The 68,058-nt window shown below is 37.0% G+C and overlaps 1 long non-coding RNA gene across 1 annotated transcript; it reads right to left on the bottom strand.

Annotated features, from left to right (window-relative positions):
- Nucleotides 1-9,144: 9,144 nt before the first annotated feature.
- Nucleotides 9,145-44,107, bottom strand: LOC103882268. The gene is made up of 3 exons (XR_001899417.3): nucleotides 43,453-44,107; nucleotides 11,769-11,816; nucleotides 9,145-10,553 (listed from the first exon to the last, which is right to left on the bottom strand). It is a non-coding gene; the product is annotated as an uncharacterized LOC103882268 (long non-coding RNA).
- Between the last annotated feature and the right edge of the window lie 23,951 nt (nucleotides 44,108-68,058).

The raw sequence follows: 68,058 nt of genomic DNA, 5'->3' as shown, positions 1-68,058 counted from the left end.
GGTCAGGAGATCGAGACCATCCTGGCTAACACGATGAAATCCCGTCTCTACTAAAAATACAATAAAATGAGCTGGGCATGGTGGCGGGCACCTGTAGTCCCAGCTACTCAGGAGGCTGAGGCAGGAGAATGGTGTGAATCCAGGAGGTGGAGCTTGCAGTGAGCCCAGATGGCACCACTGCTCTCCAGCCTGGGTGACAGAGCAAGGCTCTGTCTCAAAAAAAAAAAAAAAAAAAAAAATAAACCCCCAAATTAGCAGATGGAAGGAAATAATAAAGATTAGAACAGGGGGTACAAGCAAGATAGCCAAATAGGAACAGCTCCAGCCTCCAGCTCCCAGCGCGAGTGACATAGAAGATGGATGATTTCTGCATTTTCAACTGAGGTGCAGACTGACACCTCCCACCTCACACGGTGCGATACACCCCTGAGACGAAGCTTCCAGAGCAAGAATCAGACAGCAGCACTTGCTGTTCAGCAATATTCTATCTTCTGCAGACTCTGCTGCTGATACCCAGGCAAACAGGGTCTGCAGTGGACCTCAAGCAATCTCCAACAGACCTACAGCTGAGGGTCCTGACTGTTAGAAGGAAAACTAACAAACAGAAAGGACACCCACACCAAAACCCCATCAGTACATCACCATCATCAAAGACCAAAGGCAGATAAAACCACAAAGATGGGGAAAAAGCAGGGCAGAAAAGCTGGAAATACAAAAAATCAGAGCGCATCTCCCCCTCCAAAGGAACGCAGCTCATCGCCAGCAATGAATCAAAGCTGGATGGAGAATGACTTTGATGAGTTGAGAGGAGAAGGCTTCAGTCAATAAAATTTATCAGAGCTAAAGGAGGAACTACGTACCCAGCGCAAAGAAACTAGAAATCTTGAAAAAAAAAAAAAGGAAGAATGGATAACTAGAATAATCAATACAGAGAACACCATAAATGAACTGACAGAAATAAACACCATGACAAAAGAGATACATGACAAATGCACAAGCCTCAGTAACCGACTCAATCAACTGGAAGAAAGAGTATCAATGATGGAAGATCAAAAGAATGAAATGAAGTGAGAAGTCTAGAGAAAAAAAAGGAAAAAGAAATGAACAAAGTCTCCAAGAAATATGGGATTATGTGAAAAGAACAAATCTATGTCTGATTGGTGTGCCTGAAAGTGAGGGGGAAAATGGAACCAAGTTGGAAAACACTCTGCAGCATATCATCCAGGAGAACTTCCCCAACCTACTAAGGCAGGCCAACATTCAAATTCAGGAAATACAAAGAATGCCACAAAGATACTCCTTGAGAAGAGCAACTCCAAGACACATAATTGTCAGATTCACCAAAGTGGAAATGAAGGAAAAAATGTTAAGGGCAGCCAGAGAGAGAGCTTGGGTTACCCAAAAAGGGAAGCCCGTCAGACTAACAGCAGATCTCTCGGCAGAAACTCTACAAGCCAGAAGAGAGTTGGGGCCAATATTCAACATTCTTAAAGAAAAGAATTTTCAACCCAGAATTTCATATCCAGCCAAACTAAGTTTCATCAGTGAAGTAGAAATAAAATCCTTTACAGACAAGCAAATGCTTAGAGACTTGTCACCACCAGGCCTGCCCTACAGAAGATCCTGAAGGAAGCATTAACATGGAAAGGAACAACCGGTACCAGCCATTGCAAAAACAGGCCAAAATGTAAAGACCATCGAGGCTAGGAAGAACCTGTATCAACTAACAAGCAAAATAACCAGCTAATATCACAATGAGAGGATCAAGTTCACAGATAACAATATTAACCTTAAATGTAAATGGACTAAATGCTCCAATTAAAAGACACAAACTGGCAAATGGATAAAGAGTCAAGATCCATCAGTCTGCTGTATTCAGGAGACCCATCTCACATGCAGAGACATACATAGGCTCAAAATAAAGGGATGGAGGAAGATCTACCAAGCAAATGGAGAACACAAAAAAGCAGGGGTTGCAATCCTAGTCTCTGATAAAACAGACTTTAAACCATCAAAGATCAAAAGAGACAAAGAAGGCCATTACATAATGGTAAAGGGATCAATTCAACAGGAAGAGCTAACTATCCTAAATATATATGCACCCAACACAGGAGTACCCAGATTCATAAAGCAAGTCCTTAGAGACTTACCAAGAGACTTAGACTCCCATACAATAATAATGGGAGACTTCAACACCCCACTGTCAACATTAGACAGATCAACGAGAAAGAAAGTTAACAAGGATATCCAGAAATTGAACTCAACTCTGCACCAAACGGACCTAAGAGACATCTACAGAACTCTCCACCCCAAATCAACAGAATATACATTCTTCTCTGCACCACATCGCACTTATTCCAAAATTGACCACATAGTTGGAACTAAGGCACTTCTCAGCAAATGTAAAAGAACAGAAATTATAACAAACTGTCTCTCAGACCACAGTGCAATCAAACTAGAACTCAGGACTAAGAAAATCAATCAAAACTGCTCAACTACATGGAAACTGAACAACGTGCTCCTGAATGACTACTGGGTACATAACGAAATGAAGGCAGAAATAAAGATGTTCTTTGCCAATGAGAACAAAGATACAACATACCAGAATCTCTGGGACACATTTAAAGCAGTGTGTAGAGGGAAATTTATAGCACTAAATGCCCACAAGGGAAAGCAGGAAAGATCTAAAATTGACACCCTAACATCACAATTACAAGAACTAGAGAAGCAAGGGCAAACACATTCAAAAGCTAGCAGAAGGCAAGAAATAACTAAGATCAGAGCAGAACTGATGGAGATAGAGACACAAAAAACCCTCCAAAAAAATCAATGAATCCAGGAGCTGGTTTTTTGAAGATATCAACAAAATTGATAGACTGCTAGCCAAACAAATAAAGAAGAAAAGAGAGAAGAATTAAATAGATGCAATAAAAAATGATAAAGGGGATATCACCACCGACCCCACAAAAATACAAACTACCATCAGAGAATATTATAAACACCTCTACGTAAATAAACTAGAAAACCTAGAAGAAATGGATAATTTCCTGAACACTTATACTCTCCCAAGACTAAACCAGGAAGAAGTTGAATCCCTGAATAGACCAATAGCAGGCTCTGAAATTGAGGCAATAATTAATAGCCTACCAACCAAAAAATGTCCAGGACCAGACAGATTCACAGCCGAATTCTACCAGAGGTACAAGGAGGAGCTGGTACCATTCCTTCTGAAACTATTCCAATCAACAGAAAATGAGGGAATCTTCCCTAACTCATTTTATGAGGCCAACATTATCCTGATACCAAAGCCTGACAGAGACACAACAAAAAAAGAGAATTTTAGACCAATATCCCTGATGAACATCGATGCAAAAATCCTCAGTAAAAAACTGGCAAAACGAATCCAGCAGCACATCAAAAATCTTATCCATCACAATCAAGTGGGCTTCATCCCTGGGATGCAAGGCTAGTTCAACATATGCAAATCAATAAACGTAATCCAGCATATAAACAGAACCAAAGACAAAAACCACATGATTATCTCAATAGATGCAGAAAAGGCCTTTGACAAAATTCAATAGCCCTTCATGCTAAAAACGCTCAATAAATTCAGTATTGATGGAACATATCTCAAAATAACAAGAGCTATTTATGACAAACCCACAGCCAATATCATACTGAATGGGCAAAAACTGGAAGCATTCCCTTTGAAAACTGGCACAAGTCAGGGATGTCCTCTCTCAGCACTCCTATTCAACATAGTGTTGGAAGTTCTGGCTAGGGTAATCAGGCAAGAGAAAGAAATAAAGTGTATTCACTTAGGAAAAGAAGAAGTCAAATTGTCCCTGTTTGCAGATGACATGATTGTATATTTAGAAAACCACATCGTCTCAGCCCAAAATCTCCTTAAGCTGACAAGAAACTTCAGCAAAGTCTCAGGATACAAAATTAATGTGCCAAAATCACAAGCATTCTTATACACCAGTAACAGAGAGCCAAATCATGAGTGAACTTCCATTCACAATTGCTTCAAAGAGAATAAAATACCTAGGAATCCAACTTACAAGGGATGTAAAGGACCTCTTCAAGGAGAACTACAAACCACTGCTCAGTGAAATAAAAGAGGACACAAACAAATGGAAGAACATTCCATGCTCATGGATAGGAAGAATCAATATTGTGAAAATGGCCATACTGCCCAAGGTAATCTATAGATTCAATGCCATCCCCATCAAGCTACCAATGACTTTCATCACAGAATTGGAAAAAACTGCTTTAAAGTTCATATGGAACCCAAAAAGACTCCGCATTGCCAAGACAATCCTAAGTCAAAAGAACAAAGCTGGAGGCATCACGCTACCTGACTTCAAACTATACTACAAGGCTACAGTAACCAAAATAGCATGGTACTGGTACCAAAACAGAGATATAGCCAATGGAACAGAACAGAGCCTTCAGAAATAATACCACACATCTACAGTCATCTGATCTTTGACCAAATCTGAGAAAAACAAGAAATGGGGAAAGGATTCCCTATTTAATAAATGGTGCTGGGAAAATTGGCTAGCCATAAGTAGAAAACTGACACTGGATCCTTTCCTTACTCCTTATATGAAAATTAATTCAGGATGGATTAGAGACTTAAATGTTAGCCCTAATACCATAAAAACCCTAGAAGAAAACCTAGGTAATACCATTCAGGACATAGGCATGGGTGAGGACTTCATGTCTAAAACACCAAAAGCAATGGCAACAAAAACCATAATTGACAAATGGGATCTAATTAAACTAAAGAGCTTCTGCAAAGCAAAAGAAACTACCATCAGAGTGAACAGGCAACCTACAGAATGGGAGAAAATTTTTGCAATCTACTCATCTGACAAAGGGCTAATATCCAGAACCTACAAAGAACTCAAACAAATTTACAAGAAAAAAACAAACAACCCTATCAAAAAGTGGGCAAAGGATATGAATAGACATTTCTCAAAAGAAGACATGCATACAGCCAACAGACACATGAAAAAATGCTCATCATCACTGGCCATCAGAGAAATGCAAATCAAAACCACAATGAGATACCATCTCACACCAGTTAGAATGGCGATCATTAAAAAATCAGGAAACAACAGGTGCTGGAGAGGATGTGGATAAATAGGAACACTTTTACACTGTTGGTGGGATTGTAAACTGGTTCAACCATTATGGAAAACAGTATGGCGGTTCCTCAAGGATCTAGAACTAGAAATACCATTTGACCCAGCCATCCCCTTACTGGGTATATACCCAAAGGATTATAAATCATGCTGGTATAAAGACACATGCACATGTATGTATATTGCAGCACTATTCACAATAGCAAAGACTTGAAATCAACCCAAATATCCATCAGTGACAGACTGGGTTAAGAAAATGTGGTACATATACACCATGGAATACTATGCAGCCATAAAAAAGGATGAGTTCGTGTCCTTTGTAGGGACATGGATGCAGCTGGAAACCATCATTCTCAGCAAACTATTGGAAGAACAGAAAACCAAACACCGCATGTTCGCGCTCATAGGTGGGAATTGAACAATGAGATCACTTGGACTCTGGAAGGGGAATATCACACACCGGGGCCTATTGTGGGGAGGGGGGATAGGGGAGGGATGGCATTGGGAGTTATACCTGATGTAAATGATGAGTTGATGGGTGCTGATGAGTTGATGGGTACAGCACACCAACATGGCGCAAGTATAAATATGTAACAAACCTGCACGTTGTGCACATGTACCCTGGAACTTAAAGTGTATATGTGTGTGTGTGTGTGTGTGTGTGTGTGTATATATATATATATATATGTAAAAAGATTAGAACAGAAGTAAATCAAATAGAAAACAAAAAGTCATGGAAAGAATCAACAAAATCAAGTTGATTCTTTGGGAAATCAACAAATTTGACAAACCCTTAGCTAGTGTAAGAAAAATAGAAAGAAGACAAAAATAAAACAGAAAATTAAAGTGAGGAAGTTGTAACAGACACTGCAAAAATAAAAGGGATCATAAGGGATTATAATGGACAACTATATACCAACACATTGAACAATGTAGAGCAAATTGATAAACTTCTAGGAAAATAAAACTGCCAAGATTGAGCCAGCCAGATGCGGTGGCTCAAGCTGTAATCCCAGCACTTTGGGAGGCCATGGCCGGTGGATTATTTGAGGTCAAGAGTTCAAGATCAGCCTGGCCAATGTGATGAGACCTGTCTCTACTAAAAATACAAAAAATTAGCCAGGTGTGGTGGTGTGTGCGTGTAATCCCAGGTACCTGGGCAGCTGAGGCAGGAGAATCTCTTGAACCCAGGAGGTGGAGATTGCAGTGAGCCAAGACTGTGCTACTGCACTCCAGCCTGGGTAATGGAGTGAGATACAGTCACAATCAATCAATCAATCAATCAATCAAGTCACCAAAAATACGTAGCAAAAGATTGAATAAGTAATAAAATATCTCCCAGCAAAGAAAAGCCCAGGACCAGATGGCTTCACAGCTGAGTTCTACCAAACATTCAAAGAATATCAATATTTCTTAAACTCTTCCAAATAGAGCCAGAGGGAATACTTACAAACACATGAAGCCAGCATAACCTTAATACATAAGCCATACAAAGACACCACAAGAAAACAAAACTACAAAACTATTTCTGATAAAAATTGGTATAAAAACCTTCAATAAAACATTAGCAAACCAAGTGTAAGAATACATCAAAAAGATTATATATCATGATTATTTATTCTTTTGGATATTGCATCAAAACCTCAGACTACAAAAGTAAAAATAAATACATAGGACCACACCAAACTAAAAAACCTCCTGCACCACAAAGGAAAAAATCAACAAAATGAAAAGGCAACCTACAGACTGGGAAAAAATATTTGCAAATCACATATATGAGAGAGAGTTAATATCCAATATTTATAAAGAACTCTTGTAACTCAATAACAGCAAAATAAATAACCTGATTTTTTAAAAATGGGCAAAATATCTGAGCAGACATTCCTTCAAAGACAACGTATAAATGGCCAACAGGTGTATAAAGAGGTGCTCAACATCACTAATTAGAGAAATGCAAATTAAAATCCTTATGTCATCTCACACCTATTAGGACGACTATCATCAAAAAGGCAAGAAATAACAAATATTGGAGAGGATATGGAGAAAAAGGGAACCCTAGCACACTGTTGATGGGAATGTAGACCAGTATAGCTATTATGGAAAACAGTATGGAGGTTTCTAAAAATATTAACATTGGAACCACAATCCCAGTCCTTTAGGGGGCTGAGGTGGGAGGATCACTTGAGGTCAGGAGTTTGACACCTGACCAATGTGGTGAAACCCCACCTCTACTAAAAATACAAAACTTAGCTGGGTGTGGTGGCACATGCCTATAATCCCAGCTACTTGGGAGGCTGAGGCAGGAGAATCACTTGAACCTGGGAAGTGGAGGTTGCAGTGAGCCAAGATCACACCACTGCACTCCAGCCTGGGTGACAGTACAGGCTTTCAGTGCTTTGAGACTCATTCTAAAAAAAATTAAACAAAACAAACAAACAAAAAAAAACCCATCATATGACACAGCAATCTATCTTTGAATATATACCCAAAGGAGATGAAATCATCACTTCAAAAAGATATTTGTACTCCTATGTTCACTACAGCATTATTTACAATAGCAAAGATTGGAAAGAGTCTGTTGATAAAGGAAATGTGAGATATATATTTTATGTATGCCTATGTATGCTTATATATGCATATGTATATAGTTCATAAAGAATTATTAATCAGCCATATAAAGGAAAATGATCCTGACATTTGCCACAATATGAATGGACCTGGAGGACATTATGCTAAGTAAAATGACCCAGACACAGAAACAAAAATATTGCATGATTTCACTTACATGTAGAATCTTTGGGGGAAAAAAGGTGAAATAGAATGAAATAGTGGTTACTAGTGGTGGGTTACTAGGGGTGAATACAAATAGCAGATGTGTAGAATGAACAAGTGATCTAATGTACAACCTGAGGATTATTGCTAATCAAATTATATTACTGGTTTTTGTTAAATAAGTAGATTTTAACGGCTCTTGTCACCAAAGTAACAATGTGAGTTAATATATTAGCTTGCTTCACTATAGCAACCATTTTACTATCTAGAGTCATGTGTTACATAATAATATTTTGGTCAACGATGGACCCCTATATACACCGGTGGTTCCACAAGATTTTAGTGAAGCAGCCTTGTACAGATGTGCAATTTTAAATTTTTATAACATATTCTTACTGTACTTTTTCTATGTTTAGATATGTTCAGATACACAAGTACAACTGTGGTACAGTTGCCTGCAGTATTCAGTACAATAGCATCCAGTACAGAATGCTAAAATGCTGTAATTCTGTATTCTTTCAAAATGCTGTATTCTTTGTCGCCTATGAGCAATAAAACATTCCACATAGCCTAGGTGAACAGTATGATATACAAGCTATGTTTGTGTAAGTACACCCTATAATGTTCATATAATGAAGAAATTGCCTAACGACACATTTTTTCCATTAAGTGACACATGACTGTATACGTATCCCATAATATGGTGTAAACCTCACATATACAAAATAAAAGGTACCAAATTTTTGTGCTTTTTTTTTTGTTGTTTAAAAAACAAAAAAAATAGATCGCTAGCCCACAGAAACTGAGATGACTAGTATGCATTTGTTGTTCTAAGCCACTAAATTTTAGGGGGTAATTTGTTACACAGCAATAGATGACTAAAACCGTACAACTCAGAGAGCATTATAAAGAAAAAAACAAAAAACAATTTATATTGTAGTTCTGTACTATTACTGATATTTAAAAAATACATTTAGGAAGAGAAAATAAGAAACATTGAGAAATTTCTAATTTAGTAGCTTTAAGATACCACATCTACAACTCAACTTCTCCAAAATACCTTTTAAAACTGTATTTCTTGGAAAGAGACCCAGGATTCCAAATTTTCAAAAGTTTTTTATTGGTTAACATAAATACTCCTTTGACTTTAATTCTAAAATGTTGTATGCTGTGAAATAAAGAAAAACGAAGAAGAAACAATGATTTTTCAACGTCTTCTAAATATAACTAGAATTTTTTTTATTAAGTTAGAAAGAAAGACAGGAGGGGAGGTATGTGCAAAAACCCCAGGAATATCTTGAATGGGAATGGCTTTAAATTATGGTGAAAATGTTAACTGCATTAAAAAATAATCAAAATAATCAAAAAGGCAGCCTTACTAATTCAAGTAACTAAAAACTTGTATTTTTTTCTTCCCCTCTGCATTGTTTAGTGATGACTTTTCAATTGTTCATGGAATATCTGGGCTGATTTTATGAGCAAATAATGTAAATAGGACTTAGGGTTACAATTCTCTTTATTTTAGTTTACAATTTAATAATCAGATCTTGACAGTAACTAGACTTGATTGTACTTACAAGGTAATTATCCCTTCATATTGAAAATACTGAAAAGTTTACCTTTTATTCATAGATTCTGTCAAAAATACGGCTTACTTTTAACTGTAACTCTCTTGTTCCTCGATGGTAATGAATTTCACTATGTCTCTATAAAATTCATGTTACTGGATTTGCTGGCAAAATAAGATAATCAGCAAGGGTGTGTCTAACAATTGTATTTTAAACTAGTGCCATTAAATCACAAACACATTTTAGGATAAAATATTCCAAATGTTTTTCAGAAGCCTTCTGGGAAAGGCTTAGTACTTTATGTAATTCAATATTGGGCTTTTTGAGAAGCATAGAAAGAATAAATTGAGAGCCTAGACAGTATATGCAAGGTAAGGATGAATGTTCCCCTGGTCTGGTTGTACATACTATCATGTGGCGCCAAAACACCAAAGCATATGTTGAAGTTTGATTGGAAAATGGAAATGACATTTATACTTTCCGACACAATTTAATACTTACATAAATGTGATTACTATTTTCTCTTTTAAGCAAAACTTTTTCTCTGGGCATAACTTACTTAATCTACATCATTCCAAAGTTGCAACCTGTGCAATTTAGAAATTATGACTGGAATGGGAAACTTCCTGTGTTCATCAAGGTACCGAATTCTAACTATATACTCATACAACAGAGAAGGTCAGTTGCAAAGTAAAAATAGCACAAATGCAATTATGTGAAAACTAAATGGAGATCTTTGGAACAAAACCTACTATGGCTGTGATTATGATCTACCACGAATGTCAATGAATACTCATGGCTTATTCAATAAAAACATGTCGAGCTTAATGGTAGAATTTGGGCTAAGACACAAATTCTACATTATCCATGACAACATTAAAGTGAAAAAAATTAAGAACGACAAATAACTCATAAATTTAATTTTCACTTTTTTCATCAGACCTTTCATAGAACTCATAACAAGCATCCCAAATGACTAATTTGATATTTACCTTTTTTTATGTCTCCTTTCTACCCATTACTGGAAATACACCCATGGAGTGAAATGGTCAAAAGGAATCTAGCCAGAGGGAAGAAGGAGAACATGAGTCAAAGATTGTGGATTTCTCACAAATTGGATACTAAACCACCAAATAACATAGTTTTCCTGAAACTGGTGAACTATTTAGACACAATCTTATATGTGAGTGTATTCCCATTTCCCAATATGTACATCTGCACCAGGCTGAGTAGGATCAATCATATTTCATTTTCTACTTCTGATATTAAAGTGGGTGTTGAGATTTGGTGGATGTTTACCATATTTGCTTATATCTGTAATGGTACTGGTCAAAGTCAACCTATGATTAAGGTTCAGTCTGATACACATGTTCTATACAGTGCCATTAGAGGAAAAAACTTAGGAAATACTTTGAATATATGGCCCTTCTAGAAGCCACTTTTGTGCCTGAATGGGAGGATACATTCCTTTTTGGCTTGTATGTACGCATGGTTTCAGCAAAGTAGGTATCATCTGAAGCCTACACAGCTTTTGTCAGAAGCTCTGAAGTGGTATTTGTTATACAATGTATAGCAAATGCAGTAATGGGACATGTTAGATAAAGTCATGAAAGTAGACAAATTGAAAATTTACACATCATCATTTTTACTGGGAAATGACTAAAAGCAGATACCATTTCAGATGCTGAATAAGGATGTCATGCCAGTCAATGAGGTAGAACTTTTCACCATAATGGACCTCATTGTTAACAACTTTGCCTTTGTGTATTTTCAGAACATCTACTTAGACTTGAGCACACTGATTATTTCAATTCCATCTACATTTCACCCAATACAGGATAATATTAGTTCAGGAACTGGCTCCTAAAATAGGTATTTTGGCTCATATTGCATTTGTATTTAATAGGATTTTATTTGAAGAGATCTGTAACGCAAATGTTTACTTTTAAAATTCTTAATATGCAAAGGAAGTCATAGGATGCATTTACATTTAAAATAATAGCAAGTGAGTACATTTTACTTTTGTACATGTTTTCCTGCACATCTGCAGATAATTAAACATTTGTTCAAATGAGAGAAAGCATACAATTCCTTTGGCTATGTATTTCATCTGAATTATTAATCTTGTCAAGAGCATTTGGCAACAAAAAACATTATACCCTGAACAATTCCTTTATTTTATTTGACTAAAAAGTCTTGCCAGTGGTTGCAGATCTTTTGTTAAAAGGTAATGCTGACAGGGAATTGAAGGAAAGCATACATTTAGAATACTTACTTTAGTGATGTCAGTTTGGCATTGGCAGGGAACTTTGTACGTTGTTTTCTGCAATGGAAAACACGTGGCATTACACAGTAAATCTTTCCAGGATCTAGGGAACTGATTTTGCTTGCTCCACCCAATTCTCAGTAAATGGCAATTGTGCTCAGAGAGCAGTTTGCTGAGTTTGAGGTCAGGGAATGTGACTTCAGTATCTGTGGCACTCTAAAAACTCTCTGTGAACAAGAGAATTGTGTTCATAATGGATTACTGTATTTTTAATAAATAATTCTTAAGAGCCATAAAGCAGCAGTGTGGCTCCAGGATCTCACCAAAAGATATTCTACTCCTGTCTGTCGCACTCAGGTGATTCAGCTCACACAGTGGTTTCAGGTGCCCCATTTGCTCCAACTCTGTAGCTTCTGATGGGATTAAAATGCACTTTATAATTTGTCTGAGCTCTGAAAACTGAAGAATAAAATATGGGCGCTGCAGGCAAAGAAATGTACATCTAAGGACTTGATGGGTTTGCCTGCTGCCATGTTTCATGTAAGAGCAAATTACAATCAGTGTATAATTTAATGATGTGCAACTTGGTGTTCTTAGATTTTGGTTGAAGTTATACTATTTTGATTTCCATGAAAGAAATTGTAGTGTAAACAAGATGCAAAGAAACTGTAGCATAAACAAAATAGAATTACACTATTGTCATGAGAATAATCATTTAAAAATAGTAGCATGATTATTTAATATCAATGTTGACATTAATTACTAATGAATTTTATTTATCCATTGTAGCCAACTCAACTTCTTAGGAATAGCACCTTGGTAATTCAAATTATTCTACTGGAAAGAAATATGGCTGCGGTCAAATAAAAAATGTAACCTTATTTTCTATTTTAAGCTTTAATTTGCCACCAGTTTCATAAATCCACTAGATTAGCCACCCATTAGGAAAAGAGAATGAATCGTGTGTGTGTGTATGTCCCAAGCACTAAACAATATCTGATACCTGATAGTTATTAATATTTGAGGAACTAACCAGTGTATTTTGCTATTATTTTTTTGAATTCTGAAGAAGGATTTTGAATTCCAAATTTCACATGGGGATATATTAATTTTACTTTGGGGCAGCAAGCCCTTCGCAGAAATAAGCTCAGATACATCTGCTTACTTAATTACTTAAATATATGACTCAATAATAGAATGGGGAATAGTAATGGCCAGACATGGCACATACCAATGTGTTCAGCTTTTTAAATTCATTTTCTTAGACAATTCTCGAAATTTTCACAATATCTACAAGCAGGTATTATCATCCCAATTTACAAATGAAGAACTCAAGCCTCAAAAAAGCAATTAAGTGGCTCCTAAGTTTAGTGGTTACAAAGAAATATTTCTCACTGATATTACTTGTCCATCACATTTGCACGTATGTTCCATGTCATCTTTTCTCTGGTACTCAACCCTAATGAGCAGCCACTTATGGGGTTGTTGTCAAACTCAATGGAATAAGTAAGAGATCATAGCAGATCTTGAGTGACCTCTTACAGGTTCTATTGTCATTTCTGTTCATATATTTCTGGTCACAAATGACATGGCCATGCCTGACTTCCATCGGGTAAAATCTCCCTTCAAGGAAAGGTGCTAGAAGTCACATGATATTATGTATCTATAATGTCAAGGAACCATGGATATATAATCCTCCCATGAAGAGGAACAACTCAAAAAGAATAGATATTTTGAACAAAAATACAATCTACCACAGTGGTAACAAAACCTGCTTGATTACAAACCTGTGTATAATAAAAAAACAAAAAGATCTGTCCAAAAATTCAAGGGCTGCTTACACCATTGGAAATGATCTATAAGGCAGTTTGAGGACTTTTTTTTTCTATTTTTTCTTTTTAGGTTTGCCTCAAGCTTCCCTGTCTTCTGCACTTTTGTTAGGCAGACTAGGATTTGAATTCTAGCCCATTCATTCAAGAGCTAGAACAAGTTATTAGCTTTTACTGTCCTTGTCAAATAGCCTCTCTGAACCTTTTTTATATGTAAAATAGGGATCATCATAACATTTAACTTTCAGGATTAGAAAAAGGATAATATATTGAAAATAATGCACTTAGAATAAAGCTTGGTATGCAGAAGGCATTTAAAAAATGGTACCCGAGATTATTATCATTCAAGGATCTATTCAAGTTAATCATCAGTAAATGGATTCCTTCTAAGTATTAGAGTGTTTCTCAAACTTGAAACCTAAGAATGTCAGGACAGGATATCTGCAGACTCCTTAGTTTGAGAAATGCTGAGTTGACAGTTTGGCCAAAATGTGTTAAATGTTGATACAGAATTTTAGAGATTTTGCACAAACCAACAAACACAAAATGATAGTCAACAAATCTGTTTCAAATGATTAACTGAGTCTTCATAGGAACATTGAGTGTTTACGTAGGTAACCAATATGAAAAGTACAGTTCACAAACATGTTTCCTTGACCTTTTCAGATATTGTTTATACAATATCAACATTGTTTTTGGAAAAATTAGTGAAATAGCTCTTTTGTTCTTGCCAGTAAAGTTACACAATAAATTGATAACAACTCAGTATTTATTTCTCAGCATGTTTCTATTTCTTCTCTAAATCAAGGAGTCTTAGATTGGATGCATCACTTTTTACAGATCTAAAAACTGTTAAGATAGTGGGAAATTACTTAATAGATCTTCCTCCCCACACCCATATATCCAGCCACATGATTAAAATGTATTATTCTTGGCCTTATTTAACTGCTCATATTACACTTATGACTCTCCATAGCCATGTTTCTATGGAACCAAGCGTTCATTAAACTGTTTTTCTTATCTGCAAAGTGTGAAACAACAAGTTTTATCTTTTTTTTATTATGTTAGTAAGAACTGATGATTTGCCAGAAGGTTTTTCATAGTATCAACGACAAATTCAGGAAAAATCTTAACATTTTGTAAGTAAATCCTTTTCACAGTAAAAATCTTAATGTTCTGGAAGTTTAGAGAAAGTCATGGATTCAAGTGTAAGGGAAGATGGGTAAGGAAAAGAGCCTATGGAGTGACGCTTTTATTTCAATCACTCTTGGCCTAGTATTTTGGCATGGTATTTGTGGAATATTAGCTCCACTAAATAACAGATAAACAAAAATTCTCTTCATAGATTTTGCCACAGCTGCTTCCTGTTTTTAACTACGCTTTAGCAAGGAAAAATTCAGAACCTAGGGTACTTACTTTGATCTGTTTTTATGATGGCTCAACCCTCCATTTTAATAGCATTCTAAAATTACTATATATTAAAATTTTTTCTATTATTTTAAAACATTTTGAGACTTGAAATAAGACTTCCAGCTTCCAGTTTTGGCAGGCTTTGTTATTTGGACCAACCTCTTACTAAAAAGAACTAAACAGCTCATGTAAATTATTTTAAAATCTTCCTTAAAATCTATGAAGAGCTAACAATATAGCAAGAAAATACTGAACAAAAACTAGAGTGATAAGAAAACCAGAAAGGTGCTTTCATCTTGAGAGCTTCTGTGGCCTTAGCAAATCTGAACTTCCATTTTGAAAGGCTCTTTAGTGAGAAGGACAGAAATTAAAGGCCCTTCTCTACTTGAAGCAGAAGGCTAATTGCAACCTCTCTCCAAAATAAATTGGGACTCCATCATCACTCTTGGAGTAAATCAGAAATAAAACAGCCTTCGTCTTTCCTGTGTAAGATCATATAAAAAATAATGAAGTTTAATTCTTGAACCTGAACAAAAGGGTCCCCAGGCTGGCAGTGCAGAAGTAAAGGCAAACCGTCTCTGGTAGAAAATACTTTTATCTTAGGCCCTAAAATGCTTTACAAATAAATCTTCAAGTACAATGACCAGTATACTGTCAAAGATAATCAGGCCCACTAGGAAATAAGACACCAAGAGTGAGAACAGACTGAATGAGCAGAAGAAGATTCACAAAGTCTTCAGTTAAAATATAAGTCACAGACAATAAATTAACTGCAAGTATTATGTTTAAAGTAATATAATGCAAACTTAGAGATATTTGCAGGAACAGGAAACAATACAAACATGAATTTGAAAATAATACAAGTAGAACTTCTAGAAATAAAATATACTTATATGCAATAAAAATTAAGATCAATAGAGAGCTTTATCAGATTAGAGACAAAGAATGAGTAAACTAAGATATAATCCCGTCATGAAAATCAATTGTTCTCTTAAATATTGACTGGAAGTCTATTTCCTATTATTTTAAATGAAAGTTATAATAGTTACATATCAAACTCACATTTCCAATTAAATTGTATACAGACTGTAGTCTACTCTTGTGGCAACCACCAAGTTTTGGCCAAATGTGGCCAACTGTTCATGTTCAAATAAGATAAATGCTGAGCTATAACCAATCCGGCTGTTTCTATACTAATAAGGTTTAGCTGTGACCTTTTCTCCAGTTCTCAATGAATTCCTCATCTCCATCTGAGATCACCTCAGCCTGGACTTCATTGCCCATATCACCATCAGCATTTTGGCCAAAGACATTTCAAACAGGTCTCTAGGAAGTTCCAAACTTTCCCACATTTCCTGTCTTCTTCTGAGCCCTCCAAACTGTGCCAACCTCTGCCTATTACCCAGTTCCAAGGATGCTTCCACATTTTTGGGTATCCTTATAGCAGCACCCCACTCTCTGTGGTATCAATTTACTGTATTAGTTCATTCTCATGCTGCTATGAAGACCTGTGTGAGACTGGGTAATTTATAAAGAAAAGAGGTTTAATTGACTCACAGTTCTGCATGGCTGGGGAGGCCTCAGGAAACTTACAATCATGGTGGAAAGGGAAGCAAACATGTCCTTTTCACATGGCAGCAAGGGAGAGAATGAGAGCCAAGTGAAGGGGGAAGCCCTTTATAAAACCATCAGATCTCGTGAGAACTTGCCATCACGAGAATAGAAAGGGTGAAACCACTCCCATGATTTAGTTACCTCCCATCAAGTCCCTCCTATCACAAGTGGAGATTATGGGAACAATTCAGTATGAGATTTGCTCAGTTAGGTGAGGAAAAAAAAATTATTGACTAATAGAATAGAACTGAATAGAACTGGTTTCAAAATTATCAGGTAAAAAGGGGATCCTTAGTTCCCTGAGAACTAAGTTCTTTCTGATTTATATATGCATAGATGTTAGGCTCTGGAAGCTGCAAAGTCTTATGGGAATGGTGAAATCTTTATAAAGATAAGTTACAGAGGACATTCCAAATGAACAACACTGCACTGAATTGCTTTTGAAAATGAGGCCTCCCAAATTACTCTCATCTAGAGATGCCTATTAATATGCAGAAGTTTCTATAAATTTTCCATATTTAAAGACTTTATAAAAGGCAAATAAAATACTTAAGTGACTAATTGATAAAAAAATTAAATCTGCTAATATTTTGGCTTACTTAGTATTCCATCCCAAAGGTGCAAAGTAAGCTATCCTAGATAAGGTGTTTATCTAAAACATAGGCCTGCAGGCAAACTAGACTGGCTTGCTTCTTCTTTTTTTTTTTTTTTTGGGATGGAGTCTTGCTCTGTCATGAGGCTGAAGTACAGTGGTGTAATCTTGACTCACTGCAACCTCTGCCAACCGGGTTCAAATGATTCTCCTGCGTCAGCCTCCCAAGTAGCTAGGACTACAGTCACAAGCCACCATGCCCAGCTAATTTTTTTGTATTTTTAGTAGAGACGGGGTTTCACCATGTTGGCCAGGATGGTCTCGATCTCCTGACCTCATGATCCACCCACCTTGGCCTCCCAAAGTGCTGGGATTACAGGCATGAGCCACCACATCTGGCCTAGGCTGGTTCTTTTTCAGATCTATCCATGCTGAATCCAGGCATATGATGCTTTTTTGGTCCTATTCCTTTATGGACTCCACCAATTACCCTGGGATCTGTAATTTTAGCTAAAAAGCAGTAGGTAAGTTAAAAGGAACACCCTATTCAACTCAAATACACCTTTCTGGAATTTAATTGGCTATTTTGAAACTCTTTTGTCAAAGAGTTTATTTATTACATTTATTAAAGGAAATCATTTTTAAAGATGTCTGCCTATGTACAATTAAAAACTCTTACCATTCTTTTAAATTTACATAAAAGGTCATACTTTGGTTTAAGGTGCTTTTCTGGCCACCTTCTCTTAAGTGAATTTTATTTGAGTAGATTTTTTTCCCTTGGTTTCAGCAAATGTAGGCCTAAATTCCTTCGGTTTGAACAATATGTAGGCCTAAAATCTTAGCTCTGTGCTTACCAGATATAAAATATTTTTTGTTCCACCTAAGAGTTGTCCCTTTGAAATGTAAATTTATTGCCTAGTTAACAATTGCTTATGGCAACAAAACCAGTAACTGGAAGATTGATAGACCAAATGGGCAAAAAGAAAACTATTTCAAAACTGATCAATGAACATTCTTCATGAGAGCTATAAGATGTGCTTCTATATATTTGTATGTCTATATGCATATGTGATATTTGGTAAATAAAGCTATTATAGTTTTTAAACAGTTGGTAAAATAGAACTGGTTTCAAAATTATCAGTTAAATACAATTAGATACTTGCTTGATTTGACTCTGAGCTTACAGCTTTGGTTTAGAGTCTCTAGATTCAGGGGTCTGGATAGGTGGCCATGATGAAGTCCGGTGACATGTTCTTAGTGCCTAGACCAGCAGCTACAAGCCAGAATCAAGTCCGATATGGCCCTTTATTCCTCTACTTTCCCTGTTTTGTCTGCTGGTTATTTTGAGAGGGGTTGGATCCTCCAGATATGGTCTTCACAGTTCTGTCTTCTGTCCTGATGGACTCAGAATGGCCCTGACCTTCATATTCCTCCTGGGAGCCATGTGGCTACTTCGGATCTAGAATTGCTGGGGGAAGACATTAGGGAAGCTACCTGTGTCATAGTTTCAAAATTCTTTTCAGTAATTTAAAATCTTAGAGTCATGTTATATTAAATTAAGTAGATAATCTTAAAATATCTGAGTAATCTGTAAGATACTGAAATATTGTATTAGTCCAATCACATCCTGCTATAAAGGACTGCCTGAGACTGGACGACTTATGAAGAAAGGAGATTTAATTGACTCAGAGTTCTGCATGACTGGGGAGGCCTCAGAAAACTTACAATCATGGCAGAAAGGGAAGTAAACACATCTTTCTTCACATGATGGCAGGAAGGCGACATGCAGAGCAAAAGGGGGAAAGCCTTTCATAAAACCATCAGATCTCAATAGAACTCGCTATCATGAGAACAGCATGAGGGTAACCACCCGCATGATTCAATTACCTCCTATAAGTCCCTATGCCCATATAAGGATTATGGGAACTACAATTCAAGATGAGATTTAGGTGGGGACACAGTTAAACCAAACTAAATATTAATTATTAAACATGAGTTTAAGTCTATATACCTGGACATTATTTTTATATGGTATAAAAAAGCTGTCAATAAATAATTGACAATAAATAACTTGAAGATCTGTCAATAAATTTAGATCTAGATCTGTCAAATAATTTGAAGAACTATTTTTCTAAAAGAGTGTAAAATGGTTTTTATCTACAAATACTAATATAAAACAGTTCAAAATTACTTTCTAGGGTTTTCACTAGAAATTTGGGCTACTGAGAGTTAAAAACTACTAGATATCAGAGGAGCAATTCTGTATACAGAGTGCATAAACAAAGGCAAAATATGTATTTGATGAGGAAGTTATAAAGGCATAAAAATGTGCATTAAAATTTTGTCTGGTTTAAAGTTACTTAAAAGTTTCAAATTGAAGGGGTAAAAAATAGATACAACAAGATAAAAATAGAAAGTTATGGAAAACATGAAAGGCTTATGGAAAGTTTTTGTGAGGTTTTATTTAAATTAGTTTATTATTGATAATACACTAATATAAAAGTAAAATTTGGTTCTCTCTTTTGAACAAAAATTTTGTGTAGCATTAATAAGACATAATAAAGTATTTTTCACCTTTTGAGTACACTGAAAAAAGGAAAAAAAGTGTGGAAGAGGAAAGAGACAGATTCTGTCTCATGCTGTCTAAGGTCTTTTGATTGTTTGGAAAAGAGTCTCCTTTATCAAAGAGTAAAGGTTTCTGTTTTAAAAAATCTTTTAATTACTACTTTGGTTAAATGACTATTGTTTTACAGTGATCTGTGATCCTATGTTGGTCAAATATTTTAAATGTTTGACATATTTGAAAAGCTTTCCAAAATCAAATTGCAGCTTTGAAATTAAGTCTTTTCTGACCTCTAACTTTGGGACGCTTCAGAGGGCCCGCAGAGCATCCAAAAGAGAGATAAACAGGATTATTTGACATGTTAAGTTACATGGGAAGCACTGTCAAATAAGAAATAATGTTTAACCTTCTTCAGGTTATATTTTAATGAATGTTATTATACTTGTTTCAAAGTTGTATGGGATTTCTAAAATTCTAATATGTCTGAGTATATGCTATCAATTATAATTATGGTTATGTTACTGTAGACCATAGAAATAAGCAAATTTCCTTGTCAACTCTGTCTTTACTAAAGTCATTTCCACAGTAATTGCTTAACTCTGATACAGTATCTGAAAACTTCACAGCACATACATAATGTTAGAATAAGGTATCTTTAAGAAGGTTCCTGAATGGATGAAAAGGACCCTTGAAAAACACTCTTGAACACAGGTATCTGATAACTTTAGAATCACATCATTTGCACTGGGTAAGAATTCCTAGAGCTTTAATGAAAAGACTGACAGGTTTATTAAACTGCTAACCCAAGCACAACAAAATTTAATTGAATTCCAAGAAAATACTTTGCCAGATTTTCATGCTAAATCAGTCAATATTAAATTGTTTAGATATAAAATTTGAATGAACTCCACGCTCTCAGTCAAATTACCTGTGATAACCTATCAGTTATCAGTGCTATGCACCTAAATTGGAAAAACAACTGGTGTTCAAAAGGACAGAAGTCCAATGTTAAGCATGGACTTTTGGAGAACCAGGACAACCATGTTGTCCTTCCTGAGTCCTTAAAGCTTTTATTAAAAGTTCTGCATTCTGTGACTCATCATGGAGAAGATAAAATGATCCAAATTATATACATGTAATACACACACACACACACATATGTATATACACACACACGTGTGTGTGTGTGTGTGTGTATGTGGTGACTTCTAAATTGCTATAACCTATGACCAGTATTTGGTTTGTCAAGCCCAAATTCCTGGGAAGACAACCAAAACTTCAGGTACATTCCGCTACCTGATGGGCCATTTAAATATTTATAGAGGGATTTCTTTCAATTGTCATTGTCAGTGTATGTTTCATGTTTATATAAAAGCTTTCCCTGGCAAGAGGGCTGATGTTACACATTATGCTCATTATGCCACAGTGCATATTCATTTTCACCAGATAAAGAAAGTTTTCATGGTTCACTGACTGAGGACGATCAACACCTTCAAAATGTAGAACCAAAAGATTGGATCTTCTGATAACATCAGAAGTAGACTGTCCTTGCCATCCACACTAAGCAGACAGAACTTCAGGACCCTGAAACTTATGTTCATAATCTCACAACTCAGAAGGTTCCTCCAACTAAGAACCACTCTTAGAACTGTACACCCATTGGAAACCTTAAGGTAAAGGTAACCAGGGAAGGAAGTTTCTCCCTGGAAGATGATGACATCCTTGATGTGGACAGCTTTATCCCAAGATCACAGATCAAGATTACTATCATGAGACTTATCTTTCAATTCCCCACCTCCCCAGCCCCACTTATGTCTCTCTGAACAATAGAGGTGAAAAGGGAGTCTATTGTGTGCACTTGTGGGGTACACTTTAACCTGTGAAGGATTTTGCAGCCAGTCTTATATGTGGATAACCTTATGCCTTGACAGATGGAAGATGAAGGACCAATGTATGTGAGAAATTTTAATGGTACAGACGTTGCCTCACAATCAATCAGAAGCAGAACATTGGTCCACTCCTCTTAACCTACATCACGGGTTGAAGAGAACATTGCCTGAAAGTCTTCATTCTTCTAGAAGGGCGTCATTTGTTTTTTTTCTATGGTTGGAAGTAAATGACGCAATGATTAGAAATTTATCCTTCATGATAGGTTCGATAGCAGATTATATTGTAAAGACTATGGCTACACAACAGTTTAAATTCTATTGTGAAAGTTATGCCAAATAGAATCAGTGCATATTACTTACTCACTAAACAGGAGTGTCTCTGCAGCTGCTGGCCCTTCTTGTTGACCACAGAGAAATACATGATATCAGGTATTAGAGAGATTTAGTTGCAGGGGATTAATGAAGAGACTGCTTAAAGTGAGTAGACTGTTTAGCTCATTCTTTGATCTATTTGATTTTAGATGGTTTGGTTTTTGGGAACCCTGGCTAGGGAGCATACTCCAAACTCTTGGTATTATCCTCCTGATAGTCATAACAGTAGTCTCCCTGGTGCACTGCATTCTCTCAAAAGTTTTAAATGTTTGCATGCAGTCATCTGTAGAATGTCAAATGGTCTCTCTTCAACTGAAATGAAAAGAGCTGAAAGAAATGTGTGACCATGAGGGCAGTGTGACCTGTGAATGATATGCTGAGACTGGAAACCCAATATGATGGTAACTGAGAGTGGCATTAAGGCCCTATGTTTTGGTTACACTCTCACGTAAGTAAGAATATGACCAAAAGGGAGGAATTTTTAAACAAAGTTAAGGGAGGCCATTGTTCTGGAGTGAGCTTTTGTACTAGGTACCAAAAAACCAGACCAAACCAAAATGGAGTCACTTGTGCTAAATGTAACAATCAAACTAAGACTTTAAGGAAATACATAGATATTAGAACAGGCTGGGTTTTGCCTTTTTGTCCTGTAAACAGGACATTCCAGCATAAGGAGGTACCCTGTACTCTGACCCTTACAAAAAAATAACCTGAAGTCCTTGTTCTTACCTTACAAACCCCAGTATTCTGTTATTTCCTAGTTGGTTTCAAGACAAATAAATACATTACAATGGTTTTGGTGCTTCAATGACTAATCACTCTCTCAAAATTGAGAGAATGACCAAAAGGGGGAATTGTTAAATCAAGCTTACCTAAAGCTGCCTACTTATATATTTTAAATTCAGCCCAAATGTTTCTCTGTACATTGTGAACTATAACCTAAGTGGAGTTTATACTGATTGTAGTCAACTTTTGTGCCAATCACCGATTTTTGGCCAATCAAAGATGGCCAACTGTTCCAACTGTGTTCAAATAAGAAAAATGCCAAGCTATAACTAATCTGGCTATTTCTGTACCTCACTTCCAGTTTTTTGTACCTCACTTTCCTTTTTCTGTGCACAAATCTTCTTCCACCACGTGGCTGCACTGGAGTCTCAGCCTACTCTGGCTCAGGAGGCTGCTCGATTCATGAATCGTTCTTTGCTCAGTTAAACTCTTCTAAATTTAATTTGGCTAAAGTGTTTCTTTTAACAGTAACAACAATTAGGTTAGGAAGAAAATGTTTAAATACCATTTTCTAATCATTAAGCAATGAGTACAATTGTCACCAAACAGTTGCTTTAATGCAGTACACATCCCCTTTGTTGACAGGGAAGATGTTTTTCAAAATATGGATATAACTCTGATTTCTCACCAATTGTATTTGGGATGTCACATAGGACTTTATCTGCATGTTGTTTTATTTAAAATGTTGTATTGAGTTTTGGAACATAATATAAGTATTTCCTATGTAAGGATCAGCCAAAAGTTTTGTACTGAGAGATCTGTATGTTCTATAAAAGTTGGGTATTGATAACTAAGGGGCACTCTATTGGGAAAATGTCAAACAAGGAGACGTTCCAAAGAGTATGCTAGTATTTTGAGGATCTAAATTTGATAGATTTAGTGTTCAACGGGGGGACATTTCCATTCTTACTTGGTTCTTTCCTTCCTCTCACCAAAATGGTGACTTGATTTATATGTGCACAGTGCTAGCTATCTTTGACAGCCTCTGTGTATTGGGACTTTACACTTAAAACTAGCAGAATACTTAAAAATGCAAAGGAAAAGAAATGTTTCTGATGAGATGGGAGATCGCAGGATATGTATGATTGCTTGTGTTTGTATTAGTTAGCTATTGCTACAATAATATTGCAAAACAACCAACCACAAAAATTTCAGTGACATGAAGCAATTAGCATTTGTTTCTTGTTCATGTGTCTGTGGAGACTTATGGCAACTTAATAATTTTTGTGCCAGCCTCCAGTCTTCCATACATTCAGCCACCCAGAGGCACATTTTTCTGTGAAGCTAATGAAGCTTAAGTTTTAGGGCCCTCACTTGCATGGGTCATGTAGTTTTGTAAAAATTTCAAAAGTTAGATTTTTAACTGCAATTTAAGACCACTGTCTCTTTCCAATCCTCTTTTCTAATCATTTTTGTATTAGGCCACATTAGAATAGCCCGTTTGATACCTCGCTAAAGGGAGGTTAAGGTGGGGGATACATTTTATTTAGTGTTAGTGGGATATATTAATATGACTGGGATTCACTTTCAACTTACCCTATATTTAAGTAATGCCGGCCATCTCATTGTAAGAATGTGGTTACTTTGGTGCTAGACTTTGACAAATGGATGGGCTGCATGCAGAATGATGACTAACAGACACCATCTTTTTTCTTTAAGGTATATAGTGTGAAAGGCATGCTAAAAAGGCAAAATAAAGCAATGAATTCTTACTTCTGAAGGGGAAACAAAATGACCAGTTTTGATTGCTACTGTACTATGAATGATAAAGAGCTACTGTCCCAGGTGATAGTAAAGCCTTAGACATACTGGGCCTGTAGGCTACTATGTGCATTCTTTCAGTAAACTTCTCCCAGTGAGAACATACTGACTTTTCAAGCTGAAAGAAAGACTAATACATTGATTTTGTTGCAGTGCATATTAAAGATTTTATTTTGCTTCATATTAAAGTAATACCTGAAAGTTTTGAGAATTCTAAAAGTCCTAAAGAGTATAAAGTGATAATTAAGTCCTCTAATCCAACCTTTGGGTCACCAGATTCCCTTCCTACCTTTTTTTCCTGTATCCTCTCAGTGATAGTCAATCGGTGTACTTCCACTTGAAAAAAGTGGTAGCTTACAAAACGCACTCTGGTGTACCTTTTTCAGATATTCAGGATTTTATTTTACTGATATATATTTTTTGTTGCCAGCTAATCCTGTCCCAATTTGTTTTGTCTTCATAATGGTGACTTTATTAAATGTTTTATAAAATACTGCAGAGGTCATAACTGTTAACTTGCCAAAGTGTATTTAAGTGGTCCAGTTTATTAGCATATCTTGGTTAGGAAAGGATGGTAAAAGTAGTCCTATTGCAGTTTAAGAGAATGAAAGAGAACTTGCTTCTCAGACAAAACTGATAAAGTTTTTATTCCTCTTATGAAAAATGTCATTGGTAGAAGTGTTTTGATTAAAAACCATACTGTTTATACATTCATTATATTCCAAAGAACCCCATGAGACTAACAGTAGACCTCTCAGTTGAAACCCTACTAGCCAGAAAAGAATGGGGCCTATATTCAACATCTTTAAAGAAAATAATCTTCAACCAATAATTTCATATCCAGCCAAACTAAGCTTCCTAGGCAAAGGAGAAATAAGATCTTTTTCAGATAAGAAAATGTTGAATGAGTTTGTTACCACCAGACGTGCCTTACAAGAGATCTTGAAAGGAGCACTAAATATAGAAAGGAAAGCCTAATACTAGCTAATACAAAAACACACTTAAACACAAGACCAGTGTCCCTATAAAGCAACCACACTAACAAGCCAACATAATAGCCAGTTGATACACAATGACAGAATCAAATCTACACATATCAATACTAACCTTGAATGTATAGAAAAATGGGCTAAATACCCCTACTTAAAAGGCACAGAGTAGCAATCTAGATTTAAAAAGCAAGATCCAATAGTATGCTATCTTTAAGTGACCCATCTCACACATAATGACACCCACAGGCTCAAAATAAAGGGATGAAGGAAAATTTACCAAGCAAATGGAAAACAAAAAAGCAGGGGTTACAATCCTAATTTCAGACAAAACAGACTTCAAACCAACAAAGATCAAAAAAGACAAAGAAGGGCATTATATAATGGTAAAAGTTTCAATTCAAGAAAACCTAACTATCCTGTTTTATACCCAAAACAGGAACACCCAGATTCATAAAGAAAGTTCTTAGAGACCTACAGAGAGACATAGACTCCCATACAGTAATAGTGGGATACTTCGATACTCCACTGACAGTATTAGATCACCGAGTCAGAAAATTAAGATATTCAGGACCTGAACTCAACATTGGGCCAAATGGATTTGATATACATTTACAGAACTGTCCACCCAAAAACAAACTATCATGCTTCTCATTGCTTCATTGTGCATACTGGAAAACTGACCACATAATTGGACATAAAACAATCATCAGCAAATGCAATAGAATCAAAATCACACCAAACACACTCTCAGACTACAGTGCAATAAAGATAGAAGTCAAAACTAAAAAAATCACTCAAAACCACGCAATTACACGGACATTAAAAAACATGCTCCTTAATGACTTTGGGGGTAAATAATGAAATTCAAAAGCAGAAATCAAGACATTATTTGAAGCTAATAAGAACAAAGATACAACATACCAAAATCTCTGGGATACAGCTAAGGCAGTGTTAAGAGGGAAATTCATAACACTAAATGCCTATACTAAGAAGTTAGAAAGATCTCAAATTAACAATCTAATATCACAACTGAAAGAATTGGAGAAGAACAAATCAACCCCAAAGCTAGCAGAAAACAAGAAATAACTATAATCAGAACTGAGCTGAAGGAAATTGAGATACAAAAACCATTCAAATGATCAACAAATCCAAGAGTTGGCTTTTTTGAAAAAAAAAAAAAGGCCATTAGCTACACTATTAAGAAAAAAGAAAATCCAAATAAACACAATTAGAAATGATGAAGGAAATGTTACCACTGACCCCACAGAAATAAAAATAACTATCAGAAACTTCTATGAACACCTTTATGAACACAAATTAGAAAACCTAAAAGAGATGGCTACATTTCTAGACACATACAACCTCCCAAGACCGAACCAGGAAGAGAATCCCTGAACAGACTAATAAGGAGCTCAAAAAATGAATCACTAATAAATAGCTTGCCAACCAAAAAAATTTCCAGGACCTGAAGTCTTCACATCCTAATTCTGCCAGATGTACAAAGAACTGGTGTCATTCCTACAGAAACTGCTCCAAAACAATTAAGGAGGAGAACCTCTTCCTCGACTCATTCTATGAGGCCAGCATCATCCTGATACCAAAACCCTGCAGAGACACAACTGAAAAAGAAAACTTCAGATCAATATCCTTGATGAACATCAATGCAAAAATCCTCCAGAAAATGCTTGCAAACATCTAGCAGCTCATCAAACAGCTAATCCATTACAATCAAGTAGGCTTCATCCCCGGGATGCAAGGTTGGTTCAACATATGCAAATCAATAAATGTGATTCATCACATAAACAGAACTAAAAGTAAAAGCACACGATTATCTCAATAGACATGGAGAAGGCTTTTGATAAAATTCAACACACTTCATGTTAAAAAACTCTGAAACTAGGTATTGAGGGAAAATACTTCAAGATAATAAGAGCCATCTATGACAAACCCATAGCCAACATTATACTGAATGGGCAAAAGCTGGAAGCATTCCCCTTGAAAACTGGCCCTTTTACCACTGCTGTTCAACATAGTTTTGGAAGTTCTGGCCAGGGCAGTCAGGCAAGAGAAAGAAAGGACATACAAATAGGAGGAAAGGAAGTCAAACTATCTTGTTTGCAGATGACATGATTCTTTATCTAGAAAACCTCATAGTCTTAGCCCAAAATCTCCTTCAGCTGATAAACAACTTCAGCAAATCGACGTACAAAAATCACTAGTATTCCTATACACCAACAACAGCCAAATTGAGAGCCAAATCAGAAAGGCAATCCCATTCACAATAGTCACAAAAAGAATAACATACCTAGGAATACAGCTAACCAGGGAGTTGAAAGATTTCTGTAATTTCTGAGAATTACAAAACACTGCTCAAATAATTTAGAGATGACACAAACAAATGGAAAAACATCTCATGCTCATGGATAGGAAGAATCAATATCATTAAAATGGCCATACTGCCCAAAGCAATTCATAGATTCAATGCTATTCCTATCCAACTACCAATGACATTCTTCACAGAACTAGAAAAAACTATTTTAAAATTCATATGGAACAAAAAAAGAGCCCACATATCCAAGGCAATCCTAAGCAAAATGAACAAAGCTGGAGACATAATGTTACTCAACTTCAAACTGTACTGCAGGGCTACAGTAAACAAAACAGCATAGTACTGGTACAAAAACAGGCAAATAGACCAGTGAAACAGAATAGAAAACCCAGAAATAAAGCCCCACACCTATGACCATTTGATCTTTGACAAAGCTGACAAAAACAACCAATGGGGAAAAGAGTACCTAATCAATAAATGATGCTGGGATAACTGGCCAACCATATGCAGAAGATTGAAGCTGGACTCCTTCCTTATACTATACACAAAACTCAGTGCAAGTTTTAAAATGTAAAACCCCAAACTATAAATACTTTGGAAGACAACCTAGGCAATACCATCCTAGACACAGGAACTGGCAAAGATTTCATGCCAAAGACACCAAAAGCAATTGCAACAAATGCCAAAATTTATGAGTGTGATCTAATTAACTGTTAGAGCCTCTGAACTACAATGGAAACTATCAGCAGATTAAATAGACAACCTACAGTAGGTGAGAAAATTTTTGCAAATTATGCATCTGACAAAGGCCTAATATCCAGCATCTATAAGGAACTTGAATTTACAAGAGAAAAACAAATCCCCATTAAAACGTGGGCAAAGGACATGAACATTTTTCAAAAGAAGACATACATGTGGCCAAGAAGCATATTTTAAAAAGCTCAACATCACTGATTATTACAGAAATGCAAATCAAAACCAATCAGAATGACTATTACAAAAAGTAAAATAATAACAGGTGCTTGTGAGGTTGCAGAGAAAAGGGAACACTTATAACTGTGGGTGAGAGTGTAAATTAACTTGGTCATTGTGGAAAGAAGTATAGTGATTCCTCAAAGAGCTAAAAGCAGAACTACCATTTTACCCAGCAATCTATTACTGGTCATATACCCAGAGGGATATATGTTATTCTACCATAAAGGCACATGGACCAGAATGTTCACTGTAGCACTATTCACAATGACAAAGACATGGAGTCAATCTAAATGTCCATCAATGACAGATTGGATAAAGAAAATGTGGTACATACACACCTTGGAATACTATGCAGCCACAAAAAAGAACAAGATCATGTCTTTTGCAGGAACATGAATGAAGTTGGAGGCTATCATCCTAAGCAAACTAACACAGGAACAGAAAACCAAATAACACATGTTCTTACTTATAAGTGGGAGTTAAATGATGAGAACTGTGAACCCAAATAAGGAAACAACAGACCCTGTGGTCTACTTGAGTGTGGAAGGTGGGAGGAGGGAGAGGAACAGAAAAGATAACTATTGGGCACGGGGCTTAATACCTGAGTGATGATTTGTACAACAAACCCCTGTGACATGATTTTACCTGTGTAACAACCCTTCACATGTACCCTTGAACCTAAAAAGTTAAAAATACATAAATAGATATTCCAAAGGTTGATTTGAGACATGTAATAATGGAAAGCTACTTTATCAGATTCAACTGAGTGGATTTTGATTTTTTCCTTCTTTCATTCTTCCTTCTCTTCTATCATTCCTTCTTTCCTTTTTAGTATAAAATAAAATGTCTTTTCCAGCTATAATATTGTCAATATGAAATAGGTAATCCTTGTAACAATTTTAAAAATGCATTACACTTTCTTTAAAAAAGAAGAAGAAAAAAAAAAGAGTCTTGCTCTGTCACCCCGGCTGGAGTGAAATGGCACAATTACAGCTTTCTGTAGCCTTGAGCTCCAAGGCTCAAGTGATCCTTCCACCTCAGCCTTCTGAGTCACTAGGATTACAGGCACCAGCCACCCTGCCTGGCTCATTATAATCATCTTTAACACAAAGTCATTTAGCTTTTATTGCAAACACCTTCTTCTGACAAATTCGAGTAGTTTAGGGAAGTACAATTAAGGCCAGATTACAGAACGAGGCTATTATATACATAACATGTAAAGTTTAGTTCCAATTGGTTGCTATTTTATACATAACATGCTAAAGTTTAGTTCCAATTAGTTGCTCCTCTGAATTCAGATAGCTACAAGAAACACTATTTAAGATTTTTGTTTGTTTAAGATATAGTAGCATCCAAGTTTCCTAACTGTATTGATTTCTATTGCTGTGTAAGAAATTGCCACCAAGTTAGCTGGTTAAAAGAACACGAATTTATTATCTCACATTTCCTATGGGTCAGTAGTCTGTAGTCTATTAAGGTCTCAAAAGTGCTGAAATAATGGTGCCAGCCAGCTGCATTCTTACCTGAGGGTTTGAATAAGGAAAGAACTGCTTCCAAGATTCTTCACATTGTTGGTAGAATTCAGTTCCTTGTGACTGTAGAACAGAAATCTGTTTTCTTGTCCACTATTGACTGGGGACTACCCTAAGCATCCTTGCCACATGCCCCACTCCATACATACCCTTACCCTTTGAATCCCTTCCTTCAACAAGAGCCCAATCTTTTTTAAGGAGTTTACCAAATTGGGTCAGACGCACCAGGGATAATCTCCCTTCCAATTAACTCAGAGTACACTGATTTGAGACTTCATTACATCTGCAAAAATCCCTTCACTTTTTTTCCATATGAAGTAACCTAATTACAGGAGTGAAGTTCATCATAGTCAATCTCACCCACACTCAAGGGGAGGGGATTATACAGAACATGTATATCAGGGAGAGGGAATCTCAAAGGTCATCTCCGAATTCTTCCTGCCACACCAATTTTAACTCCTTGTTGCTCCAAGGCCCCTCATCACTGAGCACCTTAGTGTCAAGGAGTGACCTATTTATCTAGCACATAACCATGATACTTCTAACATTTGGCAGAAATGAAAGGGAAAAGTTTGAGCTACATGTTGAAGAGATTGGGAAACAGAGTGAAGGTTTGGAAGAGGAAATGTCTTCAGTCTTGTTCTTTTTCTTGTCAGAGCTCCATGGTTTATTGGATTGTCCAAGCCTGGAAGCCTTTGACCTTCCCTCCAGAAGGCAGACCTTTCTTCTTGTCATTTTCTTGATTCTGTTTTTTCTTTTTAGTTGTATAACTTTGTCCATAAATTGGTAATCTTTATGAAATTAACACTGAAATATATTCATCTCAAACTAATGTTTTAAAAGACTTGGTATAATGAAAAAATGTTTAATGTTGTATCATTTTATCTTTTAATAACTTTTTAAACTGTAAAGTCTTCTCTTTGAGTTCAGAGTATCTGCTCCAAAGACTTTTCGTATCACGAAGTTTCTATTGTCAACTTAAATTTAGCCTCTCCAGCAATTTTCTGATTCATGGTTTCTCTGAACTTTTTTCTGCATAAGTTATTTAGGTTCTTCTAGTTCCTCTAATATGAAAAAAAAATTAAATTTCTTTCCTTGATGTTTTTCTCATTCATCTCACTTTTTTCTTTTTCTGATGCATTTGCTTTCAGATTTACTCCAGTCTTTTCCCTTTCTTTCATACTCATCATCCCAGTTATCCTTAATGTTTTTGGCCTCGTCTTCATCATAACCTAGTGCCTGCTGGAAGACTTGCCTTCCACACTCTGTATCAGGTGCTTGGGCAGAATGTGTGCGCACTGCAGGGGCCAAAATTGCCTGCCCTGTTGTCACCATCTTGAGCCTGGTATGAACATATGTGAAGGAGAAGTTCACGTAGCTCCAGCGTACGTGGGTGAAAACTGAGCAGTGTTCAGTTGCTGAATTTGTTTTTTGTTGCCCTAACCTAAACGCTGTACAGATTTGGTCTTTCCGACTTTTGGTAGGATTTGTAGAAAAAAAATTTTTTCCCTATTCCATTGGCTACAAAAACCACGACTGACTTTAGAAGTCACTTTTTTCGTTTAGAATATTATGCCTGTTAAAATTATTTTGCCTGTAAATGACAGAAAACTCAGCCCAGCCTGGATCTGGAAAATAGGAAGATTTTTGGTTCACCTAACCTAACAGGCCCATATGACACCAACAGGAGCTGGATTCACTCCTTTGTTGTTGTTGGTTTTTTTTTTTTTTTTTTTTTTTGGCTATTTATGCTTCATGCTGGTTCCATTCTCAGGCAATTCCCTCATCAAAACATGTCTGTGGGGTCATCTATTCCCAGTGAACAATAAAACGTCAGAATTCTTCTGGGCCCAATACATTTCTGAAGAGTAGATAATGGATTTTTTATATAGCAGTGATAAGGCAGATATTCAAATGTCTCCATAAATACTTTTTGACTTACATAACTTTTATGTTACCTTACATGTTACATGCCTAATAAAAATGCTAGTTGACTGAAAAAGGAACAAATGGATAAAGTTAATTGCCCAGAAGATAATTTCTAGTGTTAAAAAAAAGAAAAGAAAAGGAATAAGGAGGAGAAAAAAGCATTGTTTTAAAATACAAATCTGGACCAGGTGCAGTGGCTCATGCCTATAATCCCAGCCCTTTGGAAGGCTGAAGTGAAAGGATTATTTGAGCCCAGGAGTTTGAGACCAGCTTGGGCAACATGGTGAGACCCTGTCTCTACAATTTTTTTTTAAAATTAGCTGGGCATGGTGGTGCATGCCTGTAGTCCCAGCTACCTGGCAGACTGAGGTGGCAGGATCACTTGAGATGGGGAGGTCAAGGCTGAAATGAGATGCCTTCATGCCACTATACTCCACCCTGGGTGACAGAGCAAGATCCTGTCTTGAAGAAAAAAACGGAAATCTGGGTTCAGATTTTATCTTCATCAATAGGTGCATGACCTGAGCAAAATATTTTATGTTTTTAGCCTCATTTCTTTACACCAGGAATACTCATAGTGCTTTTTTTACCTAGTATCATGATGATTAAATGCAATGATGCAGTAGGTTAAGCTCTTTAGATAGGACCTGGCATAAGAAAGCTCTCAATAAATAGCAGCTATTATTATTAGCAGTGAACTTGAAACATAATAATAGACTCAGAAATGTTGGTTTCCTCCACTTTTATCTGTTTATTCATTCTTTTTGTTGTCATTGATAGTTTTATTGTATTACATCATTTCATTCAGGGACTGATCCAGATTTTGAAGGGCCTAAAGTTCATTAATTTATAAGGCATTTTAAAGAGAAAGCATACAATACTATAAATAAAAATTAGATATAGGGGGACTTGCTGGCACTATGGCCGAATAGGAACAGCTCCGGTCTGTAGCTCCCAGCAAGACTGACGCAGAAGGCAGGTGATTTCTGCATTTCCAACTGAGTTACCTGGTTCATCTCATTGGGACTGGTTGGACAGTGGGTGCAGCCCATGGAGGGTGAACCAAAGCAACGTGGGGCATCACATCACCTAGGACACGCAAAGGTCGGGGGATTTCCCTCCCCTAGCCAAGGGAAGCTGTGAGAAACTGTACCGGGAGGAATGGTACCCAGATACTGTGCTTTTCCAATAGTCTTTGCAACTGGCAGACTAGGAGATTCCCTCTGGTGCCTATACTACCAGGGCCATGGGTTTAAGCACAAAACTAAGTGGTCAATTGGGCAGACACTGAGCTAGCTGCAGGAGTTTTTTTTTTTTTTTTTTTTTTTTTTTTTTTTCCCCATACCCCAGTAGCACCTGGAATGCCAGTGAGACAGAACCACTCACTGCCCTGGAAAGGGGGCTGAAGCCAGGGAGCCAAGTGGTCTGGCTTGGCGGGCCCTACCCCCATGGAGCCTAGCAAGCTGAGATCCATTGGCTTGAAATTCTTGTACCAGCATAGCAGTCTGAGGTCAACCTGGATGCTTCAGCTTGGTGCAGGGAGGGGTGTCCACCATTGCTGAGGCTTGAGTAGGCGGTTTTACCCTCACAGTGTAAAGAAAGCTGCCGGGAAGTTTGAACCGGGCAGAGCCCACCGCAGTTCAGCAAGGCCACTGTGGCCAGACTGCCTTTCTAGATTCTTCCTCTCTGGGCAGTGCATCTCTGGCGGGGGTGGGGTGGGGGGGGGGAAGGCAGCACCCCCATTCAGGGACTTATAGACAAAACCCCCACCTCCCTGGGACAGGGTACATGGGGGAAGGTATGGCTGTGGGCGCAGCTTCAGCAGACATAAACTCCATGCCTGAAGGCTCTGAAGAGAGCAGTGGATCTCCCAGCACAGCGTTTGAGCTCTGATAAGGGACAGACTGCCTCCTCAAGTGGGTTGCTGACCCCCGTGTACCCTGACTGGGAGACATCTCCCAGTAGGGGCTCACAGACACATCATACAGGAGAGCTCTGGCTAACATCTGGCAGGTGCCCCTTTGGGATGAAGCTTCCAGAGGAAGGAACAGGCAGCAATCTTTGCTGTTCTGCAGTCTCTGCTGGTGATACCCAGGCAAACAGGGTCTGGAGTGGACATCCAGCAAAATCCAGCAGACCTACAGCAGAGGGGCCTGTTAGAAGGAAAACTAACAAACAGAAAGGAATAGTGTCAACATCAATAAAAAGGACATCCACTCAGAGACTACATCCAAAGGTCACCAACATCAAAGGCCAAAGGTAGATAATTCCACGAAGATGAGGAGAAACCAGTGCAAAAAGGCTGAAAATTCCAAAAACTAGAACACCTCTTCTCCTTCAAAGGATAACTTTTTGCCAGCAAGGGAACAAAATTGGATGGAGAATGAGTTTAATGAATTGACAGAAGTAGACTTCAGAAGGTGGGTAATAGAAAATACCTCCAAGCTAAAGGAGCATATCCTAACCCAATGCAAGGAAGATAAGAACCTTGAAAAAAGGTTAGACAAATTTCTAACTAGAATAATCAGTTTAGAGAAGAACATAAATAACCTTATGGAACTGAAAAATACAGCATAAGAACTCCATGAAGCATACACAAGTATCAATAGCAGAATCAATCAAGCAGAAGAAAGGATATCAGAGATTGAAGATCAACGCAATGAAATAAAGCAAGAGTCAAGATTAGAGAAAAAAATGAAAAGAAACAAACAAAGCCTCCAAACAAAATATGGGACTGTGAAAAGACCAAATCTATGTTTGATAGGATGCATCACCTAAAAGAGATGGGGAGAATGGAACCAAGCTGGAAAACACTCTTCAGGATATTATCCAGGAGAACTTCCCAAACCTAGCAAGGCAGGCCAACATTCAAATTCAAGAAATACAGAGAATACCACAAAGACACTCCTTGAAAAGAGCAACCCCTAGACACATAATGATCGATTCACCAAGGTTGAAATGAAGGAAAAAATGTTAAGGGCATCCAGAGAGAAAGATCGGGTTACCCACAAAGGGAAGCCGATCAGACTAACAGTGGATCTCCTGGCAGAAACCCTATAAGCCAGAAGAGAGTTGGGGGGGCAATATTCAACATTCTTAAAAGAATTTTCAACCCAGAATTTCATAGCCAGCCAAACTAAGCTTCATAAATGAAGGAGAAATAAAGTCCTTTACAGACAAGCAAATGCTGAGAGATTTTGTCACCACCATGCCTGCCTTACAAGAGCTCGTAAGGGAAGCACTAAACATGTAAAGAACAACCGGTACCAGCCACTTCAAAAACATACCAAATTGTAAAGACCATCGATGCTAGCAAGAAACTGCATCAACTAATGGGCAAAATAACCAGCTAGCATCATAATGACAGGATCGAATTCACATATAACAATATTAGTCTTAAATATAAATGGGCTAAATGCCCCAATTAAAACACAGACTGGAAAATTGGATAAAGAGTCAAGACCCATCAGTATGCTGTATTCAGGAGACCCATCTCATGTGCAAAGACACACATAGGCTCAAAATGAAGGGATGGAGGAATATTTACCAAGCAAATGGAAAGAAAAAAAAAAAAAAAAAGCAGGCATTGCAATCCTAGTATCTGATAAAACAGACTTTAAAACAATAAAAATCAAAAGAGACAAAGAAGGGCATTGCATAATGAAATGACAGCAGAAATAAATAAGTTCTTTGAAACCAATGGGAACAAAGACACAACATACCAGAAAGTCTGGGTTACATTTAAAGCAGTGTGTAGAGGGAAATTTATAGCACTAAATGCCCATAAAAGAAAGCAGGAAAGATACAAAATTGACACCTTAACATCACAATTAAAAGAACTCAACAAGAGCAAACACATTCAAAAAGTAGCAGAAGACAAGAAATAACTATGATCAGAGCAGAACTGAAGGAGATAGAGACACAAAAACCCATCAAAGTATCAATGAATCTAGGAGCTAGTTTTCTGAAAAGATCAACAAAATAGATAGACTGCTAGCAAGACTAATGAAGAAAGAGAGAAGAATCAAATAAATGCAATAAAAATGATAAAGGGGATATCACCACTGATCCCACAGAAATACAAACTACCATCAGAGAATACCATAAACCCCTCTATGCAAAGAAACTAGAAAATCTAGAAGAAAAGAACAAATTCCTGGACACATACACCCTCCCAAGACTAAACCAGGAAGAAGTCAAATCCCAGAGTAGACCAATAAAAAGTTGTGAAATTGAGGGAATAATTAATAGACTACAAACCCCCCAAAAAAGTCCAAGACCAGACAGATTCACAGCTGAATTCTACCAGAGTTACAAAGAGGAACTGGTACCATTCCTTCTGAAATTGCTCCTAACGATAGAAAATGAGGGAATCCTAACTCATTTTATGAGGCCAGCATCATCGTGATACCAAAACCTGGCAGACATACAACAAAAAAATTTCAGGCCAGTATCCCTGATGAAGATCAATGCAAAGATCCTCAATAAAATACTGGCAAACCGAATCCAGCAGCACATCAAAAAGCTTATTTACTACGATCAAGTCAGCTTCACCTCTGGGATGCAAGGCTAGTTCAACATACACAAATTAATAAACATAATCCATCACATAAGCAGAACCAATGACAAAAAACACATAATTATCTCAATAGATGCAGAAAAGGCCTTCAACAATATTCAACAGCCCTTCATGCTAAAAACTCTCAATAAACTAGGCATTGATGGGACGTATATCAAAATAATGAGCTGTTTATGACAAACCGAGAGCCAAAATCATACTGAATGGGCAAAAACTGGAAGCATTCCCTTTGAAAACTGGCACAAGACAGGGATGCCCTCTCTCACACTCCTATTCAACATAGTATTGGAAGTTCTGGCCAGGGCAATTGGCAAGAGGAAGAAATAAAGGATATTCAATTAGGAAAAGAGGAAGTCAAATTGTTTCTGTTTGCAGATGACATGATTGCATATTTAGAAAACTGCATCATCTTAGCCCCAAATCTCCTTAAGCTGATAAGCAAAGTCTGAGGATACAAAAATCGATGTGCAAAAATCATAAGCATTCCTATACATCAATAATAAACAGAAAGCCAAATCATGAGTGAACTGCCATTCAAAACTGCTACTAAGAGAATAAAATACCTAGGAATACAACTTACAAGGGATGTGAAGGACCTCTTCAAGGACAGCTGCAAACCACTCCTCAAGGAAATAAGGGAGGACACAAACAAATGGAAAAGCATTCCATGCTCATGGATAGGAAGAATCAAAATCATGAAAACGGCCATATTGCCCAAAGTAATTTATAGATTCAATGATATCCCCATCAAGCTACCATTGTCTTTCTTCACAGAATTGGAAAAAACTACTTTAAATTTCATATGGAACCAAAAAAGAGCCCATATAGCCAAGACAATCTAAGCTAAAAGAAAGCTGGAGGCATCATTGTACCTGACTTCAAACTATACTACAAGACTACAGTAACCAAAACAGTATGGTACTGGTACCAAAACAAATATAGACGAAAGGAACTGAACAGAGGCCTCGGAAATAATGCCACACATCTACAACCATCTGATCTTTGACTAACCTCACAAAAACAAGCAATGGGGAAAGATTAACTACTTAATAAATGGTGATGGGAAAACTGGCTAGCCATATGCAAAAAGCTGAAACTGTACCCCTTCCTTACACCTTATACAAAAATTAACTCCAGATGGATTAAAGACTTAAACATAAGACCAAAAACCATAAAAGCCCTAGTAGGAAACCTAGACAATAGCATTCAGGACATAGGTATGGACAAAGACTTCATGACTAAAACACCAAAAGCAACGGCAACAAAAGTCAAAATTGACAAATGGGATCTAATTAAACTAATGAGCTACTTCACAGCAAAAGAAGCTATCATCAGAGTGAACAGGCAACCGACAGAATGGGAGAAAATTTTTGCAATCTCTCCATCTGACAAAGGGCTAATATCCAAAATCTACAAAGAACTTAAATTTACAAGAAAAAAAAAAACCGCTTCAAAAAGTGAGTGAATAATATGAACAGACACTTCTCAAAAGAAAACATTTATGCAGTCAACAAATATGTGAAAAAAAAGCTCATCATCACTGGTCATTAGAGAAATGCAAGTCAAAACCACAATGAGATATCATCTCATGCCAGTTAGGATGGCAATCATTAAAAAGTCAGGAAACAACAGATGCTGGAGAAGAAGTGGAGAAATAGGAACACTTTTACACTGTTGGTGGGAGTGTAAATTAGTTCAACATTGTGGAAGACAGTGTGGCGATTCCTCAAGGATCTAGAACTAGATTTGACCCAGCAATTCCACTACTGGGTATATACCCAAAGGATTATAAATCATTCTACTATAAAGACACATGCATATGTATGTTTATTACAGCACTGTTCACAATAGCAAAGACTTGGAACCAACCCAAATGCCCATCAATGATAGACTGGATAAAGAAAATTGGCACATATACACCATGGAATGCTATGCAATCATAAAAATAGATGAGTTCATGTCCTTTTCAGGGACATGGATGAAGCTGGAAACCATCATTCTCAGCAAACTAAGGACAGAACACCAAACACCACATGTTCTCACTCATAAATGGGAGTTGAACAATGAGAAAACATGGACATGGGTGGGGACGGGGGCATCACACACGGGGGCCTGTTGTGGGGTGGGGAGCTGGGGGAGGGTAGCATTAAGAGAAATACCTAATGTAAACACAAGCCACAATGGCATGTGTTTACCTATGTAATAAACATGCAGGTTCTGCCCATGTACCCAGAACTTAAAGCGTATATACATAAGGTTTGGGCAGGGTTATAGGAATCTAGAGGAAACTACAGAATCATGTTCACTGGATGCATGAAAAATGTAGTGCCATCCAACTGTTCTGTCACAGTAGTTACAAGTATGCAAGAACGTTAGAGTCAGACTGATGAGGGATCCAATACAGCTTTCCCAGTTTCTATGGGTGTGATCTTTGGCAATTAAAAAAAAAAAAGCTATCTGCATTTCAGTTTTCTCATCTGTAAAATTAAAGATGATACTATCTCTAAAGGTTTTTCAGAGAACTAAATGAGGAAATGTAACTCCAATGGTAACAACATCTGACACAGTGCAAAAACAATAACTATTAAATCCAGTTATCATCCCTTATTTTGTTCCTAGTAGAGATATTATAATGTGGGCCACAGAAACTTATTGAAGATAACATTTGGCTGTAATAACCTCCTCCACCCCCACCAAAAAAAAAAAAAAAGAAAAAAGAAAATCACGTACTTTGCAGCAATGTGGCTGCAGCGGGAGGTCATTATCCTATGTGAATTAATGCAGAAACAGAAAACCAAATAATATACTTCTCACTTATAAGTGGGAACTAAACATTGGATACTCATGGACATGAAGATGGCAAAAATAGACACTGGGACTACGAGAAGGGGGAAGGCTGAAAATCTAACTATTGGGTACTATTCTCACTACCTGGGTGAAGGGATCAATCGCACCCTAAACTATCACTATATATACTCATGTAACAAACCTGCACATGTATGCTCTGAATCGAACATAAAAGTTAAAATTTTATTTAAGATTAGGTATAAAAGTTCATATTTAGAATTAGAATTTACAATAAATTACACATATATAAAATATGGTAAGTATTACAAATAGTGCAAATCAGGACATCTTTTAATTCTAATTATTTGCTTACATGCTTCTAAATTACCTTTTTTGGGCTGCATTTTCTTTGGTTGCTTTATTCTGTCACAAGTCTTATATTTTCAATAAAGATAATAGAAAAATAATCAAGTCTCTCCTCTAGAATGATAGAGCAGAATTCATTTTTGAAATTGGTTTTGCAGTTTCTGTCAACTTCATAGTTTCTTATTTGTAATCTTGTACGTGGAGCTGCAGCTGCAGCTTCTTGCTGAGATGGCACTGCTTTCAGGGGCAGACTTTCAAATGTTTACAGTCCCTTGATCTCAGTCTTCATATTCTTTGATAGCTGCAGTTTCTAGGTTGGCTAAGTCCTAGCTGCCGCTGTGTCCTGTCCTACTCTGTCTACTAGTCCTGGAGGGATTGAGGGGATGGGAGGTGGTGGTGAAATGCCATGAAGTCTAACACTGACTTCTGAGCAGGAAGCAGGGAAAAATCTCATTTGTGGCTTTCTCTTTGGAGTCAAAGTCTGGATGCTCCAAGAGGTCCCCTGGGACAAGGTTGTCACTTGGGCTGGGTGGATGTGAAGGTAGGACTGGCAGCCTCTCCACTCCACCTACAGATCTAAGACCACCACGAGGGCAGAGAGGGTGACCTTCAGTCTGAGGTCGATGAATCTTTCCCATGTAGAGTTTATTTAGCAAATAAAAACGTAGGTTGCATCTGTTATTTGGGACCTACTTAAGTGAAAATGTTATTCATTGTTTATCTGAAATTAAAACTTAATTGAGCATCCTGTATTTTATTTGGCAACTTTATCACTGTGGCCCTACATGACAGCTTTGAAAAGCGTCCATGCAAGGAAGGGGTCCTGAAGCTTAAGTTTCATTAGCGTTGTAAATCTGTCCTGATTCTAATGTAAAGCTTAACCTCAGTTACTGTTAACCAAGGTTAACAACAAAATGTTCACCAAAAAGTGCTGAATCTAAAGTACCAGATTTGACTAGAGGTTAAAAATATTTTGTTTTCTCTTTACTTTCCCCTTTAAAGCTCATTTTGTTCAATTTGGTCCATTAATTTAATATGTTGATATTTTTAAGTCTTAATTCTGTAGTATATCGCATTAACTATGTGAACTACTTCTAGCATCATTTGATTCTTAAATTTGATATGCAGGTGATAAGCCAGTCCTTTTAATACCAGAAAGACACAGGCAAATTACCTTGGCTGATGGGTATTGAAAGAACGATTATTCTAGGTCCTGTTGCTTTTAAAACAGCCGGCCCAATAAGAGTGAAATCCCCAAACTACAGAATTTAAGTTTGTTCTTTATTCTAGCATTTATTCTTTCCAATAACAATATTTGCTTGGTATGATTTGCGAGGATTTAATATGGGGGGACCCTGAGGGAAAAATTTTTGGGTAAGCCATTTCAAAGGCAGTTTTTCTGCCTCTCTAAAGTTGAGTCCATTAGTATTTGCTTGGTCATGCATTGTTACTTTGGCCAATCAGCAGGAGTGTAGGATTTACTCAATACGTATAGCACTGAGTCATAGCAACATAGGTAGTAAAGAATCAGCTTGGGTTACTGTCTCTCAAAGATAGAAGATGCTCAAAGATTTGTGACTTTCCCCTGAAGTCTGAAGAGAATAACAAGCTGTTGATTTTTGTCAAAATTATAGAGAAATATTGATGAGGTTGAGGCCAAGAAGAGAGAACTATAGCTTGTCACTAGGCAAGTCTGCACCCTTTAGATGGAGACATCATTCAATCATGCAAAGAGAATTGTTCTACCATCTAGTTCATTTTTCCCCATCATGTACATGATGCTATGATGAAACACTTGACTACTAGCTGAAATGGGGTTTATACTATGCCTTCTTCATACACCAGTTTAGCCACACTGTCAAAAATCAAGCAGTGAAGTTAATCTGTAATGGCCTGTTACTGACAAAGCCATTCTAACTTTAGTCATCACTGTTTCCTCTTCTAAGTGTTCATGGACTCTTAAAAACTAATCTCTTGTAGGATTTTTGTCAAGCTCTCTGATCTGTAATTCAATAAATCTACCTTCTTTCCCTTCTAAAAATTGGAGTAACATTTTCCATCCTTCAGTCTCCTGGAATCTCTCCTGTTTTCCATGGTTTCCCAATAATTACCCACAGTGGTTCAGTAATTATAGACATACATTCTTTCTGTTCCCCAAGATGTAGTTTAGCTAGGCCAAAAGATTTGAAGTCGTCACAGCAGCTAGGATCCCTCTCATGAGCCCTCCTGCTCCCTCAGTTTCAGAGTCCTCTGACTATTATTCACTCCTCACTTTTCCTGGGTCCACGACTTGGCAGCGATTGAAATTGTGGGATTCTTAATAGTTGCCAAAGTTCACATTTAGTTATGGATCTCCAGAAGGACCTACTAATTGTCAGACGCCGAGTCAAAGTCTCATTCTGAGACTTGACTGATAAACATATTTTATATTCTTAGAGGTTTCTTACAATTGCGATGGGTCGCTCCTGGGACCACCATAACACCAGAAACACAAAGACCATAGAAGTTCATTATTGCTCACTCATTATTGCTTCTTTAATATATTTATTTAATTATTAACTAAAAGCTTAAAAAGGCTGTTGCCCTTTTTATAACAAGAAGGACCTGGATTATTTGTGGGTCTGTGCTTGTTTCATTTGGTTTTTAATTCTCTCTCACTTAAATGAGGACATTATAATGGTTTAAATGGTTAAATATCTCACTTCACAGCCAAGTAATAGTAGAGGAAACATAAGACCACAGCTTAAGTAGAATGAGAAATGTAAGTCTTCGGATTACTCATTGGAATATAAAAGTGAGAAAAAGAGTATCTAGTTCCAATATTTAAACAAACACAATCACCAGGACTTTGATGCTGTTTTTCCATTAACACTGCTGACATCAGACCCTGAACAGAGTTTCCATAAAGAAAATTTAAAATGTCCAAGACACAATATTGCTTTAAGAAAATTACTCTTTCAACCCCCAAGTCTAGCACAGTGTCTGGCATGTAGTAGTCTCACAGAACAACGTTGAGTTGAATTTACAAGCCACATAAAGAATATGAGTTAAATCTTGGACCCTTAAAACCATGATAATTGTTTCACAGGCAGCAAGGGCTCAGGGAAAAAGAAAAGGTTTTAGAACAAAACATGCATTGTGAGAACTGTTACTCCAGCAAACAAAAACACATCCCAATAACAATAATACTTCAGTTTCTTTGGGCATTTGAAGAGGCACAATAAAGAGCCAGCTTTTTTTCTTGTCTGTGTTCTTGAAAACATTGGAAGAGGAACAAAAATTTCTGGCAAATGGAGATCAAAATATCAGCTTCATTGCTGTTGGAAAGGGGCTTAGATTTTGGTAAGGCTAGACCTGCAAATACAGATCCCTAGAATTAGGGACTTACTTTAATCCTTGCTTTTTTCCAGTGGAGTCCACATGTTACATATGACTACAGAAGAGTCATAAGTCACAGCAGTCCAGACAAACGCTTTGCTTCCCACGTGGAGGCTTCATCCTGTAACCCGGGAGAAGACCAGACACAGATGTGAACTTCCAGGTAGCCGCTCTTTAAAGGAAGGGGAAGAGAGGAGCTAGCTATGCCTGCCCTCTTCCTTGTTTTAAATTCATCAGATAAGTGAATTCACTCCACCTGAGTGTTTGTGTGTTAAGGGTGGAACAAGAAACTGGTGCTTAGAAAAACCAGAGAAGTGGAGCATTGTTTCTACTTAAGGATCTTTTAACACTTCTTGGCTTAAAATATGTTTATATATTCATCTCCTTCCCAAACTCAGGATGGTAAGCAGAGTACATAGTTTCCCTATTTTTACAGTTAAGAAATGGAGATGCAGAAAAAATGTGTCATAGTCACTTGAAACTCATTGTGTCATCATGAATCTGTAATCCAACCACCCCCACCTCCAACACCCAGCTAGTTGTTCTCTCAACAAATAATGAAGAGTGATCCTTGATGATTATTCTTAGGCTGTAATCCTTTCACCCAGCATTATTTCAACAACATCTATCTATCTATCTATCTATCTATCTATCTATCTATCTATCTATCTTCTATCTTCTATAGCTATCATCTATCTATCCATCTATCTTCTATCTGTATCTATCATCTATCTATCTATCTATCTATCTATCTATCTATCTATCTATCTATCTTCTATCTTCTATATCTATCATCTATCTATCTATCCATCTATCTTCTATCTGTATCTATCATCTATCTATCTATCTATCATCTATCTATCTATCTTCTATCTTCTATATCTATCATCTATTTATCTATCCATCTGTCTTCTATCTGTATCTATCATCTATCTATCTATCTATCTATCTATCTATCTATCTATCATCTATCTATCTATTATCTATCTATCTATCTATCTATCTATCTATCTATCTATCTATCATCTCTGTGTGTGTCTGTCATTCGTCTGTCTGTTCATCCATCCATTCATCTAAGAAAGAAGGGGTGCAGGGAGGGAATTTGTAGTGAGAGGCTTCTGACAGAACTGGCCTTAGTCCCAGCCTAAGTAACCTAAATAAGTTTTTTATCCCCTTAGCTGGGTGTCAGTGGTGTCATTTTGTGGCGGGAAGTGAAAGAAGACTTTCTAAGTCAATGAACAAGTCAGAAGCCTATCCCTCAATTAATTGTCATAAAGAAATCCCACCCATCACAACCAAGTAGCATAATTTAAGTTTTTAATAGAAGTATGAAATAAACACAGAACAGCATATATATCATAAGTATACAGCTCAGTTAATTTTCAAAAATTGAACATGATCGAAAAACAGAACATGACCAATTCTTCTGAGCTATGTTATTCTCTTCTGGTTACCCTCAGCGAAGGGTATGTTTATCTGAATTTCTAAGATAATGCATTAATTTTGCCTGCATTGTACTTTTTATGAATGGAATAATACAGTATGTACTCTGATGTCCAGCTTCTTTTGCTTAACATTATTTTTTGAGATGTATCCATATTATTGTGTATATTTGCAGATCATTTATTCCTGTTAGTGTGTTGTACTGCATTGTGTAACTAAGCCACAGTGTAGTTATTCATTCTACTTTTGATAGCCTGTGAGAAGTTAACAATTTAGGGCTATTATAAATAGCAGTGATGTGAACAGTCTTGTTCATATCTCTGGTGCACATATATCTATGTACTTCTGTTGGCTCTATGCCTACAATGGTATTGCTGGGTCAGAGGGTATATATTTGTTTGGCTTTGTGGATGTTAGCAGTCTTCCAAAGTGTTTACTAGTTTATACACCCACCAGCAGTGTCCAAGAATTTCTGTTGCTTTACATCCTCACAAGCCTAGTCGCCCACAAAAATGCACACAAACTAATCCCTGCAATCTGCCAATATGGTACCTTGCATGGCAAAAGGAACTTTCAGAGCCACAGTGGAGATCCACTGGTAATTCTGTTGCTCTCTGAGGATCTCCTCAGTTTTTCACTGTTGAACCCTGAACAACCATCCACATTTTAAGTGTGAAGGCTACAGAAGAAATTATTTGAACAGTTGCAGAGGGGAGACATCAGAGGGAGTTCAGTTCCAGATAGTGGAAATCATGCTGAAGTTTGTATAGTGTGTATGGAACAAATGATTCTGTTTGAGGTTTAAAAAAAAAAAACAAAAACAAAAAACCTTAAAATACCCTCAAAACACCAGTAGTTTAATTAAGTTCATTACATCTTTCATGATTAGCAGTAAGATTCATAAACTATCAGTTTCTCCTACATCAGTCATGTTTTTGACTGTCCACAATTATCTAAAACCTATTTTACAAACCTCCTGCCAGAAAGTCAGATGTGCGAAGTAGAATGACTTTAAGACAGTATATCTTTACATTATGTGGGAGGCTAACAAAGTAGTAAGATCTGTTATGATACAAAGCTGAGTCATGTCAAAATAATCATATTTTAGAATTTGATGTCAGTGAGGTTAGCTAGCACGCTAAAGTTCTTCGTTTAATTTGCTAGGCCATAAATTCAGTTTTCTTATAGTCATATAGACAAGATTTAAACACATTACTGAGTAAACAAAGTACTTTTAGAGATTTCTCATAGTTATACTTTAAAGTCGACACTATTTTAGGAGGCTGATATTTCTGATTTTATATTGTCCTTTTTGATAAATTGGCTTCTCTCTCTCTGCATATGTTCTAGTTTTTTCTTTGTATTATCTCTATTTTTTATTATTTCATCTTACTAATACCTCCTCATGTCTTCTGAAATTCATCATCGTTTCCTCCATCTCTCAAGGACATACAGAAAGTACGATACATAAATACATATACATGTATATGTGTGGATGAATAGATAGATAGATAGATAGATAGATGTCTGGGGCCTATGCTGGACCAATCCGCTGTGGAGGAAATGGGGGTCAAAGCAAGCTAAGCATGGCCACTTGTAACTGTCTCTTAAGCAAAGCAGCTTTCCTTAGAAAGGATTGTGTATGCGGCAGGTAGCATGACCAATGGTCTTAACAGATTCTTTGGCTTCATTTTAATCTCTTTTCCTAAGTTGTTTCTTAAATTACTGTTGCTTTCACACCCAACTCCCTTCTCTTCTCATTCACGCTTTAAAAGTTTCCCAGGTGATCTTATTTATTCAGTGGCTTTACAGCACTTGCTCTATCTCCAGCCCAAATGACTTACAGGTACTCCAGGTTCTGGATATCACACAGGCACTAATTCAAATCATTTCAAAATAAATCCATTATTTTATATATCCAGGCCGCAAATGCTTTTCTTCCTGTATATCTTATGTCAGAACTATAAAATGCATACAAATACTCATTTTCTTTATATATAATTTTGGACATAAGACACATATAGTAATTTTTTTACTATATTTTCTCACTGTAACAAAAATCTCACTTACTTTAACGTAAGTAGAATTCATCCATAAGGACACTTTAAAGTAAGACAATACACAGAAGTATATAGGGATAAGCAAGTCTTCCTCTCATTTCTGACCTCCGTATTCTAGTCCTCTTCCTCATAGGCATCGACTCTGCTCAACGTCAGCTACATCCTTGCAGGGATACCCTTTGTATAAATATATATGCGTGTGTATTTTTCTTAAAATTTATATTCTGCTGTGGATACAGTTATTTCCTTGTTTTTCCACTAACAATATAACTTGAATACTTACTATAAAAATAAAATAAACTCAGAAATGTTTATAGTAAGAATTTACATAAGGAAAACTTCTTATAATTTCTGGTTTGGGTTCTTAAAACTGACTATACTGTAATCCTGTTAGATTACGTCCTTTCAAGGAGGAAATGCTTGAAGTTATTGTTGATGATTTGTAATTTGTTTTATATACTTTTGTTAAAATAGTATGTTTTATTTTTGTACTTTCCTCACCTGCTGTCTAGAGGTCATACAATTTTAGCTTTTTTTCCTGACATTACCGCTGTATTTCAAGACAATGTGCTCATCTTTCAAAATGTGCTTTATCTTCACCAATTCTAGACATCATCTATTGATATTTTTGTTCAAAAAATGATACAGCTCTTTTATAAAGTCTCTCCTACTAATTCCCCTAGTCAATTTTTCAATATAATTATATCAGAATTTTGGTTTAATTAAGACTAAATTTTACATTATGAATATTTGTAAGAATTCTCTCCTTAGTCAAGGACTTAGTAAGTTCATGATTATCATTTGGGTTTTCCTGCAGTAAGTAAATGTTAGGTTCAGGGGTCTGGGTTCAGCCTATGCTGTGGTCTGAGGGGAGGAGTGGGTCGATGGGCAGAAAGAACACTCAGGGGGCCATAGGCGGGTGAAATGTAGTTTTATTCGGCAGCTTTTTCATCAGCAGCTTAGCCACATTAGCTCTCTCACACTGTCCGCCTTTATCTTGGGTGTCTGCTCCAGCTCTGTGGCTTCTACCACCCCCACGCCTGCAGCAGCACAGCTGGCTCTCCCTTGCCTTCTGGGTCAGCAGCTTAACTCTTTTTCTCTCTTGGCATGAGCACGAGCAGTGTTGTGCCATGCCGTGCCATGCCGTGCCATACCAAGCTGTGTCCTGGCTCCCTCTGTTCACATGCAAGATGAACAGCTTTGGTTCGCTCTCTCTCTTTCTCTGGGTACCAGTGCCTGAACAAAAGCCATGTCTAGTTGAGTTGAGCCAAGCCCCTGTGCACAGTGTCAGCAGGGCAATTATACCTTTTACAGACAATAGTGGCTCAGAGCCAAGTGTGAACTTACACAAATAGGTTATATAACAAGTGGAGATGTGCACCTGCCTGCCAAACTCGCTGAGTCATGCAGGCCTGGATATCTGCATTGGCCTATTCCTTAATAGCCTTTTGTTATTGCTCATGACTGTAATATATCCTTTAATCTTTTTGAGGATATTAGTTATATACTTTTGAAAGATTTTTTGTGCTCCTTGCTTATTCTCTTTTTTTCTGGGCTTGATTTTCTATTATTTTGGGCCTGTTTTTTACATTAGAGACTTTTCTCAAACACCTGGCAATGCTTGACTCCCCACTTACAGTTAGCAGGAGGCCCTGAGAAGCAAATGGAATCGCTGAGTGCAGTTTGACTGGCAGAATTCACTGTAGGATAATAAGGCAGCAAGGTGCCCTTCTCATGTAGAAGATACTAAGGGATTTTTCTCTTGAGCTGCTCAGTTTCACAGTGAAGCATTCTATAATCCTCTGCCTTGCAGCTTTGGAGGATGAAGCAAGGCCTTTGCTCTGACTGCTAAATAATAGGCTTTCTATCACTTCCCTTGTTTTTGGTCTTATGGTTTAGCCCAATTTCTGTGGTACCTTTGACCATCAAGTCCTGAAGCTTTCTAAGTTCCCGTAGTGAAAATTGGCTCCATTCACAGCTGCAATCCCTCTGCAGGTGTCTGCACTTTAGCATTCCTGAACTTTGCTTTGTCGAGAACCACCCTTCCAGCTGTTTGTTATTTATTTGTATTTTCCAGTTATTTATTGACATTCCTCATCTGCTGTCATCTCCTCATCTTTCTCACCTTTGTCCTTGAATTTGTACTTTAAAAATCATTTGTCAATTTGGTAAAATTTTTGAATGGAAAGAAAATGAACATGTGGTGAATATTTGTTTAATTGAAATTGTCATGAATCAGGAAGAAGCAAAAGGGTGTTGAAGGGTAACTGGTTAGGAATCTGTAATGCAGGGTTAACAAATTACTGCTCCCTATCCAAACGTTGCTCACAGCAGATGAGCTTAGTCTGGTTTTTACATTTTTAAAGGGTTGTAAAACAAAACAAATCAAATCAAAACGAAACAAAACATTAGAGACCATATGTGGCCAAAAAACAAACAAACAAGCAAACAAAAAAACAAAAGCCTAGCATAATTGTTACCTAGCTCTGTACAGAAAGCGATTGCTGATCCCAGTTTTAGTGCAGTGGTTCTCAACCTGGGAGCATCAAAAACAGACCTATGACCAGGTCTCTGGTCATTAAGCAAAAATCTCTGTGGGCAAGGCTCAGGGGGTGATATTAGTTTGCAGTGAGACTATTATGAAAACCCTCTCCTAGCAAAATACAGCATTGTCTAAACCATCAAAACACCATCACCATCCCACCAACAAGAGCAACTGACAAATTTCTATGCTTCTTATTTACTATTTATTTTATGTTTATTTACTTTTTGAGACAGGGTTTTGCTCTGTTGCCTTGACTGGAGTGTAGTGGTGTAATTATGACTCACTATACCCTTGACCCCCAGGGCCCAAGCGATCCTCCCACCTGAGCCTCCTGAGTAGCTGGGAGTACAGGGGTCCACCACCATGCCCGGCTAATTTTTTTTTTTTAATATTCAGTAGAGATGAGGCCTCACTATGTTGCCCAGCCTGGTCTTGAACTCCTGACCTCAAATCCCTCCTTGGCTTCCCAAAGTAAGCCATCACGCCTGGCGTATGTTTATTTTTGGCAACATTATATGCACATAAATTGTTTGTACAGGCCTGATGATTAAAGTGAAAGTCCTCTGTGTCCCTCTTCCCCATTCTATAAGTATAGCCTCTTTACATTTTTTAAATTAATTCTTTTCTCCATATTTCTAAATAATATGTTAATATTGCTTCTTCAGGATTTTTCAGTTTTAGACATTTTCTATTCACTTTCTACCATGAAAAATAAGGATTTAATTCCCTTTCACAACTACACCCTCCCACACATGCAAGCTTCCCAGATCCACTCCATTCTTTTTAATAGTTTTCATTAGAACAATATTCATTTTATTAAATATGTTCATCAGGATGTAAATGCTATTTGCAGCTGAGCAATGCCATAGCCAGTGATTATGTTCTTGCACTATTGTGTTCTTCCTGAAGTTAGTAATTAATCTTTTGACTCCTCTCCTTAGTTTTCCATATATATGTATATGTGTGGATATACACATATATATACACACACACACGCTATTCAAAACCAAACTGTTTCCAATTATCTAGGTCTTCTCTCAGTATAGACATCATGTATTCTATTAATCTCATGTTTGTGAAACAGTTTCTCCTAGAGCCCGGACTGGAGGCTTACTGCACCTGGTGCATAGTTGTCATTGGACTCTGGTTTTCTTTTTTCAGAGATGTTCTTTGCCTCTGCATTGTATGGAGTACTCTGGTTTCTAGAGCCCAGATATTCTTCTTTCTTGGTTTAAGACTTCATCTTGGAGCAAATCCTTCAGTAACTTTATGAGAAAGAGTGCCTGGGAGACAAATGCTCCAGATGTTGCATGTCTGAAAATGTAGATAATCCACCAACATGTTATTCACAGTTAGCTTGCAAATAGAATTCTAGGTTTAAATGTATTTTCCTTCATATTTTAATGGTATCAATTCCTCATTATACAACTTCCAGTTTTACTGTTTGAACAACCTGAAGTCATTCTAATTTTATATGTTTGTGGTGCGGAAGATTGTATTTCCAAAAATGGTTGCAAAATATCTTTGTCTCACAATGTGACCTTTCTACTCTCCCATTGAGATCCGTGTACCTTCCCTTTGAATCTGCACGGCCAGTGATTTGCTTATATCCAATACCTTATAATGGAAGTGATGTTGGGGTAATTTTGAGGCTAGTTTAGAAGAAGCAGTATGCCTTTTGCCTTGTTCATGGGGACACTTGTTTGTGGAACCCCAAGTGGGAATATAAGAAGTCTGACTACCCTAAACATTATGTTCTAAGGAAATTCAGGGCAGATAGGCCTCATGGGGTTCCTCTGTCAACAGCCCCAGCTAAGGTTCAAGCTGACAGCCAGCATCAAATGCTAAATATATGAGTGAATGAGACTTCAGATGATTTGAGCCATCTGTCTATCATCTCTAGTTGTCTTCCCAGCTGAAGTCATACAGATTGTGGAGAATAAATAAGCCATTCCTACTGTGCTCTGCCTAAATTGCTGACCCACAAAACCCAAGAGCATAATAAAATTGTTTTATTAACCCACTAAGTGTTGGGAGAATTTGTTGCATGACACTAATGACCGGAACAGTATGGGGCTTTTAAAAACATTTTTGAAAGCTCTTAGGATTTCATTTCCGTTTTTCAGTGTCCTGAAAGTTTATGGTGGTTATTTCATTCATTGTAAGTCAACACTTTCAGTGTGAAAAATTTATATCTTTCAGTTCTTAGAGATTTTATCGAATTGTTTTGTCAGTGATAGTTTTCCTTTTTTTTTTTTTCTTTTTCAAGTTTCTGTTATTTAGAGGCCAGAACTCTTGGGCTAATAATCTCCTAATTCTCTCACTTCTTTTTTTCTTTTATTTTCCAGCTCTTAATTTTTAAATTTTAATTTCTGAAAAAATGTGCAAACATTATTTTTCTCATTCTTGTCATAGTTTTAATCTTCAACACTTTTATTAAGGGCATTTTGTTCTTTTTATCTTTTCTAAAATGTGTGCAATTTCTCTTCTTGTCTATACCAGGACATTAGTAATCATTTTTTGTTTGCTTGTTTTTCTTTCTTTTTTAAAGTTTTCTTGTACTTGAATAGTCTCTGTTGCTTAAAAGCTGCTTTTATCTATTTGTTTTTGTCTCTTTCTTTGATGCTTTCTAATCCTTGGTTGTTTTCTCATAGTTAAGAATAGGACACTAAAAATGGAGAGGAGTAGTTGGTTGGTGGCTTTACTGATTGATATTCTGTCTGGGCCATTTCACTGGGGGAAGTCCTGGTATCAATATTTTTATCTTTTTTTGGAGGGAAGTGGCAGGAACGGATGTGATTCCTTACCTCGATCTGTGCCTGCTGTTTACCAGCCCAGAGATCCTCTATTTTATACTCCAGAGAATGAACCTCTAGCCCCCAGCAGGAGAGGACAGTTGTTTAGCTGCATGGACCTGGCATCTAACATGAAGAGACTTCAACCAATCTCCCAGTTTTTGTCTTATCTTCTTTATATCTGGAGCTGTCCAATATCCTCAATTCCTATGCATTTAAGGGTTTGCAGTGTGAATTCATATATTTACTTGTTTCTTCTGCCCAGCCTTGAGATTTAACTTTCAGAATTTAGCTTTGCTTCTGCTAAGTCAGTATCACTCATTTATGTTACAGCTTCCAAAATTTTGCGATTGTCATTTTCTTTCCTTTTCCCTTTGTCTTTGGTTGATATGCTTTTTTAGGCAACTCTTTGCTATGGTTTTAATGGAAACCAGAGAGGCAAATAAAGTAAATATATGTACTCAATCTACCTTCTTTACTGTTAAATTAAAATATGTACATCAAAGGAATCTCTATATTAAAATTTAGAATTTGTTAACTAATCTGGATATGTCTCATTGAATTCCTTTTCTTATAAGATTATTGTAATTTTTAATGCTATGATTTCTTCATTCATTTCTGAGTGGCATATTGAAATTAATAACAGCCTCTGAAGAAAGAGACTATTTCCAATAAATATACATGTTGATTGTAAGAGAGACCTTGGTTTAAGAAAAATTAAGGTGTAAAATCCTGGAAATATTTGGATTGAGAAACTATAGTAATTAAATATAAAAAGTAAAATTGAGAACTTTTAGCAACAAAGCAAAGGGAGAAAATGACTTGTAGTAGTAGTTCATCAATAGTTTGTCTTATATTTTGACTGCTAATAGTAAGAGAAAAATGAATAATCATGGAATTGTACACAATTTCACAATTTTACCTGAGGCAAAAGAAAATCTTATTCCATTTTGGCATATCTCCGGAGTAGTGAACTTGACATTTTCATTCTGATTTCCCTCTGGTCAAACATTTGAATTTCTTTACTCGTTATCAAGGAAATGTTCTTTACTTGTTATCAAGGAAAATGTTATGAAATCTTCTAGATTGTCTTTTATAATCTTTAACTGAGAATTTATTTTTAAGTGTTCTTGTGTCTGGGCCAATATAAAAGAACAAATTCCAAGAGCTTTCTCGGACAAGAGAAAGGGCATTTGAGGTTTCTGCACATATGCTCTGGATACAGTCAGGGAAAGGATCCAACTTGGCAAAATTAATTTATGAAGAATTTAATTTCACAAATGGCTATTTAAAATGTTTCTTTTTGAGGGTGTTGTGGGATAGAGATGGCACATATGGCTGCCAACTAGATCTTTTTTCAGGTATATTTAGAGACCTAATTTTTAAAAAAGAAGTTGGTCATTACAATTTTTTTCTGGTTTTTACGTTTCTATTGTTTGACCATGCTCTGTGCCATGAACTCAGCTGATCTGACCATCTCTGGCTTTATGTGGCCAGCACCAAATTAGATGTGTCCATGTATCCTGGAGTTGATCCTATCACTTCTTCCTGTCTGTTGGTCCTTCATATTCTGGTCTGTGCCTGTTCTTGATTCCTGAAATCTGGCCTACGCTCTTGCCTGCGATTGTATGCTTGCCCGTTAAATCTGAGGCTGATGTTGCTCCCTTGGTGCTGTCATTTGGCTCTGCTGCTTGTCCCCCATTGGTTCTCACTCCTTGGGATGGACTTGCTTGGGCCAGTCTCCCTAACAACCCAGTATGATTCAGTGTGGCCTCTGAAAACCCATCTCAAGACTGTCCAACTTGCCTGTGTGTCTGTAAGGTTTGTCCTTGTTTTTCCAAGCAAACTCAGAGCATACTGGCAACCAGAGGTGAAGAGTGGTTTCTTGGCTTGCAGGGAAATTTGCTGTGTATTGAATAAAACCTCTTTGTTCCCTTAAGCACAGATGTTAATTCCCTTTGATGCATACTTATAAGCTTTCAATGAGTTCAGTGGTTTCCTATTAAATTTGTTTTTTTGGAAATAACTTATAGTCATCCCTCAATATGTGGGGGATTGGTTCCAAGACCCTACCCCACAGTATACCAAAATCCACACATCCTCAGGTGTCACAGTCAGCCCTGCAGAATCTGTGTACACAAAAAGTTGGCCTTCTATTTTTCATGTGTTTTGCATCACCCCAATAATGTATTTCTGATCTGAGTTCAACTGAACAAAATTCAAAAATAAAAAAGACAGAAAAAAATTCATGTATAAGTAGATCCATATGGTTCAAACTCATGTTGCTTAAGGGTCAGCTGCACTTTAATTTGAGGAAATGTTAATCAGATGTCAAATACAAGAAATAATTTTCAACCTTAAAATGTTTCAGATATAAAATGCCTTGGAGCACGGGCATCTCACACACACACACACACACACACACACACACACACACATCTGAAGGCATATTTGTCGAGGTTTCAATTTTTCATGAAAAAATATTTTAATAACAAATCTAAGGCATTCTGTTCTTGCAATTTAAATATTAATTGAGTATCCTTCTTTTAATTTCAAGAATTTTAAGTTACAGAATCTAGAACCTATATTCAAACATTATACGGAAAAAACTAGGAATTCTAGACTTAGCTGTGATTCAAACAAGTTGTGATCATTTTGAACAGGACAATAACGCCATAGTAACCAAGTCCAATGCTCATACTCATTCACTGCATCATGTGGTTTGACTCTATGTCCCCATCCAAATCTCATGTTGAATTGTAATCCCCAGTGTTTGGGGAGGGATCTGGTGGGAGGTGATTGGGTCATGGGGGCAGATTTCCTTCCCCCTTGCTGTTCTCGTGATAGTCAGTTCTCATGAGACCTCGTTGTTCAAAAATGTATAGCATTTTCCCCTTTGCTGTCACTCTCCTGCCAGCCATGTGAAGATGTGATTACTTTCCCTATGCCTTCCGCTGTGATTGTAAGTTTCCTGAGGCCTCCCCAGCCATGCAGAAATTGTGAGTCAGTTAAGCCTCTTTTCTTCATAAATTATCCAGTCTCAGGTAGTTCTTTATAGCAATGTGAGAATGAACTAATACACCACATGACAGCCAATACATCCAGAGACAAGGTGTTGGGGCAAGGAAAGCAACTTTATTTGGAGAGCCAGCAAACCGAGAAGATGGCAGACTAGTGTCCTAAAGCAATATATTAAGTAAATATGAATTTCAGGAATTTTATTTTCCTTTTATCTTAGGGGAAGAGGGAGGGGATTGAGATCAATAGACCGATGACCACAGACATCTGGGTGGCAACGAGGGTCCGAGGAGGTTCTGAATCTTCTTTCTTCTCAATCAGTTGGCTTTGGATGATGTGAGTCAGGTCACAATGTTCCTATAAATCTTTAGCATAACATTGTTAGTCACATGCATCCTCTCTTATCTCCTCAGGGAGTTAGTGCTGGGAAAGAAACTATTATTATTCTTGCTTTAAACTATAAATGAAATACCTCTCATAGTTAGCTTTGCCTACATGCAGAGATAAGCAAAAGCAGTTAACCTAAAAGAAATGACTGCAGTGATGGGGTTAGGAGCAAAATGAAGTTAGTCATGATAGGCCTTCTTTTTACTGTTAAACCATCTGGCATAATATCTAAGAGGAAGCGGTTATACTATATAATTTTTAAGGACCCTATTAGTTTTATGGCTCATCCATATCTATGAATCCAAGTGATGACTCCAATACTTTTATCTCTAGCTCCTGCCCAACCCTAACAAAATTTGTACTTTGTATGTATGTAAAAAATACATACAAAGCTATATTTTCATATAACTGAAAATATAATAAATGTAGCTTCATAATGTAAATATAAATATACCTTTCTAATACAAAGTAGAAAGTCATGTATACATCTGTGGTTATAGAGATGCCTGTAACAATTATGGTTATACATCTGAGTGTTCTGCTGAAGGATCAGCAATTTTGGATAAATGGTAATATAAAGACAAATTGTCTTACATATTTTGTGAAATTTGCTTTCCTTTATTTCAGCAAAATCACATATCATTGTTGTAATCAAAATTTTCACATAATCTGCATTCTAATGAAGCTAATGAGAAGATAATCTTGAGTTTTCATTAAATAATGTTTTTATTTATTTTTAGCTGGAAAAACTATTCTTTTGAGGCAGTAGCTATTAAAATTGTCAATAAAAGTTCTTAAAGCAATACTTAGATTCAGAAATAAACTAAAAATGTGTCATACCATGTTAACATTTGAACGTGATCAGTTACGACAAATCGCTATCACAGATTCTTAAAACTAGTTTAAATTTTCTTATAATGTATGACTTCCACTTTCTTTCAGAGCTCTCTCTGTGTCTGTCTCTGTCTCTCTCTTTCTCTCTCTCTCTCTTTGTCTCTGTCTCTCTCTATCTATATATAGTATTTTATATATAGTGTATATATATAGTATTTTATATATATATGATATTTCTTAATTTTTTCATCTTCTGAGTTTTTCAATACTTGCATATTATAAAGCAAACCAAAAACAATGATACATTCCTCAAGTTTTTCAAAAGTCTCCTCAGTCAAACTCTACATTGAAAAACACTGGGCAGAAAATATTTTCATTAGAATTTGCTTTTGAGGCCAGGCATGGTGGCTCATGCCTGTAATCCCAGCACTCTGAGTGACCAAGGTGACCAAGGTGGGAGGAGCACTTGAAAACAGAAGTTGGAGATCAGCCTGGGCAACAAGCTAGACCCTGTCTCTAAAACAACAACAATAACAACAACAAACCAAAAGAAAAATAGTAGCCAGACACAGTGGTGTGCTCCTGTAGTTCCAGCTACTCCAGAGGCTGAGGCAGGAGGATTGCTTAAGCTCACAAGTTTGAAGCTGCAGTGAGCCGTGATTGTGCCACTCCAGCCTTGGTGACAGAGTGAGACCTGTCTCTCTCTCTCTCTCTCTCACACACACACACACACACACACACAGTTGTTTTTGAGATTCTTATACATGAACTTCTTCTTCTTCCTAGTCAAAATTACAAAAGTTTTTGCTTTTCCCTTAAATTCCAAAGATTTTATTGGAATAGCATTTTGCTGCATTGTTTGAATGTATTTTTACTCTGAAAATAAAAATTAAAAAATTATATAGTTTATAAAAGTCAAGAGCCCATCTCAGATCAGCCTGTTTGTTTGTGTGTGTTTTTTTTTGTAAATTTTGCTAACATATTTAGTACTAGACAACTTCATAATGAATAGCTAAGGCTAGCAAAACATTTCAATTTTTGCCAAAGCGATTTTCTCCATGTTTGGGCACCTTCTGTGATTTCGCCTAACTCTATAGGTAATAGTTCATTACCTATTTTATCTATAATAAATCAATCTGCATTTTGTTCATATAAAATCTTGTCTAGTTTCATTTCTATCTTGCATCGGAAGTGGTTATAAAGTCACATTAAACATGTATTTTTATCAGGATGTTCCATAGTTTGTCAGATCCAGAAAATATTTCATACAATCTTTGAATTGTACCAAAAAATATCACTACTGACAAGGTTGAGACCTTATTTCCTCAGAACAAATTTAAACCATGTACTATACAAAGCCTAAGGAATGCCTCTGGAGTTTCAGTGAAATATTTAACTTTAACAATTTTTTATTTAATAAATATGTTAGTGCCATTTTCATAGCTTGCAAGGGTTCGAGGCTGTCCAGAGATCTGTGGGAAATAGTAAATGGTTTCCATTTTAACCACTAAGTTTTGGGGTGATTTGTTATGTAGCACTACATTGTGGCAATAAATAATTGATATGGAATTTGGTATCCTGAAGCAGAATGCTGGCATAACAAACCCCTGAAGAATGTGGCACCAACTTCTGATTCAGATGACAAGCACAGGCTTTAAATTAGCAAGGAAACTTAGCAAAGGCTGGAAGAGAACTAAGGGAACTGCCATAGCAGACTGGAAAGATTGTGTCCCATTAATAGTGACAAAACATGTGTAAAACTGTCACCTGTGGTAACTGGAAAACCGAAAAATGTTTTTAAATAAACTTTTTGGATTTGAGCAAGATTTCTACACAAAATATTAAAATATCAACTGTCTTTTACTAGCTGCAGATGATAAAATGCTTCATAAAATAGATGGGACAGACAAAACACTGGCCACTTCGCAAGCGGAATTTAGAGGGAATAGAGAACAACTAGGACTTACACAGTTGAAAATATAAAGCTATTTATCATCTTCATCTAGTTGAGGCAGTTAAAAAATTATCAAAGTAATATTGGGATTAAGGAAATGATCAAAACAAGCTTGTGGCTGAAAGAACTCTAGTTAAGACCTCTGAAGGAATTAAAGTGGTCCCTGGTATACCTCTGAGCCTGCAAAAGTCTGCTAGGAATCATAAGGGTTTTGCCTCCCAGCAGCCTGACCTAACCAAAGTAGCACTGATTGAGTCTAGAGAACACGGCTTGTCTCAAAAGAATTATGGGTGTTGTAAGATAAAGGAGCAAATGTAAGAAGCCATGTTTACTCATTTCTGCTTGCCAGCATGATTTCACAAAGCGCCTGCCTCTGTAACAACGTGCAGCTCTCTGCAGAAATGCTTTAAACACAAAACAGGATAGAGTACACAGCCCCCCATGTCTCTGGCCTGAGTCACTATATTCCTTAAAAGAAGAATGACTCTAGTCTTTGCTTTTCCCTGCAAATAAAAAACATCTCAAGGGGTTAGTGATTACATCTCTGTAATCTATAACCAGATGTGCCCTCACACTCAAATCTTGATATGATTCTGCCTCAGTGTAACTTCTGAGCAAGTTTAATGTGATTCCACACATACTGAACCTTCTCTACCTGTATATGAGCAGTGGGATAAAATACTGGGCTGCAGCAGTCTGACGGAACTGCTCTAGGGCTACATAGGCCCTGCTGGTTAATCCTCAGTGAGAATTCTGAGTAAAACTAAGTTACATTCTTTAAAAGCTTGATCTTTATTTTTCTGTAGCCAATGGTGTGAATTTTGTCAAATGACATGTACGCTAATCAGATTCACAGGAAAATTATTAAAAACAATTTAGAGACTTCCATGGGTAAAAGTACCACTAACTTGGACTAAAACAATGTGGGACTATCCAAAATGTATGAAGGTTTTTGGAATCATAACTTTCTTTGTGCAAAACTAAGCTGAAAAATGCACTCAATGAGCACACTTTCCCTTGCCCTCTCATGGGAGTTTTGAAGAAACAGAACAATTACGCTAAGGAAAAGGTTATGCTATAGAACAGGTTTTCTGCTTGCATATTGAAATCATACAAAAACTGAAGAGAAAAACTGAGCAAGATATAAGAAGCTTTAGTAAACAGCAGCAAAATTTGTTAAAGAAATACAGTAGAGGGGAAAAGAAGAGAGTAAGGAAGAGAGAGAGAAAGAGAGACAGAGAGAGAGAGAAAGGAACAGAGAGAGTCACGGAACGTGTTTCAAAGAAAAAAGATTTCAGTACATAGCACTGGAGAATAAGAAGAATGCTGACACAATCTCCTCTCCAGTCTTTGAGAGGATGGTAGGGGAAATGGTAGGTGAGTTTCAGATTAAAGATGTAGAGAAGCTTGATTGTTAAGTAGTTATACATAGGAGGGTAAGTTCCTGCTTTCATAGAAGTCATGTTTTATTGCCTAATGCTTTGGGATCCTGTCTGGCTGACCATTTGTTCTGTCTATAACATGCTAGTTTGGATAACCATTTCTCTGGTCATCTTACACAAATGATCATTGGAATGTCTTTGAGAAGGAGAGAAAGAGTGGGAATTTGGATTTGGGAGGAAAACATTTATTTGTTCAATGTATGAATGAAGGAGACTAACAAAAGGTGCAGGAAGGGGAGAAGGAGGATGAAGAGAGTTTTAGGTTTGTTGGAAAGTTCAAACGTTTCCTCTGAAGGTTCAATAACTGAGTCTGCTGAAATAAACTGACAATAGACAGGTTAACAGGAAAAATGCTGTACATATTTATTATGTGCACTTGTGCATGGAAGTCACACAAAATATGTGACTCAAACAAGGGCCAGATGGTTGAAGCTCAAACACCCTTCCTCTTTATAGGAGAGGTGTAGGCAATGTTAGGGGAAGAGTAAATAAATTTAAGAGAGATGAATGGGCCTGAAGGACAGACAGTTGTCTAGGACAAAGTTCTCCTGGCCTCTGGTGTGGTGTCAACTCCAGTCATCCTTCCAGTGATATACACTGATTTTCTTTAGTTGATGAGATATGTGGGGAAGAAATTTACAAAAGTTTAGTTAGATGGAGGAGCCTCAGAGAAAGCCCTTCCCTTCCCTGCATTTGCTACTTCCCAGATGCTCTCAGTTTGAATACAAAGGGGCATATTATGAAATGATGTTTTCTGAGCCCCCAACAAGTTCTGTGAGCGACCCAAGATCCTTAGCATGGAAGATAAAGCAGCATTAGCTGGCTTTAAGGATTCCATTAGTATCTTTGTGGATAGACTTCCAATCTCTCTGGAAAGAAGAGATTCTGCTTCTAATACAAGAAGGCTGAGTGAACTGCTTAGGTCCCTGTGTACATATAGTGGCACTCTCCTAGTCTTGGATCGTTATTTGCTACAAATGATCTCTTTGTTTATTACTAAGCTTAAACATTTCCCCTAAGTTTAACGTTAACTCATCTTCAGTATATTGTCTACATTTTAGGGACACATTCACAAGTTGGGGTATAGTTTTTCTTTCTTATTAAAAAAAAACTCCATGAGCTGTACTTCATGCCTTGCTGCTTAATCAATTTTAACAGATCCAAAGCAAATATAAAGTGTACACACACACACACACACACACACACACACACACACACTTGGTAAAATATGTTTGCCAAAATGAATCTGTTAGGAGGAGCTTTGGAGAATTCCAGTGGATAGATTCTATTTTTTATGTGTAATCTTTATGTACAGTCACAGGTTTCCACCTCCTGAATTTTAGGAGTGTAACACTGAAGCCAAAGTTGGGCAAGTTTCATTTAAAAGACGTGAGATACGATAAAGACCTTAAGCTTCCAGTTACAGTAACCCAATAAAAAGAAATCATTTCCATTTCACCTAGCAGAATAAGTCAGGTAGATTTAGATGATTCAATTTCCAAGTTCTTCAGGCTGATTCCTGATTCTAGTCACACCCTTGCTTCAGGTTGGCTTTACTATCACAGAAATTACCCAGGCTTGATGGGAATAAATGGAATGAAAGACCACAAATGTAGGTCATGCCCATTCAAGACACTGCCAAGCACATACTGTTGCTATACTATTGGGGCTTAATAACTGCTGTCACATGAGTGTGCTGTCACATGAGTGTGCTGTCACATGAGTGTGCCCCATGAATACATTTTTTTTTTTTTTTTTTTGGAGACTGAGTCTTGCTGTGTTGCTAGGCTGGAGTGCAGTGGCGTGATCTCGGCTCACTGCTACCTCAGCCTCCCGGATTCAATTGATTCTCCTGCCTCAGTCTCCCATTGTAGCTGGGACTACAATGAATACATATTTTTCCTACTACTTGTTGCAGAAGTTGGCCTAAAGAGGTCACACACTGAAATCCCAGAGCTTTCCAATGAAAATGTTTGGCATAGTATGATAGAACTCAGATTTGTCATCTCTGGAGGGGTCAACTTTGGACTCATGGTGCATGTGATTTCATTCTTGAGCCAGAATGAGTCTGTTAGGAGGAGTTTTGGAGAATTCTAGTGGATAGATTCCATTTTTCATGCATAGTCTTCATATACAGTCACAAGTTTCTACCTACTAAATTTTAGAAATGTAATGCTGAAGCCAAAGTGGGCCAAACTTCATTTAAAAGACATGAGACATGAAAAAGGCCTTAAGGGTTCAGTCACAGTAACCCAACAAAAATAAATCATTTGCATTTACACTGAGGAGAATAAATCAAGTAGATTTAAGTGATTTAACTTCCAAGTTCTTTGGGTTAATTATAGTCACAAGACAGAAGGAACATTCTAGCCAGGCTAGAAGAATAATTCAAAGAAGTAAAAAACAAACAAACAATAAAACCTCTCAACAGCTATCGATCACAGCATTTTGCCAATATATGTGAAAGCACAGGCACGTATCTCAAGGCAGAGCATTTTCTAATAATTGGTGACTGGTAATTCCCTAGCAGTTCCACCCCATAAGGTGTAGCTTCACATGCACAGTGACAATTCACCAAACAAAACACTTGATTGCTAAAAGAGTTTAGAATAAAGATGCTCTAAGAATCTGGAGTACACGCATACTTGCAAAGTAAACACTACACAAAAATTGATATACTAGGAAACAACTATTGGGAGAGTAATCGACACGAATGTTTTAAAAATTTGGAGGTTCTAGAAGAAAATTATTTTGGTTATATTGATACTTTTGTGTATCTAGGAAAATTTCTTAATTTATTGCTGAAAGGTATTAACACTACTTTGTAGGATCAAGGTAATTGTTAATCAGAGTCAAATAAAAATAATTTTCTGATGTATAATGTGGTTGTTGAGAAGGTAGGGTTGGGAGCGTTGGAGAGGAGTAGAGGGTAGGGGAGGGTATGGGAAAGTAAGAGAGTGGTCCTCGATTATCCTGAATTATTTTGAATGGTTTCAGACTACTTTGAATAGGTTCAATGAATTGTTATTAGCAAGAGGACATCAGCTGGAGAAAAAGACTTTACTTGGATTCTTAGGGGGTGAAGCATTTCCAATGTGATGAAGACAGCCTGGTATCTGTCTGAAATATGGGATTCCCCAGTTGGTCCTTGGGTCATCTGAGTCATGGAAAATAGGACTCCAGGCAAATGTTAGATCCGTGTTTATGAGGAGATAATGTGGTGCTCAGAAGACCAAATCCAATCCAGAGCTAAGTGCGAGTTTTGCAGACAGCACCCCAACATATGACTGTATAAGACTAGGATATGCCCCCCCAAAATATGCTTTTTTGGCATATTGATAATTTTGAGCTGGTTACTTTGAAAAACTGTGGACACAAGAGTGGCTCTTAATAGTCGCCCTTTTGTAAAGAAAATGTATATCTATAAAGGAAATTTTCATTAATATAGGTATTTGTACCAGGAAGAAAGCTGCTCCTATGACAACTTTTATCACCTCAGGGCTCTTATTTGCATAATAAGACAACTTTTATGCACCATACATTTCCTCCTCTCACCCTACCGTAATTCATGGCTACCATCACCCCAGCAGCCCCAAACTTCTATTCCGTTTAACTAAGGGAGCTTTAATAATCCGTTCCTTCTTAGAGTCTCATATTTTTGTGGGACCCACTGGCATATGTACATAATTAAAATTATTTTTCTCCCAATGATCTGATTTATGTCAATTTAATTCATAACCCAGCCAAAGAACCTAAGAGGGTAGAGATAGGTCATTTTTCCCACCCTTACGCATGTCTTAGGCAAGAAGAATTAGAGCCAATGAAATGTAAGTTATGATGTTAATTTAATCCCATTTATAAATACAAACTGATAAGGTCTGGGACTACTCATGTTACAGATCTATAACAAATTATGCATTACCATAGCCCCCGCTCCCTCCCACAATCTCTTAAGCAAAGGGATTAAACTAGGGTATATATTTCTTCAAATCGACACCAGCTCTTGGAATTTTAGACTTTCTGGTATGTTGTTTGTTTAAGCTGCAAGATGTGTGAGCAAATTAATCAGACAAAAAAATGACCCACATGAGTACTTTCTTAACAACGTTGACTTCTTGACCAAACATAATTTTAAATTAGATAGCCTCTGAGTCTTTGTTTACTTGTTGGAAAGTTAAGAGTAACAAAGCTATTTATTGTATTTGTTCCAAGGAAGAGAATGATGAAATTCTTCTTTTCTTTCTAAATTGAGCCAACATATTTCAGAGAATATACATTCTTTGATAAAGTCTGGTTAGCATTCTTAGAAGAATCTCTTTGTTATTTATTTTCTGTGAAACATATTAGTGCAATTTTGCTGAAAAACAGCCCACTAATGACAGACTGGAATCAGAACAACAAGCAGCTTACCAAGAAGAATCTTGAAACCATCTTATGACCCCTAAAAGGTTTTGATAATTTTTTCTTTAAAACAAAGAACTAAATGTTGTTTCTTGCTAAAGTAGAGGAAGAAAAATCTAATTGTCTGAGGCACATGGGTTAAACAGTTCTCTAAATGAGAACTTAGTCTACTTCCTTAGCCAGAAACATACTATTTCCTCTTTTTCATCTCTATTATGAAGAATCTAAGAATCCCCAGAAAACCAAGTACTCTTCCCTTTCATCAGGTCCATCTGTATAAAGAGGTGTATACAGGGGTTTATTTAGAATTGCTCATTGTTGCAAAATGCTGGTGGCTCTTTTGTAAATATAAATATTCTTTAATAGGGAAACAGTTTTATTCATATCTATGTAATATGTATATCTATGTAATGAAATACAATGTGGCCTTAAAAAGAGTAAACTAGATGCATATGTACTGGCATGGAATGTGCTCTAAAATATCCTGATAATGAAAAAACATCAAGAAGCAAAATAATACATATATCTGTTACCATATGTGGTTTAAACATTGAAAGGGGAGTGGGGAGAGGTATGCATATCCCTGGTAACCTGGGGAAGGAAAACCAAAGTATGAGGAAGGCAGAGGAGGATAAATAATTTTTTCATTATTATACAATCCTTTGTGCTGTTTAAACAGTTAAGTATGGTGCAATATTTCTTATTTAAATTAAACAAATAAATCATTGAAAATGTAACCCATATGTATAGCTTTGACGTTCTTCTGGTCCAAACACATACTTTCAAGACTTGCCTTTTTCTTTTATCAGAGGTGTTTGAACCAGAGCAACTCCATCTTGAAAAGGTGCTGAGTACAGTGAGGCTGAGCCCTACTGGGCTGCATTCCCAGGAGGCTAAGGCATTCTTAGTTACAGAGAGAGATAGGAGATCAGCACAAGATACAGGTCATAAAGACCTTGCTGATAAAACAGGTTGCTGTATAAAAGCCAGTCCAAACCCACCAACGCCAAGGTGGTAATGAGAGTGACCTCTGGTCTTCCTCACTGCTGCACTCCCACCAGCACCTGACAGTTTACAAATACCATGGCAATGTCAGGAAGTTACCATATATGGTCTAAAAAGCAGAGTATAAATAATCCACCCCTTATTTAGCATGTCATCAAGAAATAACCATAAAAATGGGAAATCAACAGCCCTCGGAGCTGCTCTGCCTATGGAGTAGCCATTCTTTATTCCTTTAGTTTCCTAATAAACTTGCTTTTACTTAACACTGTAGATTCACCTCAAATTCTTTCTTGAGCAAGATCCAAGAACCCTCTCTTGGGTTCTGGATTGGGACCCCTTTCTGGTAACAGTTTCACTCTAGTATAAAGAGGACACATACTGTTCAAAGGATCTTGAAGATCACCTGGTCAAACCACCTGATTTCAAGGAAATACCTTCTAAAGGTGCTTCCCCCCAGAGTGGAAGATACTTGGCCAGGAATGCACAACTTGTTAGTACCAATGTCCAGACTAGAGCCCCAAGTTTCTTAATTCTAGAGAAGTGCTCTACTGTGGTGCCAGACCCCTACTGACTTCAATAGGGAAGGCACCAATGCACCGTGTCCAAGAGCCCAAAGAAGAGACCCAAGTGAATAAGATATAGACTTTATCGAGGACTTACACACAGGGCAGTCCAGGAGTGGTCGGATGGACAGGAAAAGTGCTACCACTTATAAAGAACATACAGTTTATATAACAATGTTCATTTAACCCCCTCCACCTAGCAACCTCCACCTAGCAAACTCCATTTAACCCAAAACATAGGTCCTCAATCTTCTGTATGACCTGCATTCTAAGGGATGGGCCAGGGATTCATATGTTCTTCATAGAGAAGGAGTGAATCTCTGGGTTGGCCACTCCTGAATTCCTTAGCTCAGAACTCCTAACACACATTTTTCTTAGATGGTAGGTCATTCATAGGGTAGGCTTGAGTTATTGCTCTTATGTGTGTCTGCCATATGTCTTCTCACCCTGTGGCCCTCTAGGAGAGGGAATAAACAGCCTTGACCGTGAGAGTGACTTTCCTCCCATTTCTCCTACCTGGTGCTGCTTGTTAAGGCCTGTACCTCTGCACCTCATGTCCCAGGGCATGCTGCCTAGACTTTAGGCATCAACTAACTAGAATAACAAAATCATAAAATGTCCTAACTTGGGCCTTCTTAATTTGAGGTATGTGAATGGGCTTCAGGAAATCCTGAATCTAATAAAAACCTAAGGACTCTAGGGAGAGAGTTCAGTTTTCCATGAGCTTCACTGCCAAGTAAGACAAATAACACTTTTATAGATATATAAAAGAGACCTCAGAAGCCATCAAGCCATCAGATACTCAATTGTCCTTGACAACAACTTGCATTTTTTCCTTCTGTTAGAATTATATCCTAGTGCTGGAGAGTTGTCACCAACAACAGTAATATTCACTTGAACATTTAGCTCTAGTTTAAAGCATTGGAGTGGATTTGGTTTCCTGTAGCTGAATTTGTAGTGTTTAAAAAAATATTAGCCTGCCTTATGATATTTTACAAGTATCTAGGAAGTAAAATTTTGGTTCAATAAAAGTGATAATTTATTTAACAAATATTTATATAGTGCTTACCATATGCTAGGCACTGTTTTAAATGCTTTATAATAATTAAGTCATTGAATTGTCAGAGAACTACCTATGAGGTAAGTGCTGTTCTTATATCCATTTCACAGGTGAGGAAACTGAGGCACAGACAGGTTGGAGAAACAATCCAAATGAAGACATCAGAGAGTATTCACCCAATAAGAGCTAAGATCTAAATTCAGTCAATCTGGATCCAGCATTTAGGTTCTTAAACACATCTTTGCTCGCTTCCTGTTACGAGTGTGAAAATAACATTCTATTTCATAGAAGATGATCATCATCAGGTTTTACCACAACCTTTGCATTGGTTTTAGGATTAAAACATAAATACCCATTTTTTTCTATTTTCTTTATGTTGGTTCTAATAAAGAATGTATTAAATACATATTTTTTAGGGAATTATATGCATATTTAATTTGACCAAGCTGATATTATCGGGTTTCATACTCCTTTTTTGCATCAGTACACATATTCAATTTTATATTTGACTTTTTTTTTTTAATTGCACAGGGAATCAATTGGCAGCTGTGGATCAAATTGGCTTATATATATGTTTTGGCCAGCATAACGTTTAAGAATTTCCTTCCTTCCTTCCTTCCTTCCTTCCTTCCTTCCTTCCTTCCTTCCTTCCTTCCTTCCTTCCTTCCTTCCTTCCTTTCTTTCTTCCTTTCTTTCTTTTTTTCTTTGACAACATTTACAAATTGGGAAATCTACCACGAAAGTCTAAATTTTTGGCTTCTTTTTGAAAAGTCAGAAGGAAGCATTGGGTTTGCATTCAGGCATGGAAATATTAGGCTGGACTGAGAAGTGGCTGACCTTTTAAATGAAGCTTGTGTTCCCCAGTTGGCCATAGTTTTTACTAGCTTGCTTTGCTTGACATCTGCATGCATTTGGATTATGACAGTTGAATGAGGTATGCATGCCCTTAGAGGCCAATAAACAATTTACTTACTGACTGAGCTTTAGCATGAGAGAGCATAATGACATGTGAGTTACTGGTGAATCAATTACAAGAGGTACCCAAAGGTAAGTATGTAGTTGAAAGTTTTATATATAAGTGGTTATAAATAAATAGCCTGTAACTAAAA

This window comes from Papio anubis, chromosome 2 (assembly GCF_008728515.1).
Source record: "Papio anubis isolate 15944 chromosome 2, Panubis1.0, whole genome shotgun sequence".
In the NCBI taxonomy this organism is placed as follows: Eukaryota; Metazoa; Chordata; class Mammalia; order Primates; family Cercopithecidae; genus Papio; species Papio anubis.
This window is presented reverse-complemented; position numbering and strand designations above follow the sequence as displayed.